At 39.5% G+C, this 72,089-nt stretch overlaps 1 protein-coding gene and 1 long non-coding RNA gene across 3 annotated transcripts; both read left to right on the top strand.

Annotated features, from left to right (window-relative positions):
• Positions 1-30,167: 30,167 nt before the first annotated feature.
• On the top strand, positions 30,168-35,011 carry LOC148874313 (uncharacterized). 2 transcript variants are annotated; one of them, XR_016105310.1, is made up of 5 exons: positions 30,266-30,819; positions 32,081-32,131; positions 32,364-32,435; positions 33,951-34,087; positions 34,824-35,011. It is a non-coding gene; the product is annotated as an uncharacterized LOC148874313 (long non-coding RNA). The 2 variants fall into 2 exon arrangements; XR_016105311.1 differs by lacking the exon at positions 32,364-32,435 and having other exon boundaries at positions 30,168-30,819.
• Positions 35,012-38,117: 3,106 nt separating this feature from the next.
• Positions 38,118-61,181, top strand: NFU2 (NIFU-like protein 2). The gene is made up of 4 exons (XM_088965384.1): positions 38,118-38,640; positions 38,765-38,876; positions 39,525-39,835; positions 60,383-61,181. Exons 1-4 carry the CDS (start codon positions 38,539-38,541, stop codon positions 60,569-60,571), a joined length of 714 nt encoding a protein of 237 aa, XP_088821510.1. The 5' UTR covers positions 38,118-38,538; the 3' UTR covers positions 60,572-61,181.
• The last annotated feature ends 10,908 nt before the right edge of the window (positions 61,182-72,089 follow it).

Below are 72,089 nucleotides of genomic sequence, written 5' to 3'. Positions count from 1 at the left end.
TATCTATCAAACTAGCAATATTTATTACATCTACAAACTCATGCATAACCCAAAAATTATTCACCAAAGTCCAGTCCAAAAATGTCAATCGTCTTTATGCATCCAACATGCACATTCAATCTAACTCAGTTCTTTAATGGGTTTCAATTCAATGAACCACATCAATGCAACGAGAATATTTAGCATAGACTCCGTAATAACAATGGGAAGCTAGATTAAGAAAGCTTGTCCATGTTGTAGTGTAATTGTCACATACTTTTAAAGAAAGCTGACATTGTATTTTTCCCTACAACACAAACCCTGGATCTCGATCAGATCCACCTAGTCTATTAGCACCCCATTAATTCCCTTAAAGCCTTTTTCTATCTCTCTATAGCACTTTGATTTTCAAGCAATGCTTTAGCCAATCTCTTAGTCGATTAAGGGGTATTTTTGTAATTTAACTAATTTTGTGCCTCCAAATTAACCAAATAAAATCAATTGTTATCTAGAGCTCGAAATTCCAAACCCAATGATACAAAGATTGCTTGACCTTGAATTGTTCATTGCTATGTCCCGCACCTAGAGCTATGACTAATGCTAATCCTTAATTTGAAGTCTTCTCAATCAGAAACCTAACGGTACACCAAATTTGATACCCAACATGACATATAAAGAACCCAAAACTCCAAATCTAAAAATACCAAGATTGCTCAAACCAGGCACTATTTGTCCCTCTTATCTATCTTAAGACCCAGGGTTACAATCGATCAGAACACTTGGATTAGAATGTTCTCGATACCAAGCTTAACAACAAACCAAGTTTGAAATACAACATGGAAAATATGTAGAACCTAAAATTCCAAATCCAATGATACAAATATTGCTCGAACCCGGCACTATTTACTCCACTATCTTAAAACCCAGAGCCAAGATTGATCCTGACCCTTGATTTAGAATCTTTTTATCCCAAACCTAACATTACATAAAATTTGAAGTCCGACTTAACAGGTACATAGAGCCCTAAATTTTGAATCTAATGATACCAAGATTTCCCAAACTCAACACTATTACCCCCTTCATCTTAAGACCTAGAACCAGAATTGATGTTGACCTTCGGTTTGAAATCTTTTTCATCCTAAGCCTAACACCACATAAAATCTAAAATCTGGCATTATAGATATGTAGATCCCTAAATTTTGAACCCAATGTTACCAAGATTTCCCGAACCCGACACTATTCTCCCCCCACCCCATTTTAAGGCTTAGAGCTAGAATCAATCCTGACCCTCGATTTAGAGTCTTCTCGATCACAACACCACCAACTTGAAAAATATGCAGAATCCAAAATTATGAAACAAACGAGACCAAGATTTCCCAAACCCAACACTATTCTCCCCTTTCATTTCAAGACCCCAAAGCTCAAATCGATTTTGACCCTCAATTTAGGATCTTTTTAATTCTAAGCTTAACTTTACATCAAGTTGCAAATCAAACACCAAAGATTTGTGGAGCCTAAATTTTGAATTCAATAATACCAAGATTACCCAAACCCAATACCATTTCCCCAAACCTAAATTTTGAATCCAATACTGTAAATGCATTGAACCCAAAATTCCAAATCCAACAATACCAAGATTGCCTGAATCTAATACCATTTACCCTTCCCTACTAAGACCTGAAGTCGAGATCGATCCTAACCCTCAATTTGGAATCTTTTGATTATAAACCTCACTTCACATCAAGTAGAAAAACAAAACCTTAGGTGCATAGATCCCAAAGCCCAGGTCTTGGCTGATTTTGTAGCAGAGTTGCACGTTTAGCACAACGACCCCCGAGTTGGCTGAGCTCGCTTACACGACGGGAGCATCAACCAGTGCAGTGTCAGTCCCAGTCAGAGTGGAACCGACCTGGGATGAGGAGCCATGGATCCTCACATCGATGACATGTCCAATCAGCAGGGAAGCGGTGTAGGACTGATATTGTACGGCCCAAGCAAGGTGAAGCTGGAGTATGCTCTCTAGTTCAGATTCGAGGCATCGAACAACGAGGCAGAATATGAAGCGCTGGTCATCGAGTTAACCGTAGCAAGGGAAATGAAAGCAAAGTACCTCATCGTATGCAGCGACTCACAACTAATGGTTAACCAAGTCATTGGTGAGTATGAAGCCTATGACCCCACTATGGCAGCTTACTTGGCCAAATTCAAAGAGATCCTGTGCGGCTTCATCTCCTGCTTTATCAGACAAATTCTGAGGTCTGAGAACGCAGAAATGTGTACATATAGGACTTACCTCGGCTCAGCATTCTCGGGGGGGGGGGGAGGGGGCAGAAGAGGTCGCTCCCGTATCACAAGAGGAACCAAGCTGGATCGACCCACTCATGAGTTATCTGCTCCACGGGACCCTACCTATAGAATGCAATGCTGCTCGAAGGGTAGAGCACCAGTCAGCTAAGTACGTCCTCATAGACGGACAACTGTACAGAAGACTTTTCACGCTCTCTTACCTGCATTGCTTGTGACCCTTAGAAGCTGAGCATGTACTTCAGGACACCCATGAAGGCTTGTGCGGTGGACACTTGGGGGACAGAGCTCTTGCACAGAAACTGCTAAGGCAAGGCTATTATTGGCCCACGATGAAGACAGATGCACTCAAACTCGTTAAAAAGTGTGACAAGTGTCAGAGGCGTGCCAACATTCACCATCAATTTGCTGCTGATTTGAAATAACTCACCAACCCGTGGCCCTTTACGTAGTGGGGAATCGACATCCTTGGTCCTTTCCCACCAGCAACAGGGTGGAGGAGGTTCTTGGTTGTAGTAGTAGATTATTTTACGAAATGAGTGGAAGTCGAACCCTTGGTAATGATCACATCCCGCAACATACAGAATTTCTTCTGGAAAAGCATAGTATGTCGCTTTGTACTACCTCGAGTGCTGATATTCGACAATGGGAAGCAGTTCGAAGATGTTAAGTTTCAAAATTGGTGTGCCAAAATGGGGATTCAACAAAATTTTACCTCGGTGGCACACCCCAGGCGAACGGGCAAGCAAAAGTAACTAACAGAGCGATACTTCGTGGATTGAAAGCTCGCTTAGCTCGAGCTAAGGGATTGTGGGTGGACGAACTGCCCAGTGTCCTTTAGGCCTATCGAACTACTATTAAGACCACAACGGGTAAGACCTCTTTCAACCTCACGTATGGTATAGAAGCGGTGATCCCGATGGAAATAGAGATGCCCACATTGCGATTGGAGGCTTATGATGAGAAAACAAACGATGGAGAGCTCCTTACCAACCTAGACCTGGTAGATGAGGTATGAGACCTGGCTTACATTTGGACTACAACTTACCAACAAAGAGTAGCTTGGTACTATAACGCTCAGGTCAGAAAATGACACTTCCGTGTCGACGACCTGGTTCTTCAGAAGGTTATGGTACCTAACCTCAGCGTTGGTAAGCTTGGACCAAATTGGGAAGGTTTGTACTGAGTAAAGATGGTATTCGGGGAAGGCACATGTGAGCTCGAGACTTTGGAAGGAAAGCAGGTACCTCGAGAGTGGAATATTGATAACCTAAGAAGGTACTACTTATGAACTTGTAACTCTTAAGGCAAAATTTCTTCAGGTCTATGTGACCACTGAACTAGTCGAAAGTCTATGTGACCACCGAACTGGTTGAAAAAGATGACTGACTGGAGAGAGGACTACGAGTCACTCCTAGAAGCCTAAGGGCTATGGTGCCAGCTGACAGAAGACCTCAGCACTACGATAAGTCCTAATCGCCTCTCTGGCATAGGCAGACAAGTCCTAGTCACTTCTCTGGCATAGGCAGACAAGTCCTAGTCACCTCTTCGGCAAGGCAGACAAGTCCTAGTCGCCATTTCGGCATAGGCAGACAAGTTCAAGTCACCTCTCCGGCATAGGTAGACAAGTCCTAGTTACCTATTCAGCATAGGCGGACAAGTCTTAGATGCCTATGAGGCATAGACAACTCGGGTGTGAACCCTACGGTGTCTAATTCACCTCGGCATACAACAACATAAGGTTAATCCCACTTAGAGTCAAGCTCATTAGCGCGACACTTAGGGATAACCAACAGTTAGGCAAATGAGTAACCCGGGCATAGAGATCGGGTATGTACCTTACAGTGTCTGTTCGCCCTGGAATACAATGGCAATTTGATCATTCCTACTAGTGTCAAGCTCACCAGCTCGGGAGTAACCTATACTTAGAAAAAAATTAACTTCTATTTGGTTTAGTTCGTCAACTCGGGAGTAATCTACACTTAGAAAAATTTGCACACAAAGATTGCAAAACACTTGTATTTCATTGATATAGAACTTCAAGTACAAAAAAAAAGAGAAAAAGATTACAATTGACCAAACTAGGAGGCTTGGAACATTGAGCATTACAAAAAGAGGGAGGTCCAAGAAAAGAGGCTTCAATCAGTTCGGGGCTCTTCATCCTTATTGGAGACTTCGGCAGGAGGATTTGTCTCCATACGGTCCTCACTAACACTGGTCTTCTCTTCCTCGTCAAGCAGGTCATCATCACTCTCCGCTACGGAGTCCGAATCTTTGGTAGCTTTGATGACCATCTCCTCGGTAATCTTCGACGTGGTTATGGCGCTGAGGTAGAGGTGGGGAAATTCACGCCAGGTCAACCACCTGCTGAGTTTAAACCCCTTGTGGTAACCCGCTGTCCCTGTCTCGACCAGCCTTTCCTGAAGCTCCACTGAGGACTTGTACTCCTCAATATCCTTAACATTGGCCTCCTCCATCGCCTGAAGTAGTAGTTCGGTACGTTCCTTCACGTGGGACTCAAGGTTCTCGACCTCCCTTTTCAATGTCGTTTCACGCTCCTCGAGCTCCTTCTTCTCTAACATCAGAAAAGTTAGCAGCTCCTTCTTAGCTCGCGTGTCATTCTTCACTTGGTTGATTTCGTCGCAAACTAAGTTTAGTTTGGCATGGGCATTTCGGGAAGACTCCTCAGCTTCGAGAGACCTCTTCAGGTTCACCTCAGACTGATAAGCCAAGGTGTGGATGGAGGAGTTCACCTGCCAAGAGAAGAAAACGAGTATCAGTATATAAAAAATCTAACTACGAGACAATTTGAAAGACAAGTTCAAGAACGTACCACCATACAGTGTGTAGTCGCTAAGGCCCTGAGCTGAGCAACTGGCAAGTCGGCCCAACGAGCGACCTCCTCAGTGAACACCGAATCCTTGCTCTTGAGAAGGCTGAACTTTGGAGTCAAAATGCTCTGAACTGGAGCATTGCTACCCGAAGAAGGGGCGGTGGCTGGGACGGGCTCTGAAGATGTAGCCTCCTGGGGCATGCGAAGTGGGGTGGGCTTGCTCGAGTCCTCCTTGACCAGATCGATTACAGGAGGCTGCTCGACAATTGGTGGGTGCTCGGGCTCAGGAACGACAGCCTCAGTTGTGGCTGCTTCACTCTCAATACGATCCTTTTTGGAGGCTCTCTTCTTTTTCTTCTCCTTCTTCATGCTCCTGAAGAGCTCATCAGCAGGGATGTCGTCCATGGCAGCTGCAATGAAAATGAGCTAAGTCAGATACAATACCAAAGTAAAATGAATAGAAAATGTACAACAAATAGCCACCTACCAGGAGGACTTAGGCCGGCCTGCATGAGCTTCTCTTCGGTCACAAAGTTTTCAAACTTCAGGCCGAGCTCTGCCCAAGATCAGACCTCCTCCCTTGTCTTCAGGTCCAGTCTAACATTGGGGTCTTGGATGGCTGCCCTCCAATGAGTCGGGAAGGGCCACTCCTCGATGTTGCGGACCACGAAGTAACGCCTCTCCCAGGCTAGGACCTTATTAGGGAGCTCGTGCAACAGATTGTATCCAGGATGAGGTGACAAGTAGTAAGTTTGCTTGTGCTCGGGCAGAACGCATGATGGATTTTTCTTAATGGAAAGGATCGAAGGAAAGACATCGAGGTCAAGGGGGCGGTTGTAGTCATGGAAAAGAGAAATGGTCCATACGATATTACGGATAGAGTTTGGGAGAAGTTGGTCTATGGTAATATTAAAGAATTTAACGATCTTAATTATAAGAGGGTGAAGCGGAAGACCCAGACCGGCTATGAGCTGCTCCTCGAAGATCATGATCTCGTTGTGACCATGATCCCAAGGAAAGTTGCCTAAGGGTATGCTATATACAAGGTTGTTAAGGAGTCTGTACCGGGCTACGAAGGCTAGGAACCTGTCCGCCATCATTATCGGCAGGTCGAAGTTGTCTAGCAGCCGACCTCAGTGTGAGGTGGAAGCCAAGTTACTAGAGGCCTCACGCTCTCGCCGAGGTGAGTTCACCCCAGGCAGATTGAGGACCGCATCCTGTCCCGAAGTGACCATCTCAATAGGACGAGGATCCACGGTCTGAGCTGAGGTATCCACATCGGCCCCAGTAGACTCGCCACTCCCATCTAAAAGGCTATCTAAGATAAGGCAAGACATGTTAAAGGAAAGGACAACGGAATCAAAAGCAAAAAGCAAAGGAAGGTGGACTCACCAAAAGGAAGACCGAAGAAAAGAAGGTGATCTCGGACCTAGAAAAGGCTAATATCGAACTGGAAGACTTGAGCGCAACCTAAAAAATTGTGGATTTGCGGACTTGTAGTGAGTAAAATGGGCCCTTTGACCCCTATTTATAGCCAGTATATCCGGGAATCAATGATCAAGATCAACATGATCTGACGGCTCCTAAGGAAACCGGTTGCATGCCCCCCGAGGTTGAAATTGATTTAGCACGTGTTTTGACGTCCGTAGAGTTTATAAACAGTGTGACGTCCGTGCAGCTGAGATGCGACCTAGGTCATTTCATGGTTCAGCTAGTTGGTTGAACAGGCCTGACCAATGGTTCACCCTTCAAGTCATCTAAACTTCGTGCCAAATCCACCTGGACTCGCCATGAACTCCCCGCACAGGGTTGAGACCCCTGGCACAAGGAGTGGGGGGCATTTGATGAAGGGTGATTTGGAACGACCTAGCAAGAAGGGGACACATGGGCACGATCTAATCGAGGGGTGACAACTCAACCAAGTGAAACTAGTTCACAACATTTGGAGCTTGGGTAATCAGCCACCTCGGCCCAAAAAACCACCTCGGCGTAGAGGCACCTTGACACCCAATCCAGTTTGGGACTAAAGAATCGAAGTGGCAGTTCAGGGCTAGAGAGCTAAAACATCACATGATCAACTCCAAAGGCCTCCCCAACGGGCCTCAAATTTCTTGGGATCACGATTAGACTCGTCCTACCTTCGCCTGAATCGGAGGTAAAATGATAAACCTTATCAACATACTGCTCTCCTTCAAAAATAGAGCAAACCTTATCTACACAACCCGAAGATCTCGGAGTTCTTTCGTAAGGCCCGTGACTACTCCAGTATAAAAAGACATGAAACCTCAAGGCAAAGGTATGTGTGATTATTCTACTCACTAGCACTCAAATTCTCAAGCATTCAGCTCGCATTCACAGCATAAGTACTGACTTAAGCATCGTAGCGACCTTGTCGGGTTAGCTACCCCGGGTTCTCTGATTCACTATTTTGTAGAACGGTTGAGCTCACCGCCCAATTAGAGTTTGGATTGCCTTCTAGGTAGGACTAGCCAGATCGTGCACCACCACTACCCGTCCTAAGATCCAAACTCAAAACCGGTTACGATCAATCATAACATTCAAGGTGGAATCCCCTTCAATAATAACATAGCTACAATTTCATTATCATTCAAAAAATTGTCGCTTAGGATGCGTATGAGACTAAAATGTCTTATCTTTTTTAGGGTCTAAGTGAGATATCCCACTCTATCTTGCAAACTTTCTCCTAATCCAAAATAAAGTAGGATTACACTCTAACCTCTATATGTCCATTCCTTTTAGTTGAATCTCTAAGACCCCCTTTTCTAATGATTTAATCTAAGAAAGACTCTAACCATAGCCATTAATATCTCAACATTGAATTTCAATCGTCGAGGTTTAATGTTCGATAAACCCAAACTTCCCTATATGAAGAGGTCCTCTCCAACATAAAAGGACATGCAAAGAGTTTTTAAAAGGGAGATAAGAGCCTTCCAAAGATAGTAGGGATGAGAAGAGAGTCCCCTTAGAGTCTATTGACAATGTTTTGAGAGTACACAACTTAGGGCATGTTCATTTCCTCTTAACTCTTATCTCTTAAGAGGAATCTTTTAACGTTAAGAGAAATTTGTGTGTTCATTTCCTCTTATCACTTATTTCTAATTGTGCAATCATACAACTTTTTGTTCTCCAATGGTACCCCAAGAAGACAAACAAAAACTCTCATATATAGGGTCAAAATGGATATTTGATAATTTTCAAAATTCAGAATTCAGAACAATATTCTCTGCATCTAGAGTTCAGAGGAAAAAAAAGTTCACCAACATTAATATACTTCTTAATGTAATTATTGCACTTTCTGATGTCAAACTTCAGAGCAAACAAGCAAGCCTTTAGTTGGATCATGCATTCCAAATGGAAGGGAGATCCATCATATGGATGGCTGAACCATGTAAGGTGGCTGGGCAAAATTTCAAAAATTTCTTTTCTTCCTTCCTGCGATCGTATTCCCAGTTATACAAAAAATTGCATTTTTCAAGGATTGTTCTTGAAACAAATCAGACCAAATCGGAAACTAAAAGAAAGGGAGAGCAATACCTGATATGAAATCAATACGTCTACCTCCCAAAGTAGGTGTTCATGCCCAAAGAGGGTACCAAAATCCGCTTCCACTGAAGATGACGCAACTTGAGATGAAGCAGGTTTAGCAATGCAGTCCTTCAGTAAGAACTGCAATCCTTCAGCAAGGATCAAGCAAGGATTGTGAGCATGAAATCAGATATGATTTTCTAGCAAATCAGATATAGGAATTGATCTCTATCAATCCAAGAAACTGGAGATCGAATTAGGGTTGGGCGACAAGAATAGAGGGAGAGAGCTGAATGCAAAAAAGTGAAAATTGAAGCAATTCATCCCCTCTATTTATAAGCCTTAAAGATCAGGAGGAGCTTTTGATCCAAAGACTTTATTTGGATCTAAACTCTTAAGTGGATAAGACTCATCCTCTAATCCTCTTGTTGATCCAAACCCATATCTAAACCCAAATTCACCCAAGTCACATGACTGCTTAAGCTGTCATGTGACTTCTTAATTAATCCAGTTAATTATGGGCCTTAGGTGTAAAACAGTGTATGCCCTTAGCTCCAATCAAATTGATGTGCTAATGCATTTATTTTAATTGAATAAAAGTACATAATTGATTCATGTTATATCTAGTGTGTTTCTGTGTAATGCCCTTAAACTGGACACTTATGATACTCGTGCTAGTTTAGAATGTTCATAGCCATTGGATAAACCTAGGGAGTTTTATCCTACCAAGGTTGACACTAATGTGTTGCCAAGTTGGTTAGGGTGGCTTGTCTCAGCTGCTAGGGTGAGACCTGAAGCACATGTAGTGTGGGCTTGCTTGAAACTCTGAACTGGACCAGATTCCAGTCATGCCCTGGATCTTAGAGACAGATGGGCAAAACTGAAAAGTTACACCTAACCCCTAGACTCGATTATGGTACTGCACTAGGTGTTGGATTGGGCTATCTTTGATATGCCAATTAGTGAGATCCTTAGCGGGCTCAAAACCTGGGTATGTTGGGGCAGTCTGAGAATTCACTTGCGTGGGTGATCATAGTGACAGAATCAGCCCATTTGTCCGACAAAGTGAATGATCAGGGACAACATTCTCTTTGATGGAAAACTAAATTACCGGTAATGGATTTTAAACTTGTTAGAGATTTCTTTTGCAAAATATATTTATATATATTATATTTTTTATGAAAAGGTTTGCAAAGGTTTTAATCTCATGATCCATCCGGAGCAAAGAGTGCGACATTGTACCTTGCAATCGAGGGAGAGATCCTCACTTGTCGGGCAGTGTTTGACCATTATGGGTTGAGAGGTTAAGTGTAAGACCATTTTGGGCTTATATACCTAATGGTCTAATCTCACTTAAGACCATAGTCCTTGGGCCTTCATAAGGTGGCTGGACCCACGGACCATTTAGTGTAAATGTTGGGCTTGCTAAGAGCCCATACTGATGGGCTTAGGGGTTCACTGTGCTCAGTAGTGAATTCAGTCAGGCCTTGTAACAGAGGCTAGACTGAACCCATATGCTTTTGTGAAGATCAATGTTAGGGTCCCACACCATACAAAGAGAGCCAAGTAAGCCAGCAATTAAAAGGGAAGTGAGCCTGATAACTTAATGGGCCTAATGCCCATATCGAATTGGGCTAATTTGATTAATTAAATATGGGCGAATCTAGGCTTAGATCTGTATCTAGATTAGCAAGAGGATAAGATAAATCTTATCCACTTAAGAGTTCAGATCCAAATAATGATTTGGATCAAAGAACTCTTTCCTAATAGGATTAGGAAGCTAATCTTGAAAGATTATAAATAGAGGACGGATACCTTCTATTAAACACTTTTTTGAATCCAATTCTTTCCTTTGTTCTTGCCGCCCTACCCTGTTCGGTCTCTAGAGTCTTGGGCTGATCAAGATTTGATCTTGATTCTGATTTTTTCTAGAGAAATCAGATCTGAAGTTTTGCTCACCTCTCCTACGTGATCCTTGCTAAAGGATTGCAGTTCTTGATAAAGAATTGTTTTGTTGATTCTGCTTCACCTTAAGTTATGTCATCTTTAGTGGAGTAAAGATTTGGTGACCTCTTTGGGCGTGAACACCTATTTTGGGAGCTACATTTGTGGATTTTGTATCAGTTATAGCACTCCCTTTATTTTGGTTACATATCTAGTCCAGTTTGTTTCAAGAACAAACCTTGAAAAATGCAATTTTTCTAAAACAGAGAATACGATTCCCGAAAGGGAAAAAGAAAATTTTTGAAAATTTTCCTAGCCACCCTGCATGGTTCAGCCACCCATATAATGGATCTCCGATCCCTTTAGTAGTATCAAAGCCAAGTTCAAGTCTTGAACCAAATTTAGACCAGATCTGAACCTACACAAATGGGCAGAAACTATTTACTCGATTTGTGTAAACTGACAGTTTTTTGAGAATTTGGTTCTCAGATTTTGGGTGTATGATATGAAAATTAATTCTTTATTATTATGTTATAATTATGGAATTTTTTTGTGATTATTTCTTGAATATTTGGATTGTATGTGTGATGGAGATCGAAATCTTTTTATGGTGCCAAGATTTGTGCACCCTGCTCTTTTTCTATTCAATTTGGTCGATAAATATTTTTTTTTTATTTTCTAGACAAAATGTATAGGATTTGATTTGATGTAATTAATAGAAAATTAGGGTTTTCTATTTTTTTTACATTGGAAGAAGTGCTAGAACGCATGGAGGAGAAGAAGAATTTTTGCAGATACAAGATCTGCAATCTGCGATTTGCAGAAAATGAATTTGCTATCTACGATTAATATTTTTCTTGCAGGTTTGCAGATTGTTCAAGATCATCACACTACAGCCCCATGACTATTTTTCTAGCTGTTTTGATTGTCAAATTCAGCTGCAATTAATTTCAGATCATATTGTTGATAATTACATCATGTGTTGGACATCGAACCCTAGGCCGATTTATCCTAGCTTGGTCCAAATTGGTTGGACCGAACCTATGGTTCAATGGGGTTTATTCTCAGCCCCATGGGTCACGTTTTAGGTAACCCAAATTCAGTTATGGGCCAGGGGTTTGATGGACCATCACATAATGCAATTTGGCCAACCCCAGTAAAGCCCTATTTTGTTAAGTTAAAGCAAAATCAACCCATTTTTAGCATTACAATTATATGGGCCGAACTGCCTTTTGCAATTTAGCCCATATACCTTGATAATTTTATTTGATAATATTATGGGCCCTAATGGGCTGATAATGTGTTAACTTTAATAAATTAGGGTTTTATAGTTTATTTAATTGATTGGATCAATTATGGGTTGATAATGTATGTGATGTGTTGAATGTGCTTCGTACATGGGCGATAAGTACTTTGCCCATGTTTAATCGTTAGTGTCTCTCTATGAACACCATGGCTGAATGCACATCATTGCCATGGTGTTCTAAAGAGCATTGGATGATCTCCCTTATCAATGGCCCCAGATCAGCTTCCTCCCCAAGAGGAACCGTGCAGAACCCTAACCCATTTTGGGCCCATTTGAATCTGACTTGAAGAAAGTAAGTGGGAGCCACTTTGGTTTGACCTAAATCAAATCTAGGGATATTTCAACTTATTACCACAAGATATATAAGTGCATATAATAGGGAAATTCATATGATGAATTCTCTAAAGGCCTTCCGTCATTAGCATGAAGATGGATTGTATTAGTAATGACGAGATGCACCATAAAATTGGGCTATCCATTTGTTGATCTAGTCTATTTGATTACTTCATAAGATGATAGGGGTGTCATAGACCGATGTGGGAGGGACCAATCCAAAAATTGAAGACTCTCTCAAGGTACCTTGGGGTCCACAAATATGACGGGTCATTTAATAGACAGAAAGGTTTAGCCAAAAATCGCAATGAACTTTGTCCAATAGAGGCCAAAGGGAAAGCTCATAAGATGAGTGGATATGATCATTCATAGAAAGTGGTGGGCTTTGTAGTTGAAACAGTTGGCTCCATGCACCTATGTGGTTTCCCACATTTCCAAAGACATAATCGCGTCTCCGTCACTGAGATAGGAGGGAAATCTCAAAGATGAACAAATGGAACTGGAACATAGATAAAAGCCCTTTTTATGTAAACATGAATCATTTTTGGTCATGGACAAATATTTTGCCTTTTATCAGAAATGGAAAATGGATATTTCGTCAAACTGTTGAATGATAACAAGCTTAAGGGACCTAACTATGCTGACTAGTTCCGTAACCTTATGCTAGTTCTGACATCCGAGAAATTGGACAAGGTAGTGAAAAATCCTACACTGGAACATCCAAGAGATAGGGCTTCTGAGGCATGTAAGATGGAATATCAAAAATGGGAGGTGAAAAATTCTCTTGCCCGGTGTTATATTGTAGCCCCCTTAGACAATCTGATACAGAGACAGTTTCATAAGATTGAAGTTTCCAAGAATATCATTGATAGTCTAAGGACCATGTATGGAGAGTAGAATCATTCTACTCGACAGAAGGTCCTAAAGATGTTTATGACCACACAGATGTTTGATAGCCAATAGGTTCATGACCATTGTCTTAAGATGATGGGCTACATAAATGAATTGGAGGCTCTCGGCTTTGCACTAGATGATGACACCAAGATTGGTGTCGTCTTAAATTCCCTGCCTCCCTCCTTCAATCAGTTCATCATGAACTATAACATGAATAATCTAAATGTTAGCCTTCAAGAACTATATAATATGTTGCAGAGGAATGAAGAACTAATAAAGAAGGACAAGCCGATAGCCATGCTTGTTGAAGGTGGCAAGTCAGGCAATAAAAAGAGGAAGGCTAAGAAAGAGCATCAAAAGAAAGCTAGCAAACCTAAAAAGCAGAAAAATGACAAGGCATCGGATGCATGTCATTTCTGCAAGCAAACCGGTCACTAGAAGAGGAACTGTCCTCAGTATCTGGAGACCCAGAAGCAAGGTAATTTTGAATCTTGTGCCATAGAGACCATAGTCACTTCTGCATCCTAGTGTATTGACTCTGGGGCTTCTACTCATGTATGTAACACATTACAGGGGTTCAGGACAAGCAAAAGTGACGCTCTAATTGGGGACTTCTGCAACATTTGCAGCTATAGCTATAGGAATGGTAGATTTATATTTCAGAGGAGTCATTACACATAAAGATTGTCTTAATGTACCAACTTTGAGAAGAAATTTAATTTCTATTTCAAAATTGTGCAATTTAATTTGTAATACGATTACTATTAAGTTGAATAATTCCTCACTTACAGAGAACTTGAGAATGGTCTCTATGTTCTCCATCCTTCTCTGGAAATAAACATAATCGAAATTACATCGGAAATAACCCCCAAGAAAAGAGCATGTGATACGGTAAATCCCACGTGCCTATGGCATTACTGACTTGGCCACATTAATATAGATCGTATCATAAGGTTGGTAAATGATGGTCATTTGGATTTTCTAACTATAGAAGATCTTTTAACTTATGAACCTTGCCTTTAGGGTAAGATGACGAAATGACCATTTATGGAAAAGCCTGAAAGATCTACGGGCACACTTGACATAATACATACTGATGTATGTGGTCCCATGAATGTTAGGACACGTAACTAGTACATTTATTTCCTAATAACTATCGATGATTTCTCTCGGTATGGTTACGTGTACCTAATGAGACATAAGGTTGAATCCTTTGAAAGGTTCAAAGAGTTAAGACAAGAGGTCGAGAAATAGTTGGGAAGACAGATCAAGGCCCTTCGATCAAATCGAGGAGGTGATCTGATGAATTTAGGGACTACTTAAAGGACATTGTGATTGTATCACAATTAGCTCCTCCTGCAACACCACAATTAAACAGTGTATCGAAGAGTAGAAATCAGACTCTATTGGATATGGTCCGTTCATTTCTCGTCCACTCAAAATTACCTATATCCATTTGGGGTTATGCATTGGAGACTGCAACATACATGCTGAACCGGGTTCCAACCAAATCCGTTCCTAAGACTCCATATAAGCTATGGACCGGTAAGAAACCTAGTGTGAGGCACATGAAGATTTGGGGTTGTTTGGCACATGTTAAAAGAATAAATGCTGACAAATTGGAATCCAAGACTAGTTGTTGCCTATTTATAGGATACCCCAAAAGCTCTGTAGGTTACTTATTCTATGACCCAAAAGAGCAAAAGGTGTTTTGTAGTCGAAATGCCTACTTCTTAGAAGAAAACTACATCTCAGACAATCATCGTCAAGAAATCGTACTATATGAGGAGAGCTGAGGAGTAGTGGGAGATGTCCCATAGGCTCTAGATAATAACCAACCTAGAAGATTTACCCAGCTTTCTAGACCTCCAGTTTGTTATGCCTATGATCAATAAAATTACTTGACGGAAGCCACGATTAGTGAAGAAGATCTCATGACTTACATAGAAGCTATGTTGGACATAGATTCCTTGAAGTGGATAGATGCCATGAAAGCCGAGATGGACTCAATTGAGACCAACAAGGTCTGAACTCTTGTAGACCCACCCACTGATGGTAAGATTGAAACTTATAAAGCCCGTCTTGTAGCGAAGGGGTACAACAGAAAGAGGGAATTGATTATGAGGAAACCTTTTCGCCAATGCCCATGCTTAAATCCATTAGGATCCTGCTAGTTGTAGCACCACACTATGAGTATGTGATTTGGAAAATGGATGTCAAAATGGCGTTCCTGAATGGAGATCTTACTGAAGATATCTATATACAGCAACTGCAAGGATTCATTGTTGTAGGTCAGGAACACATGGCGTGTAAACTCAACCAATCCATCTATGGACTTAAGCAAACTTCTAGGAGTTGGAACATTTGGTTTGACTCTATCGTCAAATAATTCGACTTTCAACGAAATCTGGATGAGCCCTGTGTTTACAGGTAGATAGTGGGTGATAAGGTTACACTCTTGATTCTGTATGTAGATGACATTTTACTCATTGAGAATGATGTAAGAATATTAACTACGGTGAAGGTGTGGCTTTCACAACAATTCTCCATGAAAGATCTTGGAGAAGCCTCCTACACCTTGGGACTTCGACTCTATAGAGATAGATCGAAGAAGATGATAGGATTATCCCAGTCTGCTTACATTGGCAAGATTGTCAAAAGATATTGCATGGAGAACTCCAAGAAGGGATTTGTCCCTTTCGAACACAGAGTCACTCTCTCCAAGGGTATGTCTCCTAAGACTCCTGAGGAGATTGAGGGCATGAGAGAGGTTCCTATGCCTCAGCCGTAGGGAGCATCATGTATACCATGTTGTGCACTCCGCCAGACATTACTCAAGCAATGAGTGTAGTAAGTAGATACCAATCAAACCCAGGACAGGAGCATTAAACAACTGTGAAAAATATACTTAAATACTTCGAAGGACAAAAAAGTTTTGTCTGGTATTCGATGGTAGTTCACTATAGATCCTAGGGTACACCGATGTCGACTTTCAGCCAGACCTAGATGATAAAAAGTCTAAATGTAGTTACATCTTTATGATGGGGTCCTATGTAGTAATAAAAATAGTCCACAACCCAAGCCAAGAACATTGTCGTGAGGCTGCCTAATGGAAGAAGTTGTTCATCCTCTAATTTGGACTCTCTACCCGATAAGAGAGAACCTCTCCCTCGGCTACAAGGTACAGTATTGCACTCTCTGCTCGGATGGATCCCATGAATTAAAACCTTTTGCAAACATTTTCATAAAACATAACACACACACACACACACACACACACACACACACACACATTATATATATATATATATATATATATATATATATATATATATATTTTGCAAAACAAATCTCAAACACGGTTGAAATTAGCTGCCAACAGTTTTGGTTTCCATCTGAGAGAGTACAGTCCCCGATCATTCACTTTGTCCGACAAAGGGGCTGATTTTGTCACTATGGTCTCCCACTCAAGTGAATTCTCAGACTGCCCCAACATACTCAGGTTTTGACCTCCGCTAAGGATCTCACTGCATGTCAAAGACAGCCGAATCCGACACCCATTGTGGTACCATAATTGAATCTAGGGGTTAGGTGTAACTTTCCAGTTTTTCCCATCAGTCTCCAATGTCCAAGGTACAACTAAAAATTGGTCTGGGTTTAGTGTTTCAAGCAAACACACACTACATGTGCTTCAGGTCTAACCCTGGCAGCTAAGACAAGCTACCCCAACCGACTTGGCAGCACATTAGTGTTAGTCTTGACAAAATAAACCTCCCTAGGTCTATCCAACGGTTGAGAACATTCTAAACTAACACAAGTCTCATAAGTGTATAGTTTAAGGGTAATTATATAGAAATGCACAAAGTATAACATGAATCAATTATGTGCTTTTATTCATTTACAATAAATGTCAAATGTACATCAATTTGATTGGATCTAAGGGCATACACTATCTAATAGCTCCCACTTGCACTTTGGTCCAATCGGTTACAAGCCGAAGTCCCATACTATCCATGTGTTTCTCAAACACTTTATGTGTCAATGGCTTTGTTAATGGGTCTGCCACATTCTCCGCTGATACTACCTTCTGAATCTGGATGTCCACTCTAACAACAATCTCCCGTAGATCCAGTGTTGTCGCACAATAGTGGAATGGGTGATGTGTTGAATTCCAAATTATAGGATGAATAACTTCATCCATTAAGCAGCCTCACTTACGGCAATGCACTTGGCCTGTGTCGTGGACTATTTTTCTTACTACATAGGACCCCATCATATAGATGTAACCAGATGTAGACTTTCTATCATCTGGGTCTAACTAGAAATCGGCATTGGTATACCCTAGGATCTGTAGCGAACTACCATCGAATACTAGAAAAAACTCTTTTATCCTTCGAAGGTATTTGAGTATGTTCTTTATAGCTGTCCAGTGCTCCTGTCCTGGGTTTGACTGGTATCTACTTATCACACTTACAGCCTAAGCAATGTCTGGTCAAGTGCACAACATGGCATACATGATGCTCCCTATGGCTGAGGCATAGAGAACCCCTCTCATGCCCTCAATCTCCATGGAAGTCTTGGGAGACATACCCTTGGAGAGAGTGACTCCGTGTTTAAAAGGGACAAATCCCTTCTTGGAGTTCTCCATGTTGTATCTTTTGACAATATTGTCAATGTAAGTAGACTGGGATAATCCTTTTATCATTTTCGATTTATCTCTATAGAGTCGAAGTCCCAAGATATAAGAGGTTTCTCCAAGATCTTTTATGGAGAATTACTGCGAAAGCCCTACCTTCACCGTAGTCAACATTCCTAAATCATTCCCAAAGAGTAAAATGTCATCTACATACAGAACTAAGAATGTAACTTTATCTCCCACTGCTTTCTTGTAAACACATAGCTCATCCGGATTCTGGTCAAAGTTAAATTGTTTAACGGTAGAGTCAAATCGGATGTTCCAACTTCTAGAAACTTGCTTAAGTCCATAGATGGATCAGTTAAGTTTACACACCATGTGTTCCTGACCCGTAGAAATGAAACCTTCAGGTTGCTACATATAGATATCTTCAGTAAGATCTCCATTCAGGAATGCAGTTTTGACATCCATTTGCCAAATCTCATAGTTATAGTGTACTGCTACAGCTAGTAGGATCCGTATGGATTTAAGCATGGCTACTAGCAAAAAGGTTTTGCTAATAATCGATTTCTTCTTTCTGAGTGTACCCCTTCACTACAAGACGATCTTTATAAGTCTCAATCTTCCCAACATGGCTCTTCTTCCTCTTGTAGATCAATTTGCAACCAATTGCTTTCACCCCAGGGGATGAGTCTACAAGAATCCAGACCTTATTGGTTTCCATCGAGTCCATCTTGGCTTTCATGGGATCTACCTCACTGATTGTGGCTTCCATCAAGTAACTTTCTTGATTATAGCCGTAATGAACTAGAGGTCTAGAAGCCCGGGTAGATCTTCTAGGTTGGGTGTTATTTGGAATATGTGGGATATCTCCCACTACTCCTAGCTCTCCTCATCAAGAATGATTTCCTAACGATGATTGTACAGGATGTAGTCTTCTTCTAAGAAATAGGCATTTTGACTACAAAATACCTTTTGCTCTTTTGGGTCATAGAATAAGTAACTTACAGAGCTTTTGGGGTAACCTATAAATAAGCAACGACTAGTCTTGGATTCCAAATTGCCAGCAGTTGTTCTTTTAACATGTGCCAAACAACCCCAAATGTTCATGTGTCTCACACTTGGTTTTTTATCGGTCCATAACTCATATAGTCTTATGAACGGATTTGATTGGAACCCGGTTCAACACGTATATCGCAGTCTCCAATGCGTAACCCCAAAAGGATATAGGTAATTCTGAGTGGACAAGAAATGAACGGACCGTATCCAATAGAGTCTGATTTCTCCTCTCTGATACACCGTTTAATTGTAGTGTTGAAGGAGGAGCTAATTGTGATACAATTTCATTGTTCTTTAAGTAGTCCCTAAATTTATCGAAGAGATATTTGCCTCATCGATCTGATAGAAGGGCCTTGATTTATCTCCAACTATTTCTTAACCTCTTGTCTGAACTTCTTGAACTTTTCAAAGGATTCAGACTTATGTCTCATTAGATACACGTAACCATACCGAGAGAAATCATCGATAAGGTTATAAAATAAACGTGTTGGTTGCGTGTCCTAACATTCATCGGACCACATACATCAGCATGTATCAGGTCAAGTGTGCCCGTAGATCTTTCAAGCTCCATAAATGGCCATTTCATCTTACCTTAAGGTAAGTTCACAAGTTGGAAGATCTTCTATAGTTTGAAAATTCAAAGGAGCATCATTTACCAACCTTGTGATATGATCTATATTAATGTGACCAAGTCAATAATGCCACAGGCATGTGGGATCAACTGTATCACATGATCCTAAAATAAACGTGTTGGTTGCGTGTCCTAACATTCATGGGACCATATACATCAGTATGTATCAGGTCAAGTGTGCCCGTAGATCTTTCAAGCTGTCCCGTAAATGGCCATTTCATCTTACCTTAAGGTAAGGTTCACAAGTTGGAAGATCTTCTATAGTTTGAAAATTCAAAGGAGCATCATTTACCAACCTTGTGATATGATCTATATTAATGTGACCAAGTCAGTAATGCCACAGGCACGTGGGATCAACTGTATCACGTGATCTTTTCTTGAGTATAATTTCTGACATAGTTTTGGTTATGTTTGTTTCTAGAGAAAGACGGAGGACATAGAGACCATTCTCAAGTTCTTCATAAGTGATGAATTTGTTATTCAGTTTAATAGTAATTGTATTACTAAACAAAATAGAATAACCATCATTGCACAATTTTGAAACAGAAATTAGATTTCTTCTCAAAGTAGGTACACAAAGACAATCTTTAAGCCTAACAACTCTTTCTCTGAAAAATAAATCTACAATTCATATGGCTATAGCTACAACTGTTGCAGAAGTCCCCTAGTAAAGTGTTACTTCATCATCACTTAGCCTTCTGCTTATTTTGAACCCCTGCAATGTGTTACATGCATGAGTAGAAGCCCTAGAGTCAATACACCAGGATGCAGAAGTAACCAACATATTGGTCTCTATGATATGAGATTCAAAATTACCTTCTTTCTTCTTGGTCTCTAGATACTGAGGATAGTTCCTCTTCCAGTGTCTGGTCTGCTTGTAGAAGTGACATGCATCCGATCCTTTATCTTTCTTCTGCTTTTTAGGCTTGCCAGCTTTTTCTGAGGTTTCTTCTTAGCCTTTCTCTTTTTCTTGTCTAACTTGCCACCTTCAATAAGCATGGCTATCGGCTTATCCTTCTTTATCAGTTCTTCAGCCCTCTACAACATATTGCTGAGTTCCTGAAAGCTAACTTTTAGTTTATTAATGTTATAGTTCATGACAAACTGATTGACGGATGGAGGTAGAGAGTTTAAGATAGCATCAGTTTTAGTGTTGTCATCTAGCCCAGAACCAAGAGCCTACAATTTGTTAATGTAACCCATCATTTTTAAACAATGGTCATGGACCCATTGGCTCTCAGTTATCTGTGTGGTCATCAACAATTTGAGGACCTTTTGTCAAGCAGAATGATTATGCTCCCCGTACATTGTCCTCAGGCTATTCATGATATCCTTGGACACTTCGATCTTATTGAATTGTCTTTATATTGGATTGTCTAGGGATGCTATGATGTAATACTGGGCAAGAGAGTTTTTCTCCTCCCATTCCTGATACTCTTTCTTACGGGCCTCAGAAGCCCTGTCACCCGGACGTTCCAGTGCAGGGTTTTTGGCAACCATGTCCAAATTCTCGGATGTCATAACGAGCATAAGGTTACAAAACCAATCGGCATAATTAGGTCCCTTAAGCTTATTGTCATTCAACAACTTGGCGAATTGTTTGTTTGCCATTTCTGATAAAAGGCAACATAAATTAGTCTACAACCTAAAATTGATTCATGTTATCTACATAGAAAGGTCTTATATCTATGTTCAATTTCCATCTCTCCATCTCTGAGATTTCCCTCCTATCTCAGTGACGAAGATGTGATTATGTCTCTAAAAATGTGGGAAATCACGTAAGTGCGTGGAGCCAATTGTTTTAACTATAAAACCCCACCACTTTCTATGAAGGATCTCATCCACTCATCAAATGAGCTTTCTCTTTGGCCTTTGTCAAACAAGGTTCATTCCCATTTTAGTTTAAACATTTCTATCCAGTAAGTGCTAATCCATCATATCGTGGACCCCAAGGTACCGTGAGAGAGTCTTCCATTTTAGGATAGGCCCCTCCCACATTGGTCTATGATGCCCATATCATCTTATGAAGCAATCCAACAAATTGGACCAACAAATGGATAGCCCAATTTATGGTGCATCTCCTAATTGATAGCCCATCTTCATGCTAATGATGAAAGACCTTTAGAGAATTCATCATTTGAAATTCCCTATCACTTGCACTTATATTAAATGGAGGGAACAAATAAAAATGTCCCTGGATCTGATTTAGGTCAAACCAGAGTGGCTTCCACTGATTTTCATAATGTTATATTCAAATGGGCCCAAAATGGGCTAGGGTTCCGTATGGTTCCTCTTGGGGAGGAAGTCGATCTGGGGCTTATTGAGAAGGGAGATCATCTAATGATCTTTAGGGCACCATGGCAATGATGTGCATTCAGCCATGGTGTACACAGAAAGCCACTAACGATTAAACATGGGCCAAGTACTTATGGCCCATGTACGAATCACATTTAGCATATCACACACATTCACATGCATAAATTGATCCAATCAATTAAATAATATGTAAAACCCTAATTAATTAAAGTTAACGCATTATTAGCTCATTAAGGCCCATGCATCATCAAATAATACAATCTAGGTCTATGGGCTAAACTGCAAAAAGTAGTTCGGCCCATATAATTGCTATGTCGAAAATGGGTTGATGTTGCTTTAACTGGGCAAAACAGGGTTTTACAGGGGTGGGCTGAATTGCATCATGTGATGGGCCATCAAATTCTTGGCCCATAATTGAATTTGGGTCACCTAAAACATGACCCATGGGGCTGAGAATAAACCACATCGAACCATGGGTTCGGTCCAACCGGTTTATACCAAACTAGGTCAATTCGGCCTAGGGTTTGGTGTCCAATACATGATGCAATTATCAAGATCTTGATCTGAATTAATTACAGCCAAAATTGACATTCAAGATTAACAATAAAACACAAGAAAGGGCTGCAAGTGTGATGGTCCAAATCTGATCCGGACAAATTGCAAACCTTCAAGAAAAGGGTTAATCGCAGATTGTAGATTTCTTTTTTGCAAAAATCTTCTTCTCCTCCGCGCACTCTAGCAAATCTTTCAATGTAAAAAAATAGAAAAACCTACTTTTTCTATTAATTACATCAGACTGAATCCTATACATTTTGTCTAAAAATTAAAAAAAATATATTTATAGACCAAAATTGAATAGAATAAAATGCAGGGTGCTTAAATCTTGGCGCCATAAAAGAATTCGATCTTCATCACACAAATAACCCTAAAATTCAATAAATAATCATATAACCGTTCCAAAATTATTGCATAATAATAAGGAATTGATTTCAGATCAAACGCCCTAATCTGATAACCGAATTCTCAGAAAAATTGCTAATTTGCACAAATCGGGTAGAACAGTTTCTACCAATTTGTGTTGCTTCATATCTGATTTACATTTAGTTCAAAATTTGAACTTGGATCTGATACCACTGAAGGGAAGAGAGATCCATCATATGGATGGCCAAACCATGTAGGATGGTTAGGCGAAATTTCAAAAATTTCTTTTCTCCCTTTTGGGAATCATATTCTCAGTTTTAGAAAAATGGCATTTTTCAAGGATCGTTCTTGAAACAAACCGAACCAGATCTGAAACCAAAAGAAAGGGAGAGAAATACCTGATACGAAATCCACATGTGTAGCTCCAAAAGTAGGTGTTCACACCCAAAGAGGGTACCAAAATCCGCTTCCACTGAAGGTGGTGCAGCTTGAGATGAAGCAGGTTCAGCAATGCAGTCCTTCAGCAAGAACTGCAATCCTTCAGCAAGGATCAAGGAAAAAGTGTGAAAATGAAATCAAATCTGATTTTTTAGCAAATCAAATGTAGGAACTGATCTCTATTAGTACAAGAAACTAGAGATTGAATTAGGGTTGGGCAGCAAGAATAGAGGGAGACAACTGAATGCAAAAAGGTGAAAACTGAAGCAATTCACCCCTTCTATTTATAAGCCTTAAAGATCAGCTCTCCTAATCCTATTAGGAGGAGTCTTTGATCCAAATCTTTATTTGGATCTGAACTCTTAAGTGGATAAGACTTATCCTCTTATCCTCTTGCTGATCCAAACCCAAATTTGTCCAAGTCACATGACTACTTAATCCAATAATTATGGGCCTTAGGCCCATTAAGCTAGCAGGCTCACTTCCCCTTTTTATTGTTGGCTAACTTGGCTCTCTTTGTTTGGCATGAGGCCCTAACATTAACCTCACAAAGTCGATATAGGTTCAGCTTAGCCTCTATAACAAGGCCTGGCCGAATTCACTATTGTACACAGTGACCCCCTAAGTCTATCAGTATGGGCTCTTAATGAGCCCAACATTTACACTAAATGGTCCTTGAGTCCAACCACCTTATGAAGGCCCAAGGACTATGGTTCTTAAATGAGATTAGCCCATCAGGTATAAAAGCCCTAACTTACACTTAACCTCTTAGCCCATAATGATCAAACACTTCCCGACAAGAGATGACCTCTCCTTAGTTGCAAGGTACAGTGTTGCACTCTCTGCTCGGATGGATCCTGAGAATTAAAATATTTTGCAATTTTTTTCATAAAACATAATATATATATATATATATATTTTTTTTTTTTGAAAAACAAATCTCAAACACAGTTGAAATCAACTGCTGGCAGTTTTGGTTTCCATCCGAGAAAGTACAGTCCCCGATCATTCACTTTGTCCGACAAAGGGGCTGATTCTGTCACTATGATCTCCCACTCAAGTGAATTCTCAGACTACCCCAACATACTCAGGTTTTGACCTCCGCTAAGGATCTCACTGATTGGCATGTCAAAGACAGCCGAATCCGACACCCATTGTAGTATCATAATCGAATCTAGGGATTAGGTGTAACTTTTCAGTTTTGCCCATCAGTCTTCAAGGTCCAAGGCACAACTGGAAATTGGTCTGGGTTTAGTGTTTCAAGCAAACGCACACTACATGTGCTTCGGGTCTAACCCTGGTAGCTGAGACAAACTACCCCAACAGACTTGGCAGCACATTAGTGTTAGTCTTGACAGAATAAACCTCCTTAGGTCTATCCATCGGTTGAAAATATTCTAAACTAACACAAGTCTCATAAGTGTATAATTTAAGGGTAATTACATAGAAATGCACCAAGTATAACATGAATCAATTATGTTCTTTTTTTCATTTACAATAAATGTCAAATGTACATCAATCTGATTGGAGCTAAGGGCATACACTATCTAACATCAATGTACTTCTTAATGTAATTATTGCACTTTCAAATGTCAAATTTTAGAGCAAATGAACAAGCCATTAATTGGATCATGCATTCTTCAATTTCTAAGGTTGGGTGCAAGCTTGAAGTCAAGATTGAGTAGTAGAGAAATAGTCGGTGTCCAACAACTTTCTCACACAATGAGCTACATTTTCATATAAGTCGACGACTCTCTGTTTCTAAGTTGCTCAGTTTCTCATCTTCTCTTTTGATTATGATTAGGTATCATCAGAATAAATCATGTGGTGATTGTTTCTGCATAATAGATGTGTAGAAGGATTAGTTAGATTCATTTAGACGCTAGATTGGCATCATCTGAATTATTTTTTTCTTTTTCTTTTTTTTCTTGATTTCTGTGCTTTGTGGATAGGTCAAAGGTTAGACTCATTAGGCTGTTATTTCATCATTCAAAATTTGGTTAATCATATATTATTTATTTTTGGCATAAATGCAATTTCATCATTGATTTGCTTAAGTGTTCATCGACATGCACATTTGATAATTTGCATTCGCTTTACATTCTTTTAGAATCTTATGTGGATTTATTTTGGCACAATCACCTAGTTTCATGGATCAGTCATTTAATTCATTCAATTATTTTGGTAGCATGTTCAATAATTTCATCCAAAGTTCGTTATGATCTTAATACTAGACTCCAGTGATATAATTAAAGGTTTTTCATATTTAGCATACTGAATAATATTACTAATCTCTTTGCACCATTCCTCTATAACTTTCTCATAGGGATTATCTGTGCATCATCTCTGCACTGGTTAGCTAGTTAGTCTCGTTCATCTCGTTCAGTTCATCGACTATTGCACACAAGATTTGCTCTCTTCTAAGTCTAGTTCTAGGTGAACCCACTAAGTAATCATTCAATCATTCTCTTTAGCTTTTTTATAAATTATTTATTTAACCTTAGGATAGGTATATTAATTGGTTTAACCAGTACTTTTTCTACTTTTTTAAATAATGCAACATTCTTGTTCTTGTTTTTAATAGTTTATGTTTCTCTCATTTATTAGATCAGCTGAACTGTCTTCGCATGACTTACTTATTCAATTCGATTATTTATCTAGACTTCATAATTTGATTCTTTGGTTTATTTATTTATCATAGTCTAATTCATAGTGATTTGTTTGCATTTAGTTAGTTTCATTTGTGTTGCTTAGTATATGGTGTTTTTGGTAAGTCTTGTTCTTGTTTTTAAAACAGTTCATGTTTCTCTCATTTTCTAGATTAGCTTAATAGTCTTCAATATGACTTATTCAATCTAGTTATTTATCTAGATGTAATAATTTGATTCTTAGGTTTATTTGTTTGTCATTGTCTAATTCATAGTGATTTGTTAGCATTCAGTTAGTTTCATCGGTGTTGCTTAGCATATGGTGTTTTGGTAAGTCTTAAAGTTCAAGAATTATTAAAATTTTCCTTGGAAATTTAGTGAAGTAAAGACCGGCTTAACCGGGTAAATGTGGGGTGTCTAACACCTTCCTACACTATACCTTGGTTCCTAGACCCATAAAAAATCTCATCCCCATTGGGTCAAAGAGTTAGCAAGAAAGTGATTTTTCTTGAAAACCTAGGTTTCCTGAATTACCGATTCTAAAAGTTCAAGTGGTAACTCCATTAAAAATGAGCTGAGCTAGTTGAATGCCTTCGGGAGGCGACCCCATAGCTAAAAACTCCAATGGGAAACATTTTTAAGAGATCTTAATTTGGAAAACTAGTTTTCAATGAATCTTTTAATAAGTTTGGGTTTTATTTGGGCATCACACACTTGCACTTATTTTACATTGCATATTCACTTTCCATCTCAACTATAGGTGGCCCTTAGTGTGATTGCTTAGGGATAATTGGCCTAGAAAGAGAATAACCCTTTTCTCCCCCCAAGTATATCCAACCACTGTTTGAAGAAGGTTGGTGGCTCTGGATAGAAGAGTTGAAGCCTCAATGGTGTACCGAAGTTAAATCTTTAGTTATATGGGCAACCCAACCTATCAGAGGTTCCCTTTTACCTATTAGGTCCTAGTAGAAACATAACCAAAACCCTTGCATATAAAGCCTTAGAAACTACCCCTATGAGTCTTGATTCGGTTCATTCAATTGCATCTTTAACAGCCCAAGTAACAATTTAATTTTTTTTCCTATTCTCTTTGAATTGTTGCTTTTGTTTGTTTAGTGCTCGAATCGGCTGTGAACCCATTCAGGTACAACTTATCATTTTTTACGCACAGTTCATTGGAAGAGAACTGATAAGAGACTAGCTAGGATAGAGGAACTAGAAATCCCTATGTTAGTGATCGATTCAATCTTGGATTCTTTGAAGTAACCCTAGTTTTTCCAGAAGTCCCTGAGAACAAACCAGCAATTGAACCCCTATTGGTTCTTAGAGATTTTGACCTAGAATCAAATATCATGGCACATAACTAGATAACCTAGAAGTTGATGAAAATTCCTTTGTAGCCCAAGATCCACCAAGACAAGGGTCAAACTTTTCCTAATTACTCAAGGCCATAGAGCAGGTAGGCAAACAGTTAGGCCAACAATTAGGTCAAATAGGATAATTCATATCCCAAAATCAAGCCCAAGCCATAGTGAATCCATCTGAACACTTTAAATGGTTGGAACCTAGAATCAAGAAACCCATTTGGTCAGGGTTGTGTCCTTCGGCCCCAAAGCGTAATGAAGCTTTTCCTCTAGTCTCAAGTCCACTATACCAAGGGCAAGCTACCTCACCATTAGAGGTAAACTAGCAGTCCCAGGCCTCTCGTACATCCATAGTATCCATCCTGATGGCCCAAACTCATCAGCAAGCCTAAGCCTCTTGGGCTTCAATGGTCCCAAAGTTACAAGCCCAAAACATCTATATCAACCCAACATGCTCTCAAGGATCTATACAACAAACCTTACCTGTCTAGGGTCAATCATCTCAAGCACAGCAACCATGGATACCCTCAATCCCAACCAGACTTTGGACTAACCGTCATGTGCTCCTACTGCAAGCATATAAACTAGTAATGTAGGCCAAGCCCAATAGCCTTGGACACTAATTGCCACTCACACGTCTCTGACCACTGGACCCGTAAGTTAGATTTGGTCAAGGAAAGACCTGATGAATCTTTCACTGAGTTTATAACCAGGTGGAGGGCCTAGGCAACCCAAGTGTTAAAAAGGCCTAGTGATTGCTATGGTCTTAAAGAGTTTGAATATGGAATATTCTAGTAGGCCGAGAGTAACCCATCGCCCTTCCTTTCATTCTCTCATTTCTGTTGGCTACCAAATTGAAGATTCAGTGGTAGCTAGAAGTATAGTCCCTTTAACATCCCCCGTAAACAAGGTCGGTAATGTGCCCATTAGTGATAAGAAGCCCATAGGGGTTGGTTCTTCCAAGTTGGAGGTCAATCAGGTTTCAACTAACCTAGGGACCCAACCAGTGGCTTACAACTACACTTACAAAGTGAAAGTGTTGGCTTATTCCAATAAACCAAATCAAACCCATAAGAACCATGGAAAGTCAACCCAAGCAATATTAAAACCAATATCCTTGGAGACCAGTAAGAGAATACATAAAGGTCATACCCATGAGTGAGTTGTTCCTTGGAACCTCGCCCTCCACAAGATCTTCTACCTTATTGGTTTAACCAAAATGCTATTTGTGAATTTCATTAGGGATCAGGACACTGGACCAACCGATGTCACGTATTGAAGAATTCCGTTCAGGACTTGATTGATAAGAAGCATATCAATGTGTTGGGTTCTACCAACTAGCAACAACCAAATTCAGCATCAACCCACTTCCTAAACATCAAGTTATCACCCTTCAAGTAAAAGAAACCAGTCCAACAATCGATTAAGTGAAGTTCATGAAGCCTATACATTTAGTGAATTTGATATTGATTGTGGTGGTCTCGATAGAAATGCAAGATCCTACAAGCTTGATTCAACCAATTTATAGAGAAGGGAAGGAACTAAAAGCATAGAAGATTTTGTTAGCAAATTGGGCCACCCTTCGATCCAACCAAATTCATCACCAAGACCAAATCAGTTGAAGAAGTAAACATGACCCACTTAGTTATGAATGAACCACTCTTTTCTATCCTTGAACCAATTACATTAGATGAATTGGTGAATTGTGGCGAAGAACTATTTCCCCTGAAAATAAAGAAGACATCCTTGCTTTACTAACTCAACCCAAAATGGATAAGTGGACAGGTGTTGATGAATGTGTACGTGATCCGTTTTGGCCACCAGAATATCATGTTGTACCCTACAAGTATTCATACATCTTGGTTGAGTTAGCAATCCATGCACCTGTACCCATTTCCATTGAAAAGTTGGTAAGGATAGGTTAACAAGACCATTTTGTTCAAAATTGAGAAAAGGGCTTAGCCGAGGTGACACATATGACTGGAGGTAGAAGACATTTCAAACCATCTCATCTTAGAGCAGAAAACCCCGTAGAGCAACATTTTTGCTCATAGGAATTAGGGTCTGAACAAAAAGCACCACTAATAGCAGCACTAGCAGCTAAATCATCAACAACATTAGTAGTACCACTAGTGACAGCATCATTAGTAGAACCAGAACCAACAACATCCAGGCTGGTAGTAGTTAAACCAGTAGCTATACCAGATAATAGATCAGAAGCCAAAATAGAAACAAGACACCCTTTAAGACAAGAGGATGAATTTATCAAAGAATTGATGAAAATCCAATCCAGTATCTCCGTTTGGGGTTTGCTAATGTCTTCTCCTAGCCATAGAAAGGAAATCATGAATCTTCTAAGATAAACACCTGTCCCAGCTAACATCAACCTAGAAGATTTAGCCCATACAATTGCAAGCTTGGTCAGGCACGTACTATTACCTTCACTAATGAAGACCTGCCAAAAGAAGGGTCCAATCATACTAAAGTCCACAATATAACTGTGGATTGTTTAAACCAAAGGGTTCCTCTATGCTTACTTGACAATGGAGATGGCTTAAATGTATGCTCATTAGGGACTACTCAATACCTTGGCCTAGAAAACGATATCCATCTCTCAAGTGTTATAATTAAGGCATTTGATAATCATGGAACCAACGTTGAGGGAGATATTACCATCGACATCACTATGAGACTCATGCACTTTCAAGTGACTTTTGTAGTAATTTATGCACTTTCTAATTTTAACTTCTTACTTGGAATATCATGGTTGCATTCACTAGGAGCCATTCCGTCCACACTCTATCAAAGGGTAAGTTCTACCATGGTGATGATACATTCAGCAAATTCAGGGATCCAGAGCCTCATTTAGAATTTATGCCACATCAGAACGAGCTGCCACTCTTAGTGAAATTTAAAGAACTAGATAATGAAGAAATGATTCTATTACTTGGGTCTACTAACATCATAATAGTGCGTGTATTAAAGTCAATGGATCCGGCGGTCTATAAGACTGCCGCTATAATAACGGCGTTCCTTCAAAGGCCGCCGCCTAGAAAATTAAATATGAATTAAGCGGCGGTCTTTATAAATTGGAATTATAGTTTTTAATTTTGAACTGCATTTTAACCGGTCTAAAACTACTTAAGACCAGAACCTAAATCTTTGTTTCTCGTTCCCTTTACTCTAAATGTATGGAGCCCTTGAAACTCCTTAGAAATGGCGGCAAACGGATTGAGCAAGCTTGTGAGGAGAGGTCTCGGAGGAAGATATCGACGCATGCGACTCTGTGAGGAGAGGTATAACAAGAGCAAGCTTGTCCATTCCATCATGCGTCACTTTGCAGAAACGACTCTGTGAGGAGTGGTTGGTCGGTCATTGGATTATTCGTTCTCAATCTCGGCTTTCTTCTCCGATCTTCTAAACCCAAACCCATTTCCACCATCCCGGCGATCACTTGTCCATCTCTTCTAGTTCTTCTATTTTGATTGGTCTGCGATCGATTGCTTTGTCATCGATTCTGGGTTTGAAGTTTTGCCAACAAATAAAATGACCAAGAAGATAATGCGGAAGTCCTTCGTTCCCGGTTGCTACAGGGCGGAGATCCCACCGGAAGAAGATTATGTTCTACCATCACCAAATTACTGTCAACAGCTTTACATTTTTTGAGGTAACCCTGCAAAGTCAATAATCTTTTTAGATGATGTTTCACCTAGTGTAAATTCATTGTTTCCAAGTTATACTAATAATGTATAGTGGTGAGAAAATTCCATGGGAGAGTTTTCCTCTCCTTAAAAGAAAAATACAAGAAAATTATAGAGACAACAGTAGTGAAAAATTACAAAACAGCCCAGTACAAACTTTCCCTATTGATCCTTTGTTTGCTAAGCAGGTATAATTGATAACAGATCAATGTTGTCCTGGTCCTATTGATGAAGATATATCAATTCTAGATTGGTGGAACTGTTTAATACTCTCTAAAGTGGGTTATAGAATAAAAGACACGTGGGAAAAAAATTCTTTCCTCTTGTGGACAATATGGACAAGCAAAAATGAGTTCATATTCTAAGACAAAACCCCTAACCCTGTTATGATTGTAGAAAAAGCTAAACAAATATTACTAGACCACAGTACAGGGTGGGATGGGAGCTAGAAACTTTCTTTAGAAAGGCTGGAAAGAGGCTCACAAGTACCATTTAGTGGGTTGGGAGCAAATCTGCAAACCTCAGTCACAGGGTGGGCTAGGAATAAGACATTTAAAGCTATAGCTTTGCAGTGAGCTGATATGGAAGGGCCATCTTATGCACTCCTGTCTTCAATCTTTATCCATTCAAAGATTGATGAATATAGCTTTGATGACTATTACCGATAATTTAATTTTTTGTTTTATTTTATTTTACTTTATTTTGGTCATCCTGTATCCTCTTTCAGCTAGCTAGCGAAAATGGTGCTACTTGTTGATTGTTCTATTAATGGCTATGTGACACAATTCTCATGTCATTAGTGCTCTCTGGCATTCTCTACAAGATAGGCTAAATAGGGTCTCCTTTTGATGATCCTTTCTTCACAACTCCATTTCAAAGCATGTATGACCCGAACATGCTCAGTTCAAATGCGATTCCCTTTGGAAATTGGAAATTCAGATATGCATCCTGTTGGATTCAGATATGACCCGAACATGCTTAGTTTCTATATCTAGCAACTAATGATTGTGAAGGAAAGATGAGAAAGATTCATGAATGCATTCGTTTCATGATGGTTATCTCCAAAGCTTCTGAGGAAATCACCCCCCAAAAAAAGTTATATTGCTCTCAATTGATGGGCAAGGAACTCTAATTATTTCCTTTAATGTTGCAGTATTGCTATGCGATGTCATTTCATATGCTTGTTGTTACTATTTCTGCAGTTCTAACTTTGATATTTGGTGTCAGGCCCTTTGAGTTCCTGTCAGTAGGCTTGTACAAGCTGCTGATTCAGTTTCGGTATAGTTCTCTTTAATTATTTTGCAATTTTACCTTTATTTCCCTTGCTTTTATTCTTCCCTTTTTAGTGAAATCTCTTCTACATTTACCTGATTGACATGCAAGGTCAACAGCCTTGTGTGAACTCATAGAAATCGTACCTTAATTTTGTTTAATGGTTCATTTTCCCCCACTATATTATAAAATGACTTGATTTCTACATCTTTATATCTTGATTGAACATGTATAACAGGTCTGTCTGTCTAAAGGTTTGGGTGCGCCAATTGTATCTGTCATTGTAGGTTCAAAGAGCTTTATTGCCAAGGTATTGGTGAACTACTTGCAATTACAGTAGTGTCTTTCCTTTGTAGAAATGGATACCCATGCTACATCTCCTATGGGAGGTACTTGGGTACCTTCAAGAGGGGCACCATGAGATGTCCTCTGAATCAAAAATCAATTAGATTATGGTAATTAATTAATGTTCCTGTACCATGCCAAATAAGCAAATCCTACAGGTTTCTAGAACCAAAGGCCCACCACAAACTAAAAGAAAGGAAAAATATCCAAGTCATAGCTTGTGACATGGAATGCTAGAGCACTACTCATTGGAATTTGATTGTTTTGTCACTTTCCCTAACTATATAACTTAACTTCAACATAGATTTTGACTATATCTTAATAACAGACTCTTTCTACCAAGTGACCGATCCTTTGGTAAGATCAAGTGATTAATGCTTCAGCCCCAGTTGAGTCATAAGATATGAACACCAAGCTGTATCCGTGGATATTGAGCTGTAATACCAAAGATTCAAAACCATATTACAGCAGTCAGCATGCAACTTCATCATTAGAGAAATGAATAATAAATCTAGATTAATTAGAAAAATTAGGAAACCCCATTTGGCCATTTCATCAAATTGATTAAAAAAAAAGGAAATCCAACTTTGACCAATTTGACTGATTGAAAGATTTTAATTCATGCATATAAGTCATCCTACGCTCTTCAGTTTATATCAAGAACATATGCAGGCTATATTATTAATAAATAATTTGCAACTTTTGCTTCACAAGGTTCATGATTTTCTGATGGCAAACCCAGATCCTTTAATACCCATGTAAGATCTTATAACATCATATTTTTTCGTGGAAATTTATAATGTGGTCGAATTTCTTATGCATTTCTTTTCCAACCAGAAATTGGAAGATATTGCATGCAGCTTCATCATATGAATGAAGTAGGTGACCTTAAAGGGAGACAGGACATGGGTGTTAAATTAGGAAATTTTCAGCCACATAATTCTGTAAGCCAATATCTAGCATATCATGCTTTCATCATATTCTAGTTGAAAAATATTTGGAAAGACTAGTCATAATTTGGGCAAGAGACACATAAGAACCATGGAGTCGACCTGCCGGAGTCTTGTTTTTATAGTTTGACAAGCTAAGTTTGTTTTCCTTATTCCCGCAGTCTTCCAATCCAAACAGATCCAAAAGGTGGTGTTATTCTGTTGTTTTTGTTGATGTCAAACTGATTCTCAAGCTAATCCTAATAAAATCAGCAATTAGTTACCATATATTTAATCATTTTATATCAGAGCATAAGTTTGATATCCACTGTTTTTGGCTGGCTTTCCTTTCAGGGGAAAACTTGGCGATGATTTTTATTGATTTAGAAAATAATGGGTTATTCAGCTTTAAGACAATTTTCCAGTAGTGTAGACTGTAGTGTAGTTTAACCCTAAAGAAAGATTTTGTATTAATGATTTTGCTCTTGTTTATTTCTGTTATTTTTATTTTGGGAATCATAACCCATTGCTCTTATGTGTTATTGTTGTAGTTTAAGCCTGAGGAAATAACTCCATCATGAATGACTTTGCTGAACCTGGATCGCTTGCTCCAACTGGCTTACACCTCGGTGGCACAAAGTATATGGTGATCCAAGGAGAACCAGGGGTTGTTATTCGAGGGAGGAAGGTGATACTTTCACATCCTTTCTTAACCCATCAACTTCTTTATTTGTATGCTAGTAGATGATATTTAAGGCTTAATGTAAGGCACAACATTTCACATTGCTCAAATGGTTATTGCTAATGGGGCCGAAATTCTCAAATTGTAGGGCATCTATTAGATTTGTCAAATCCTTTTTTCTTATTTTTTTGTGGGCTAATGGGGTAGCTCTCTCCCAAACCAAGGTGAAGGCAGGATTCAACCTCAAGTCTCTGTAATATCCATCCATACATTACAAGAAAGTTAGTTGGCACCTTCTATTGAAGTGTATATATTTTGGATGATCAAACAGAAGGTTGTATCGATAACATGGAGATGTTCCTGGTGCATTGCTGAAAAGGGCTGTGAGAATCAAGAAAGTTAGTTGGCACCTTCTATTGAAGTGTATATATTTTGGATGATCAAACAGAAGGTTGTATCGATAACATGGAGATGTTCCCAGTGCATTGCTGAAAAGGGCTGTGAGAATGGTGTGAGCACAGTTTTGTGAGGATTGAATCTGCTCACATTTGATGTTGTTTGCCCTTGATAAGTGATTCATTACTAGTATGCCCTTATGGATGCTATAGAATATTTTGAACTACTATTTGATATTCCAATTAATTGCTTAAAATTCAACCCATGTAAATTTTAGTTACTATTCTTATCTTTATAGTTAAAATACTTGAATATGATTCTAATATTTATATGTTTTGATTTGCAGGTTCGACCAATATGTTAAGCGGATTTGCATTGGAAGATGTGCTGCATTATTAGAGAATTTGATTATTTTTTTAAGTTCTTGTACTATTTATATGTCAATTGGATATTGTATTTGAACAATGTCTTTTGGAAAATTTAATATATAATCTTTGAATTAATAGATTTCATTTTAATTTGATTTTTATCAAATGGTTTTGCTATATTAATTAGGTATGGAAATGCTAAATCAATAAACAATTCAGGTACCACAAAAATGATGCAATTAAGCGGGAATATGATTTTTTTTGAAAAAAAAATGGTTTATGCCGGTGGTCATGTCCGTCGGCTTAGCTATGAACTTGGTATTAATAAAAATGAAAAAAACTAAAGATCTAAGCCGACGATCTTGCAACCACCGGTTTAGCCACAAACAACACCTAAGGCAGTGGTCGTTTAACACCTAAGCTGGTGGTTTGAACTGCCACCTAAGAACCCGAAGGAGTTTGGCAAAAAACTTAAGTGGTAGTCTTTTGACATCTAAGTCGGCAGTCAAAACCACCGCTTGATTAATGCTAAGTTGGCGGCTTGATGTGACCACCGCTTTAGAATAATTTAAACCGCCTTTGACCGACCCTCCAAGGCAACGACCTTTTGAATCTAAGGTGGCGGTCCTAATCTAGGGCGGCAAAGGGGGCGAATGCTTGACTGCGGTCTTAGATCTAAGTCGGCGGTCTTAATGCCTAAGCCGACGGTTCTAGGATTGCCGACTTTGACCATTTTTCTTGTAATGGGATCTTATCCTAGGGTTTGGTTTAGGGAAGCATCAACAAGGTATCATTGAACTAATATCCATATTAGTGAACCAAGGAAGATTCTAGCTAGGGCATAACCTAACTCAAGCAATGTTACGAGCCACAATGTTAAGGGTCCCAAATCCAAATATGCCCTACTCCCTAAATCTTAATAATTATTTCATCAAGGCCGAAGGATAAGAGGCTCGTTTATTAATACAAGAAATAGATCCTAGAATTTTAATCATTGGATGGGAAGAGGAATACCTTCCAATAGAGGATGACAACCAAAAGCAAGGTATGAACTCTTGCTTACTGAATATAAGGAACATGACCTTGTTAGTCTTCTCTTAGAGACAAAGGAAATGATCCATGGAGACAAGCTAGACCTATCCGGTTTAGCCAATCTATTTTATTAGTTAGATAATGAGACGTTTTCTGTCACAACCTGCTCATTAACCATAAGAGACCTTAGATAGGAAGAGTCACAAAGCCCATTCCAAGGGTTATTACAACCACCTATGTCCAAACAAGTTGAGAATCTGGTAGCCATGCTTATGCTTAAGCTAAAACCACTGTGCACAAAATACCGTATTAGATGGGTAGGGGAAATGAATAAACTTACATTATCCTGTCATGAACCCGGTTAGGGACGTAAACGTGAGTTTCGTCTGCTTCAAGGGAGACGAGAGACCTCCGATAAAACCAAACGGTTCTAAGTAAAATTCTTCAATTGATATCTTCTCAAAGAACGAAATAAGTATATATACAAACTCCTCTAACAGACTCATACAACCACTCATAACCCATTACCTTAACGTGATTTATCATGACACTCTCTCACTACTAACTGATTTATCATGACACTCTCTCACTACTAACTAACAAACTAATAACAAGTTTCACAATTGGGCCATGTGGCTCTCCACTACATGCATAGCCCAACAACTAACAGAAAAACACCCACTCTAATTTAAACAACATTCGATAAGTGGGCCCATTAATGGCTCATTAGTGGGTCCATGATATACCCCCCATCCTACCTAAAGGGTGTTCTAGCCCAAACATCAGCCAGATCCTAGCATTTGATCCCTAATATGATAATGAGGAATGGATTGGTGTGAGTCCCACACAAACCTTTGATATTGAAAATCTGGGATGGATATCCGTAAATGAAGAAAAGAATCGGGTCTTTTACTTAACTCACCTTATAAAGCTGAATCTAGGGGATGCACTCACCATATCTGTGACTCTAATATCCCTCACCCTACATTTAGAATCCTTTTGGCGTCTCTAAAGCTTCTTTGCTGACGAGGAAGCTGAAGACTAACATACCAGGTTTGGAGAGGCATTATCTGAGCCAAGGATATTCTAGAATTTTGGCTTCATGTACTGATGTACAAAATCTTGTCTCACTTCCATAAATAAGGACAGCATCCTTTGTGAAAGGGGTCAGATATTTATTCCATTTGAGCTAAGTCTCAATTCTCATTCTCATTACTGACATCTTCCTTTTGCTTCTAAGACTTTAAGTCCATCCTTATCCCTGTTGGCTACAACATGCAATATGGAGATTCTTTGGTTAGTAACACTGATTGAATTCATCTATAGAATTGAATATTTACTTTTGCAATGAAGAGGTTCACCCCAATAAAGTTAGTACTTAGAATTAGATCTGTTTATGGGCCGGGTTGGGCTTTTACTCTTCATTAACAGAAATATGTTAGGCTCGAGCCCGAGCCCGACCCAACCAATGAGCCTACAATTTGGGCTCGAGCCCAGCTCTAATAAAAAGCCTGAAGCTTGAGCCCGAGCCCGACCTAATAAAAAAAAATAGAAAATTTCCCTATTCAATAATCAATATAAATAAGAATTTATTTACATTAAAAAATATATAAATTTAAAATTTATTTATATTAAAAATATATATAAAGAAGGGAAAGATGATGTGGAGAAGAGAGAATTTGGTTGGAAAAAGAAGGGAAAGAGGTGAAAAAAAGAGAGGCATTCAACTAGGGTTTTTAGGTTTATTCATAGATCGGGCCGGGCCGGGCTATTTTGGCAAATCCCGAACCCGGCTTGAATTTATTACGAGCCAGGCTTTTTAGCCCGAGGTTAAGTCTGTGAGCCTATATACCTATTCAAGCCCATCCGTGTGACCGGGCCGGGCCAGGCCGACCCATCAGGGCACCCGGCCCATGAACAGATCTACTTAGAAAGAAGTACGTGCATTATAGAGATTCTTTAAGCATTATAACTTTATAAATAGTTATGCCCCAACTAAGGGATTTAAGTATGTACATGTCGACTATAGTATCTTATGCATGGAGGTAGGAATCTATCACTTTTAGAAAATGTGCTATCAACTAAAATTATTGAGATTTGTAAAGGCTTTGGCTAAGATAAATATGATATATGAAAATAATTCTAAATGTCATCATACTATCTGGTTTGATACGATCATCATGACCCTTTATTCTTTCATGACATTGTATAATACAAAGATTCATGAAAAGATTAAATCTGCTAAATTCATAGTATTATGGTAGTGATGATATACTGGTAATTGTCACTTATGAGCTATGACTATTAAACCTATGTGAATCACAAATTCACAACTTATTATCGAGGAGAGAATTAAAATAGTTTTAAGTTTTTAACTCGATTGGATTATTCCTCCCTAAAAAATGTACAAGGTATATTCTACGATGGGCGACGTGGCTTTTTCATCTACCATTAAGTTTTTAACTCGATTGGATTATCGAGGAGAGAATTAAAATAGTTCTAAATGTCATCATACCATACAAGAATTCAGGAGCAGAGCAGAGATCTTCGCAAGGATCGTTTCCTTCCCACACAAAACTGTTATTTTCTATATCAACCGGCCCTGCGTTTTTTTTTTTGCTAGGTATCAACCGGCCTTGCTTAGCACCCGCACACAGAGAGATGCAGGCGATGACGTTAAATTCATCCTACTGCAGGGCCCAGCAAGGCATCGAAGCCTCCTGTTCCTGTTCTTTATTAAACTTGCGTCCTTCCTCTTTCCAGGTCCATCCTCTCTCTCTCTCTCTCTCTCTCTCTCTCTTTTTTCGATTATTTTCGTACTTTTATTCGTATTGACACCGCAACAATTATCTTTCATCTGAATCATGTGTTTTAACTTTGATTCCAGAAATCGAGTTTTTGTGGCAACCGGATACCAGTTCTTAGGTCCGGCTTTTTATTGCAGAAGGGGTTATTGCGTTCTCTTCGTGTTCGCAAACACACGGATACGCTTGGAAAAGGTGAAATCTCTTCTTTTTATGTCAATTTGGTTGGTAGGTAGTTTTTAATTTTCTCATAAATTTGTTTTCGAATTTGACTTGTTTGTCAATTAGGTATTTTTTTCTTTATTTCGGTAGAACAGTTTATTTCTATAGATAGAACATTCGGAAGTTCTCTTGCTTTATATTTTATCTTTGATTTTGGGGATAATAGATTTCCAAGGGAACTGCGCACCATAAGTTGATGTGGATGGGTATTGCAATATTGCATTTTATCGGTTCTTGCTCCTATTCAAGGATAATATAATTTTCTCGAAGCAAAGAAAAAAGGGATCAGAATGGATTTTATCTAGAAAAGGCTAAAACGTAAAGTTGTGTTTTTTTTTTTTTTGTGTGTGCAAATATGGGGGATTATGGGGTGTATGTCTTGCTGGGCGTGCTATGCTAGCAGTAATTGCTTTAGAATATTTTCTATCTAAAAGGGTAGAAGATTTTTTTTTCTTTTTCTTTTGACTAATGCAATAGGTTGCTATTGATTCCTGTCCTCCCTCCCTCTACTTTTTTTATTACCTCTTTTATTGTTATAGTAACTTGGATTATCTCTTCTGATATTTAGCCACTTCTTCAATGAGGTTTTAAACTTTCCTCTCCTGTTTTTCCTCCATGCAGTAGTCAAAGCTATTGCTACACCTGAATCAGCAATAGAATTGCCACTAACAGCAGAAAATGTTGAAAGTGTATTGGATGAAGTACGCCCATATCTCATGGCAGATGGGGGTAATGTGGCATTGCACGAGATTGATGGTAATATTGTCCGATTGAAATTACAAGGAGCATGTGGATCCTGTCCAAGTTCTGTAATGACAATGAAAATGGGCATTGAACGCCGTCTAATGGAAAAGATTCCTGAAATAGTTGCAGTTGAATCAATAGCAGATGAGGAAACAGGGCTTGAGCTAAATGAAGAAAATATAGAAAAGGTAATCAACTTTTTTAATGCATAGTCAATAGCAGCCTCGTTCATTTAAACATCAGGCTCTCCCTTGAGAATTTAACAGTGTTATCTGCTTTGTTAGCAAGTACCTTCTTGTTTTGTTGAACTTATTATGAAAATAATTATCTTGTAGATCTCAAGTAGATTTGGTATTTCTCTATAAATATTCATATAAACACCATTTTGAGATGATGAATGCGTTTAAATTGTTTCTTTCTTTCTTTAATAAGTAGTTTAAATTATTTCTTGCAATTTGTGGTTTGGTGTCTGACTTGCTCGTTTATCTCTAGATGCTGATTCCTAGAGAAACCTAATGGTGTTGCTTAATTATGTTTTGTCTTGGTTCCATAATGAGTATGTTATGTGCTGGTTGAGTTTTACTTCATTGGGTCTCTATTATCAGTTTCAGGTTTGCCTTGTAATTATTCTTACTTTTCTCCGCATTATCAAATCATTCTTTCCATCTCTCTTATTTGTCATCTTCTTCCCTCACCATCTTCCTGTCATTTTTCTTTTCAGTTTCTGCAATCCATAAGAAGCACAACTAGGACATCTGTCCTTTTGTTTTCATTAAAATTTTAAGTAGTCTTAAGTTCTATCTAGCCCCTTTTACTGTTTAAGTTTAACCCAAGCGCTAAAACTAAACATGCTAGGGAACTTAGTATTCTCCAGATAATCCAAGTCCTGCCAATAGGACTTAAAGATTAAGAAGTAAATAGCTAATGGCTTCTCCCCTTGCTTAAGATTGTTCACTTCTCGGCATAACTAATAAGCTTTGGCAACATTCATGGCTTGAAACTAAGTCTCTACTGCACTATCCCATACCTCGTTTGTAGTATACATTCAAAGTTAATCCCCATTGATGTATGGTTGCATTTTGTTTATCAACCACAATGTAAGCACGTAATTCTCTTGCATCCATTGAGCATGGGATGGATCTGAATTATAGTTTATTCTCATGTCTTGTAATGTACCTCAATTTGCTCCTATATATGAGTAGACTGTGCCCATTCAAACCTTATTATAGTGACTGAGATATTAGGTTTCCCTACAGACCCGATTGGAACAACCCCCAGCTTAGGATCTGCTTTGGATCACTTTCCATGGTGTCCATAGTCTGCAATTCCACTCCAATGATGCTAGTACAGAAATACTAGTGTTGCTACAATACTGGACTAGTGGACTTCCAATCAAGATTCCTTAGTTCCATAAAGTACCAAAACCCTAACAAGGATTGGAGCAAAAAAGAAACAGGTGCTGCTCCTAGCAGACATGTCAAATGGCTCTGAAACAGGTGTCTCAATTAAGGATAAACAGAGATGAAATGGGTCCTGAACACAACCTCTAATTGACATCTATGGCCTCCAACCAATCCATGAACCAGTTCTCTGGTTTTCTCTTGATGTGTTAGTGGTCATCAATTCAAATTCCAATAGACACTGCTGATCCTAGTATAGTGTATGGGGCTGTATGCAGAAGAGAGCAACCTGCTCTGATACCAACTTATTTAGTGCAGAAATAAAAGTAAAGAATAAAAGAGAAATTTAATGATTGAATAAAAAGAGAAAGTACAATAGAATGAGAATTGAAAGAGAGATGAAAGGAAGAAGAAAGAGTGGGGACAGGACTATCTTGGAGTACATGTGCAGCCCCTTTTCTATTATGTTGTAAAGAGCAGAAAAAATACAAAGATACCCTTCCTGCCAATAATAAAAGAATATAGCTGTTAATAACATCTTTCAAGTCTCAACAACACCTTTATTGTTGTAAGAAAGGAGAGGACAACCTTCATAAGTAGCAAGGAAATATTGTATAAAAGAGGGGGGGATGCATATAAAGGAGCTCCATTAACCAACAAAAGAACTAGACATTGGGGTCACTATGCAATGAATTGGCAATAACGTTGTAAATTAATCCCAATATTCTCCTGAATGATGGAAAGTCATATCTTCTAACTCTTTCAATTAAGAAATCCAAAACAGAATAAGAAGACTGTTTTGAGGAGTCCACCCCTCTGAAATGGAGGAAAGGAGAGAAGAAGAGAAGAGGATAAGAAAACTGGATACATTATTTCCTGTTTATTCTAGGTATAGCTGCCTTTATATTTAGGCTTACAATTTGGGAATCTCTCATGCATGTCATGCAGCTGGTAAATGTGTTTGGCTCTCCTAGCACACACCTTTGCCTAATGTGGAGCTTGAGAAATGTGAACTGCTCCCTTGGATTGTATTCAGGTCTCAGGTATGGGCTTAACAGTACTCCTGACCTGAAGTTCAACCTTGTCCTCAAGGTTGAGATCAGGAAACTCCATCCAAAGCCGATCAAAAGCCTCCTGTGTAGCATCTTCTTCTGGTAGATTTGACCAGATTGCTAGAACTTCCTGTATCATCTGCTTGCCCAGCTTGACCCAATGAACATCTATTACTTTGTTGGGTTTTACCACCATCACACCTTCTTGAGAGAACTCCGGCAGAACAGGGCTGTGGATCATATTCCCTGAGATGTGCTCCTTAAGCAATGATACATGGAATATGGGGTGGAGCTTTGAGTGTTCAGGTAATTCCAGTTTGTAAGCAACCTCCCCCACCTTTTCTAGTACCTGAAATGGCCTAAAATAGCATGGTGCCAACTTGTTCCAAGGTTGCCTACTGATAGTCATCTGATGGTATGGCTAGAGTTTGAGATAAACTAAATCTCCCACCTGTAATTGACCTGCCTGTGTCTTTTGTCATAATTGGCCTTCATGATTCGCTAGGCTCAACACAAGTTGTCTTGAGCTCAGCTAGAATCTGATGTCATTGCATGAGGTGATGGTCTACTACCGCCACTGCTGTGGACCCCTTCTGCGAGGGCAGAATTGTTGGTGGTTTTTTGCCATACAAGTCTCTGAATGGACTCATGCCAGTTGATACTTAGAAGGAAGTGTTGTTCCATAGTTCAGCCCGGTAACCACTTGGTGCATTGTCTAGGTGCTCTCCAGCAAAGCACCCAAGGTAGGTCTCCAAGCAACAGTTTTCCACCTTGGTCTGTTTGTTGGTTTGGGGATGGTAGTTCATGGGTTGGGCTAACTGGCTAAGTTGGTCCCCTGTAGTCTGAAGAATTCAGCCCAGAACCTGCTCATGAACACCACATCCATCTAAAACAATGGTACATGGGGTGCCATGTAACTTCACCACTTAATGAATAATTCAGCCACCTGGAGTGTTGTGTAAGGGTGTGGCAGTGTTGCAAAGTTTGCATAATTAGTGAATTGGTCCACAACTAGGTTGACCAACTCCCCTGTAGATGGTGGAAGCCTGGAGATCAAATCCATCAGAAGGTCTTCCCCATACTTGAGATGGACTGGTAAGTGGTTGTAGAAGCCTGGCTGGTTTTTGAGCAATATACTTTTTTTTTTTTGATAAATTTTGAGCAATATACTTTTACTGCTGACATAACCCACAGGTAGACCTGTTCATGGGCCGGGCCGGGCCGGGCCGGGCTGGGCTTTCACTCTGTATTAACAGAATTTTCTAAGGCCCGAGCCCAAGCCTGGCCCGACCATCGGGCCTATAACTTGGGCCCGGGCCTGGCCCGAGCCCGAAATTTAGCCCATACTGTTAGCGGCTGAATAGAGAGAGAGAGAGAGAGAGAGAGAGATAGAGAGAGAGAGAGAGAGAAAAGAATAAAAAAATGTATATATTAAATTATAAATATATATTTTAATAAATATTATATTATTTATATATTTTATATAATATATAAAATACATATTATATATTTTATAAAATATATAATGCTGAGTCGGGCCGGGCTTTTTTGACAAATCCCGAGCCCGACCCGAAACACAGTCGGGCTTACTGTGTTAGGCCCGAGGTCAGGTCCGCGGGCCTAATTACATGACCAAGCCCGACCGGGGTGCAGGCCGGGCCGGGCCGGGTCATCGGGCTACCCGGCCCATGAACAGGTCTACCCACAGGCAACAACAAAGTCCTAGACTTCTCTCCTCATACTTGTCCAGTAGTAATGTCCTAGCCACTGATATGTTTTAAGAACTCTTGAATGTCCACCTGTGGCTGAAGCATGGAAGAGGCGTTGTAGCTCCAGGAGTTTAGAGTCTGAAGGTAAAACCAGTCTTCCCTTGTAGCACAACATAGAGTCATCCACTGAGTAGCTAGGTGCCAATTCTGGATTTTGGGCTCATTTTTACTTCAGCTCTATCAACTTAGGATGGGCCTGGGCTTCTCTCTTCAATTCTTCAAACAAAGGGTAAATTGGTTGGGTTACCAGCATGGGCTCAAGTTCAGGACCATCTGTCTTGATAAATCATTGGAAGCCCTATTAGTACTTCCCATCTTGTATTCAATGGTGTAGTTGTACCCCATAAGCTCGTTTGCCCATTCTTGCTGTCTGGGAGTGTCTAGTGAGTGTATGCTGTTCTATCAGAAATTTGAGACATCTGATCTGATAACAAATCAACGACCCACTAGGTATGAATTCCATTTTGTACAGCCGGTACTATGGTCATAAACTCTTCATAGATTGACTTGACCTGGGCTTGGGGAGAGAGGGCCTTGCTGTAGTTGGCTAAGGGCTTACCTTCTTGCATCAGGACTGAACCTACATTGAACCCTGAGGCATCACACTCAAAGATGGAAGTCCTTGTTGAAATCTAGTAGAGACAACACAGGTAGGGCAGTGATTGCTTCTTTAAGGCTTTCAAATGCTTCTTGGACCTTCTTGCTCCACTGAAATGAATCTTTTATTTAAGAGTTGAGTGAGAGGGGCTGGTTACAGCCCATACCCTCTAATGAACCTGCAGTAGTACCCTGATAACCCTAGAATCCCCTTAGTTCTTTGAGAGTTCTAGGTGGCAGCCACTTTACTATGACAATCACTTTTATACAGGTCTGTTAAGACCAGCCCCTTCTCAATCACATGGCAGAGATAATCCACCTGACTTTGCCCAAATGAGCACCTAGACTGCTTAGCAAACAATTGATGCTTCAATAAGATATGGAGTGTGTGATTTGTAGGTGTTCTTGGTGGGGCTCCCAATCCAGGTTGAAAATAAAAATATCATAAAAAAAATATTGATATGAAACAACGCAAATGAGGGAATATGTCATTCATAAGTGACTGAAGCATAGATGGGGCATTGGTCTGCTCAAAATGCCTGTCATGGGTTTTGAAGGTTGTCTGGCCCTTAAATCCAACTTGGAAAATGCATGTCGTAATTCATCCAGTAGTTCATCAATAATAGGGATGGGAAATCTATCCCTTATGGTGACTTTGCTCAATAAACTGCAATCCATACAAAAACACCATGTTCCATCCTTTTTAACTAATAGGATGGGTGAGGTGAAAGGATTGTTATTACTCAGCTAGATCATGCCCTTGTCAAGCAATTTTTGAACCAACTTCTCAATTTCCCGTTTCTGGTAATGGTATCTGTAAGGGCATATGTTAGGGGGCATCACTCCCGGAATAAGGGAAATCAGTGATCTTGGGTTCTGGCTGGGGGAAGGCCCATGGGTATTTTGAGCAGAAAAATAAATTCGTTAATTAAAGACTGAGATAAATACAATGTTTTAGCTACATAGTAGCCCAACAAACTCATCAGAATACGGCTTGCTCACACTTTTTAATTTCTCATCCCTTTTTCTACTACTACAGTTAACATCTTTTTTGATCAATACTACTACAGATTGCATCATTGCCCAAAATAAAGTGGATCTATCAGCTCCCTGTTTGGCTAGGATATCTCCCAACCCATTTACTCTCTTTTAACCTAGCCAAAACTTGAGTTACAGCTCTTTGCAGGAGAGTCAATTTCCCTAAAAGCAAATCTGTATTTCCAAGGGGCTGAGTTAACTTGCTTCGCCCAAGAGATAGCCAACAAAGAGTCTCCTCTACTTCTAAAGACTCTCCCTATACCTGCCCTTCCCAGATTGCCAAAAGGTCTACCATCTAAGTTTAGTTTCAGTTTATTTAGCTCGGAGGTTTCTATTCCATTCTCACAGCTTCTTTATGTGCATCTTGTTTTTACCACTTCAGCCCATTTCCATAGTAGTCATTTGTAGAAACATCTTGTTTGTTTCAGTCACTTCCTCCTTTGATTTAGTCTTCTCATGGAAAATCCTTTGGTTTCTTTCTTCATAGATGGTCTAGGCTAGGCTGCCCTTGTTATTCTCCACAAGCACTTCCCCCTTTTTTCTATTGCCTCAAGAAGTTGGAGTTGGATAAACTAATCACGTCTTGTGGGGGAACCTATTTGCAACCAAAGAGAGAATAGAAATAATCCCAAATGCAAGTCACAAATGAACAGGAGATTAGTAAATGAGGGTGGGTCTCACCACAAGCCTGACAAAGGAAACACATGAAAAGAGTGGCAATACCTCAAATATTGCTTTCCAATGGGAGTTTGAAACAATGTGAGGTGCACATTTTGCATCCCAGCCATTGTCCGCTACACCATGAATCAAGGTTCAAAGTATTGGAAATGCCAAGTGTATCGGAAAGGAAATTTTAAGATACATATCGGGATACGCCTTGGATACGCATGCGTATTGGAGAAAAACTAAGATACACATAGATACGCTTGGAAACACTATAAATACTTTAATAAATCATAAAAATACATCAACAACACTAAATATAAGACCTCAATGAGGTGTATATACAATAAATTAATGTATTTTAATGGTTTTATGAAGAAATATATTATAGCTAACTATAATTTCATTAAAAATCCTATGCTTAACTATAATTTATAAATTATAATTCTTAAGTTTTAATGTTTTATGGGATGAGAAAAACCTAACTCTCCTATCCAACCATAAAACATGCATTGGCACAATTTCTATGTGAAAATATAATTAATAATTATTTATTGTTTAAATAATTATTATTTATTGTTTATTTCCTAAAATTATAAAAATAAATAAACATTATATAATATATTCAAAAAATAGTTATTAAATAAGAAATTTCAATGGTGGATATGATAGATAATCCATAGAATTATAATATATTCAATCATTGTGATCAAATGATAAAATATAATTAATTAAAGATATTTCAATTTGTCTATGGATACGATAGATCATCCATAGAATTATAATATATTCAATTGTTATGAATAAATGATAAAATATAATTAATTATTATTTATTTTTAATTTTAAAAATATAAAAAATCAAAAAAATATTAAAGAAGAAATTTCAATTGCTCTATGGATATGATAGATAAATCCATAGATCTAAAACACATTTAGTCTTTATAGGCAGAGAAAAAACTCACATTTTCAAATTTTTTGTTGATTTATATTTTCCCCAAATATTTTCATGAAATTTCCATAAATCTATTGATAGCATAAAAAAATTGTGATTTTGAATGTAAGAATGTAGATCAACATAAATTTAAACATTCAAGAAAAAAAAAATCACAAGATATTATAAAAGATTGAAAAATTTACCTAGTTTTGCCATATTTTTTCAAATTTTGAAAATCTCTAAAAAAATTAACGATTCACACTTGTCTATGGATACGATAGATCATCCATAGAATTATAATATATTCAATTGTTATGAAGAAATGATGAAATATAATTAATTATTATTTATTTTTAATTCTAAAAATATAAAAAATCAAAAAAATATTAAAGAAGAAATTTCAATTGCTCTATGGATATGATAGATAAATCCATAGATCTAAAACACATTTAGTCTTTATAGGCAGAGAAAAAACTCACATTTTCAAATTTTTTGTTGATTTATATTTTCCCCAAATATTTTCATGAAATTTTCATAAATCTATTGATAGCATAAAAAAATTGTGATTTTGAATGTAAGAATGTAGATCAACATAAATTTAAACATTCAAGAAAAAAAAGAAATCACAAGATATTATAAAAGATTGAAAAAATTTACCTAGTTTTGCCATATTTTTTCAAAATTTGAAAATCTCTAAAAAAATTAACGATTCACACTTGTTTCTTGCAAAATTTTGCAAATCTAGCACTCTAGGAATAAAGTTCGGAGTTTTAGAGTCATTTGGGGGTGAAAGAAGGCTTATTTCGGGGAAAAGAAGCTTGCTTTGCCCCTTGAATTTTTTTTTAGTTTTTGGCCGTATCTTTTTCATCGATACGCTACCGATACACCCCCGATATGCCCCGATATGGGTCCGATATGCATGAAAAAAGACGAAATGTCCAATTTCCATGTGTATCCTATCGGCTTTTAAATGATATGATATGATACGCCCCATATCGGGTGTATCGTATCAAAATTTTAAACCTTGCTATGAATACATCTCTTCATAGAAGAGCTGTATTCGTTTTTTATTAGATTCCCAATACCCAATCCTCCTTGCTCCTTAGGTTTACACACTTGTTCCCGTTTCGCCAAGTGAACTTTTTCTTTTTTTTTATTCATCTCCTATCTCTCACAAGAAGATCCTAAAGGTGGATAAATAGTAAGTAGGTAAGTTGGTTAGGGTGGATTTGATCATTCTTCCTCCCAAAGAAGTATAGATTCTCTTCCATAAGGCTAACATTTTAGCAAACCTTTCCACTATTGGTTTCCAGAAGCTCTCACCTCATGACCTAAGATTTCAACCAACAAGTGAATGTGTTCCTCTTCCAAATTAATCCTTGCCACAACCTTTTTCCCAATTGACTTTTAGCTTTTATTATCCTTTGGAAGCAATAAACTAAGGCTTTTAGGTTCCTTACCTTAATTCTGTACAATCCTCACAGAAGATGATTATGCATTTGCAAATTGCAAGCGAGTCACCACTACCTCATTTCTACCAATTCTCCAACCTCTAAATTAGTTTTCAAAATCAGCCTTACTGATCAATCTACTTAGGATCTCTACAACAAGGGTGAATAAGAAGGGGGATAAAGTGTCTCCTTGGCCCTTGCCATTAACCTCTTTTAGCTTGGAAAAAATCCTTAGCCACTCCGTTGATCAAAATTGAGAAGTGTGCTCAACTAATACAATCTTTTAGCCACTTTCTCCATCTTTCTCCCAATTCATTTTTTTTTCAACAGACTTAGGAGGAAATTCCAATCCACCATATCATTGGCTTTTTCCAAATCCATCTTCCATATTAGACCTTCCCCTCCCTGCTTTTTCTTTTCAACTACACATTCATTTGCCACAAGAATTCAATTATTTGTCTTCCCTGCACAAAAGCTCCTTGATTTTGGGAGATCACTAAGGGCAAAACAAACTTCAACCTTCCAGCCAAGACTTTTGCAATGATTTTGTAAATGCTGCCCTCAAGGCTTAGAGGTCTATAGTCCTTTTGAGTCTTAGCTTCTTTCTTCTTAGGCCCTAGAGCTAGAAATGTAGCTTTTGCTCTCGGTGAAACTTTCCCCTTGTGATATAATTCAGCAAACACCTCCATCAAATCAGCTTTTATAATTTATCAGCAATCCTAATAGAAGGCCATCGAGAAGCCATTGGGTCTTGGGGCTTTAGGTCTTACCATTGAAAAATCTGCTTCATGGACCTCCTGCACTGAAGTTTCTTTCAAGAAGGGCTACTTGGGTTTCTAGTAGTCTAATCCAATCCAACTCCCCTAAAGAGGCAAAGATTGATTTGAAGTGCTCGAGAAAGCTTTTGATTATTTCCTCCTCCGAAGTTATCACCCAACCTTCAACCTCAATGCTAGAGATCATGTTTGTTCTCTTCCATTAGCTATCGAGTGAAAAGAATGTGTTACCATGCAAGGTGCCAACCAACTGGTTGGTGAGGTCTCCTACTAATTGTAGCGGAGACTTGGGATCGAATCCCGCCTGCACCTAGGTTGGGGGGTTATGGGTTGGGGGATGGCCTACCCCCCGTTGTGTAGCCCTTAAAAAGATATCAAAAACAACAAAAAAAGTGTTACCATCACCGTCCAAAAGCCATATATACATTGATTTCTATCTCTAAGAGATTTCCTCCTTTCTCAGGAGCTCTTTTAACTCCACTTTTAGACTCCACATTTTTTATCTTTCCTCCATACTAATATCTCTTTGGGCTTCCTTCTTGTCTAGCTCCTCATTACTTTTAACACTTCCCTCCTTTGATTCTTCAAGTCTTCCAAACTCTTCTTTATTCCAATTCTAGATTTTTTCTTTGTCTCTTCAACTTCTTTGTAAATCTCACTGGGATTGTGGTCTATTATTGGGCCTGGTTTGCCCAAAATCTCATCGAGCTTCTCTAGAATGCCTTCAGTTCTATTAACTAGATTGGCTTTGTAGAGAACACTGATGTGGGCCCCACAGCTACGGTCCCATTGTGTTCGTAGGGTAGAAGATGTTATAGTCTGCCTAGGGTTAGCTATTGGTCATTTAGTTGTTTCAGTTGTTATTTATTTCAGTCTTTGTTTTACTCTATTTGTTATGTAAAGACTAAGGGCAAATCTGTCCTTCCCATGTAATGAGCATAACCTATAAATATTAATTAAAGTGGCGGCGGCAAAACATTAAGCTTCTGCTCCTCCTTTCAACCCTTGTGTTCTACTGCTTCTCCTCCCTCTTTCTCTTCTCTCCTCTTTCTTTCTTCTTATCTTCGATCCTGAGATTCATTAGGGTTCAAGACTGATAACAGTCCTGAACTTCTAGTTGGTATCAGAGCCAAGTTCTCTCATGTGAGTCTAGTCTAGCCGACCACATGAGAACCATCTAAGGCTGGAAGCTGAGAAAGCAGAGTTCGTTGACTGGTTCTTGGAGATCTCCAGAGGATTAGCAGCTGTTTGAAGAAGTGTCACAGTTGTAGCAAGTCGGTGATCAGGAAGAACCAGAGAAGGCTAGGGTTCGGGTAACCTTGGTAGGCAGCGAACTGCATTCTACTGTAAGTTTTTACTTTCTGAGAGAAGTAACATCAGAAAAGATAGGTTGGACCCATCCAATAAGGGTGGCCGAACTACTCTAGGGTTTTATCTCTCTATTCTCTAGGGTTTCTCTAGGGTTTTGTCTTATCCCTACGGCAAACCCTAGTATTAGGCCGAAACTTGTGATCTTATTCATGCGGCAAACCCTAGAATTCTCCTCAACATTGATCAGTTTTAGGGTTTCATATTAACCCTAATACAAACCTTATCCGTACGGCTCTTAGGATTGATTAAAACCTCGAATTGGCTTTAGCATATCAGATTGCTCTTCAAACAGTGTTTCAGTCTTCTTTTGGGGTTTCAAACACTTTTGAAGGGGTGAAAACAGTTCGGACTGTTGCTGTTGTGTGTGGTTATTGATTTCAGATCAGTCTTGTATATATTTCATGCACATCTATCGTGAGTACAGATTGGTTCTCTACTGATTTTGTGACTGTTGTTGGGAGTTCTAGTGCTGGTTTTGACTGTAGTAACCATAATTTTTGATACTTCTGGTTCTTGACTGAAATGGAGTTTAAGAATCAGGCAGAAGGCAGTTTTGGGAACAACAGTTATGGTGGTGGTTCTGAGACAGGTTTTCAGATTACAACCGTAAAGTTTGATGGATCAAACTATTTGGAATGGGCCCAATCAGCCATGATGGCTATTGGGGGAAGGGGCAAAGTAGGGTATCTCTTGGGAGATGTAGCAGAACCTTCCAAGGGAGACCCTATGTATACCAAGTGGGTCCAAGAAAACTACTTGGTTATGACATGGCTCTGTAATTCAATGCAGCTCCATATCAGCCGAAATTACTTATGGGCAAAGACAGCCAAGGAGATATGGAATGTGATGAAAGAGACTTACTCCCAACCCCTTAATGTTGCCAGAGCATATGAGTTGAAATGTGAGGTGAATGCCCTTAAACAAGGAGAGAAACCGGTGTCGGTCTATTTCTCTAACTTGCAGTCCCTGTGGCATAAGATTGATCACTTAGAGACTCTTGAGTGGGAGAGTCCCAAAGATGCTCAGATACATAGAAAGCACATTGAGACAAACAGAGTGTTTGAGTTCTAGCAGGACTGAATTTAGAATATGATATTGTGAGGCAGTAGATCTTGACCAGAGATAGTGTGACCCTCTCTCAGGCATACTCCTTAGTGCACAGTGAAGAGACCAGGAGGAAAAAAATGATGCAGCCTCAACCGCTTCCACCTGCCTTGGTAGTTGTCAAACCCAAAACAGAGGGTGATTCAGAGAGGGACAGAAAGAAGGAAGATAAAAGGGATGTGGTGTGTGAGCATTGCAAGAAACCTAAACACACAAAAGAAACATGTTGGAAGCTGCATCCACATTTGGTCCCGGCAAAGTTGAGAAATAAAAGGAGTAATGCTCATTTGGCTACGACTACTGATTTAGCATCCTCATTTGGCACGAGAGGCACACCATTAGAGACCTTAGCTGCAGTTTGGGCAGCTCTAATACAATTGGAGAAGGAAGTTGGCAGTTCAGCTCAGTTACCGCAGCCATCATCAGCTCCGGCTACATCGGCCTTTGCACACTCAGGTACTCGAGCCTCAGCCTACTATGCCTCCGCTCCAGGTACTACTGAACCGTGTTGGGTAATAGATTCAGGTGCATCTGACCATATGACTAGCTTGCCCTCTTTGTTTACTACTTATCACTTATCTTCTGGTAGGGGTAAAGTATCTATAGTTGATGGCTCTCTTGTCCCTATTTCTGGCAAGGGTGACATCAAACTGTCAGATACTATATCCTTGTCCTCTGTCTTGCATGTTCCTAAACTGGATACTAACCTCCATTCCGTCAGTAGCATTACCAAACATTTGAACTGCTCAGTAACTTTCTTTCCTGACTGATGTGTTTTTCAGGACATGGAAGACGAAGAAGGTGATTGGGACTGGCTGTGAGACGAATGTGATCTATCTTCTCGGGGAGAGTTTTCGTCGGGAAGAGTCAGTGGATAAGAAGTTACTTGTTTCTCAATTTGTGAGTCCGGTTATGTTGTGGCATAACCGATTGGGTCATTTATCTTTTCGGTCCTTGAAGAGTCTGTTTCCTACTTTGTTTGATTCTGTTGAGTCATCTCAGTTGAAGTGTGAAAGTTGTGAGTTGGCTAAACATTGTAGAAACTCTTATTCATTGAGTAATAAAAGGAGTAATAGTTCTTTTGATATTGTGCATACTGATGTTTGGGGGCCATATCACATTACTTCTATGGGGGGGTACAGGTATTTTTTGCTATTTGTTGATGACCACACCCGGTTTTCATGGGTTTATCTTATGCGATCATGAGATGAGGTGCCTGTCCTGACCCAAAACTTCCACCAAATGATCCTAACACAATTTGATGCCAGTATAAAAGTGCTTAGATCTGATAATGCAAAGGAATACTTTGCTAAGCCATTGGCATCGTACCTCCTTAATCATGGGGTTATCCACCAGAGCATGTGTCCTCATACACCTCAGCAGAATGGTGTTGCAGAGAGGAAGAATAGGCACATCTTGGAGGTGGCTAGAAGTATTATGTTTACCTCTAACATCCCTATTCGCTTATGGGGTGATGCTATCTTTACGGCGGTATATCTTATTAATCGGATTCCTTCTCGGGTTCTTGATATGAAACCTCCTTTTTCCCTTCTATACCCCAATGAGGAGTTGTTCACTATTCCCCTCAAGACATTTGGTTGTACTTGTTTTGTTCAACTTCTTGGTCCCAATCACTCCAAGTTTCAACCCAAGGCCTCCAAATGCATCTTTCTTGGTTATGCACAAACTCAAAAGGGTTATTGTTGTTATGATCCTGTCTCAGGGAAGAAGTTTGTATCCATAGATGTCACTTTCTTTGAAGAGACACCCTACTATTCTCGGGTCTCTTATCAGGGGGAGAGTAGTGAGCGTGGAGATTTGGGTCTTTTTCTTCAGGGGGAGGAGTGCAGTGAGGACAGGGTTAATACCTTTGGGGCTGTTCCTTTACCTATTCTAGTTGATGATGAGGGCTGTAGTGATGAGGGCTGTAATAGTGAGGGTGGTCAAAGGGATCGGGAGTTGAGAGTCTACTACAGGCGATGCAGACAGATTGATCCTGGTCATTAGCAGTCCCAGCGAACTACAATCTCTTCTGCGGCTCCAAGTCCAGATATTACAGTCCCAGGGTCCACAGAGACTCTTTCCATTGTTGCTACCTCACCCTCTGCAGATGACCTTGACCTTCCCATTGCCCTCCGTAAAGGAAAACGGCATTGCACCACATCTACAGCCCATTGCATCTCCTAGTTTTTGTCCTATGATCACCTATCTCCCTCCTATAGGTCCTATCTCACCTCTGTTGCTGATGTCCTTATTCCAAGAACAGTGCAAGAAGCCCTATCAGTCCCGGAGTGGAGAGGTGCAATGCAAGTTGAAATGGATGCTCTGTTGAAAAATAATACCTGGGAGCTAGTTGACTTGCCCAAAGGAAAGAAACTAGTTGGATGCAGGTGGGTATTTACTGTGAAGCATAATGCGGATGGTTCCATTGAGAGGTACAAAGCTCGGCTAGTTGCAAAGGGATTCACTCAAACTTATGGTATAGATTACTTGGAGACATTTGCCCCGGTAGCCAAGATGACCACCATTCGGGTTCTATTATCTCTTGCAGCAAGCTACACTTGGCCTTTGTACCAAATGGATGTTAAGAATGCTTTCCTGAATGGGGACTTGCAGGAAGAGGTCTACATGCAGTTGCCTCCTGGATTCTATGATACAGAGGCAGGTAAGAAAGTTTGTCGGCTCAATAAGGCATTGTATGGTTTGAAACAGTCACCTAGAGCTTGGTTCGACAGATTCAGACTAGCCCTTGGGAAGTTTGGTTATGTACAGGCCCAGTCAGATAATACACTGTTCATTAAGAGGGTGGAGTCGTCACTGACACTACTTACAGTTTATGTTGATGATATTGTGGTCACAGGAAACGACAATCATGAGATTGAGTCCCTCAAACAGCTCATTCATCAAGAGTTTGAGGTGAAAGATCTAGGTACACTACGGCATTTTTTGGGTATTGAGGTTGCTAGATCTAAGCAGGGGATCTTTGTCTCTCAGAGGAAATATGTGTTAGATCTCTTGGCTGAAACTGGAAAACTAGGTGTCAAACCTGCAGATACACCCATTGAACAGAACCACAGGATTAATGCAGAGAGTGGGGAGCTGCTTGAAGACAAAGTTATGTTCCAACGGTTAGTGGGAAAGCTCTTATATCTATGCGTTACTCGACCAGACATCAATTATGTCGTTAGTGATATCAGTCAGTACATGCATTCTCCTAGAACCACGCACCTTCTAGCAGCAGAAAGAATACTAGCATACTTGAAGAGATGCCCGGGTAGAGGTATACTGTTCAAGAACAATGACCACATGAAGGTGGAAGTCTATACGGATGCCGATTGGGCTGGGAGTGTTGATGACAGAAGGTCTACCTCTGGATATTGTGCTCTTGTGGGAGGTAACCTGGTTTCTTGGCGGAGTAAGAAACAAAGTGTTGTCTCTCGATCCAGTGCTGAAGTTAAGTTCAGGTCAATGGCTAATGGAGTGGCTGAAATTCTTTGGCTGAGATCACTACTTGAGGAGTTGGGTGTTGAGTATGAGAAGCCCCTGATGCTGTATTGTGATAATCAAGCGGCTATTAATATAGCACACAACCCAGTACAGCATGACAGGACTAAACATATTGAAGTTGATCGGCACTTTGTACGAGAGAGGGTCTCATCACAAGAAGTATGTCTCCCATACATCACCTCCAATATGCAACTGGCAGATATCCTCACTAAAGCTGTATCACGGAAGAAGCTAGAGGCAGATCTATCCAATATTGAACACTGATGTGGGCCCCACAGCTACAGTCCCACTGTGTTCGTAGGGTAGAAGATGTTCTAGTCTGCCTAGGGTTAGCTATTGGTCATTTAGTTGTTTCAGTTATTTATTTCAGTCTTTGTTTTACTCTATTTGTTATGTAAAGACTAAGGGCAGATCTGTCCTTCCCATGTAATGAGCATAACCTATAAATATTAATTAAAGTGGCGGCCGCAGAACATTAAGCTTCTGCTCATCTTTTCAACCCTTGTGTTTTACTGCTTCTCCTCCCTCTTTCTCTTCTCTCCTCTTTCTTTCTTCTTATCTTCGATCCTGAGATTCATTAGGGTTCAAGACTGATAACAGTCCTGAACTTTTAGTGCTTTATAACTAGGACTTTCCATTTTAATGGCTCGTCAAGATCACTTGAGTTTTTCCTCATGGAGTCTCGCAAGGCTCATGGCTGTCATGATAGTAGAGGGTTGTGGAGCCTTTATCTCTAGGTGAATCTCCTCCTTCAAACTGCCAATGAAGCACCCAATTATCACTTTCTCCAACCACCCATGGACATGGTCTGCCAACCTCTTGAACTTGATCGGGTATTCTCGGTCTGTCCCCTATTGTCTTTACTTGGCCAAGCTCTCATTGAAATCTTTGAAGCTTGTTGGTTTGAATTGCATGCACAATGCCTCTGTAAAATTTGCCCAAGTTGGTTGCAGATGAGACCGCCAGTATCATTGGTACAAATCTGGCTTCCCCTTCGAGGTGTATGGATGCCATCGACACTCTCTAAGGCCCCAGTGTAAGAGTATGCAATAGCAAAATCACACAACAAAAGGTGCAATGGAGATAATAGTGCAGCATTACAATCTCAAGCGATCACAACTCATGATTTGAAGTGTGATGCAAGCCATACATATTGCATCACAATATAATACTTAACGTCTTGATGGAACATCTCGCCAGATTTACCAGTCCTTGCCGGATGCTACCATGGCTCAACCCTTCATCATTGCCTCTGCTCCCACTAGTAGAAAGCCATCTGATCACACTTGGTCATCTCTACTGATAAGGCTTCCTTGAGGTCCTTCAGATTTTAGGCTACCTTTTGCAAGTCACCTTCAATCTTTTTGACCCTGTCCTCCACAGAGCCAATTCTAGTGGTTGGAATTGCTATTAGAACCTGGTGGATGGTAATACCAAAATGTTAATTCTGCATAACTCAGGGACTGTCTGAGGAGTCCACTCTCCTGAAATGGAGAAAAGGAGAGAAGGGAAGTGGTTAAGAAGATTGGATATGTGGTTTCCCATTTACCAATCCCATTACAAGAAAAATGAAGACAATCAAAACTATAGCTGGCACATCAACTCTCCAGTACAAAGCTTCTCTTTCTATGTAAATCCATGTGAACAAGTTGTTCATAATGGTTATCAGTTCTAAAATGTGGTGTTAGACCATCTCATTGATGTCTCATCCACACCATGAAGATGGAAGAGGAAAAAAAATTGCTTTCAAGATTTGTAGCTTAGAGATTCATAAGATTTTAGGTTGTCAATTGGACTCTTAGTTGGGATAAGGGTTTGATGATTTAAGATTCACAGGAGTTTAGTTCTTGTGAAATTTCTCTCCTGGAATACTGCCAAAAAATCCAAATATGGCATAGTTGACAGCACCTGATATAGGACAGGGTAAAGGCCCTACAAGTTTCATATTTGGTGGTGGGCTTTGTGGGGGTGAAGGCGGGGCTTTGGGTGATTAGAGATGAAGAATAGGGATGTGAAAGCAAGTAGACAACTCTCTGTCCACCAAAGAATGAGCAAGGAATAAGGAAGAGATGATAACTCTTGCTGTTATGGTAGACAGTGTAGGTACATGATGGTCACTCAGACCATCAGAGCACAGGTGTCAAACCAATACTACACAAATGCTTGCGATGAGTCCATAACTCATCGCACATCAGCGATGAACTCATAACCTGCATAGACACATGACGAGCTTATAACCTGAAATGAGTTTCGATGAGCTCGGGACCTGCATGGACCTGCAATAAGCTTAAGCTTATCGCACATCCGTGATGAGTACAAGTTCATCACAGGTCAGAAACAAGCAAAAGGAATACGCATGTTGCTAACAATGCACGTGCCAATATGCTCCGTAGGCTTAAAGAAGACATGCGAGATAAGTAGTGACGTCATCTGCGCCATGTCGGTTTAAAAGGGTCACAAAAGGAAGTACAACACGTATTATGAGAATCCATGGACGAAAGAAAAGCTCGTCCTTGAGATATCTCATAAGACGTGGCGAAACCGTAGCAGCGTTCCCTGACAACTGACACCGAATCCAAGATTCCCTTTCCTAATGGGAATCAAACACTTTTGGCTCCTTCCTTTCGGGTCCTCGGGGTCTCTTCCTTTAAATAGGCCCTATCTAACTCATAATGAGATAATCATTCTATCACCTCATTTGCCCTAGCCTTTAGCTTACCTCCTGCACTTGGCTTTCCTTTGTCCTTCAAGGAGACCCCTGTATCTAGCCTTACCTCCCACAGACAGCAATAAGATAAATCACTAGGAAGAAAAAATAAGTGAGAAAAAAAAGAGAATTCCTGGTAGAAACTATAAATTACTAAACAAAGTTTCCTGGTAGAAACCCAAACTCACTAAACCAAACCTTATTTCATCAAACCAACTCTTTTCTCAATTACAATGACTATTTATTGAATCCACATATGAACTTGGATGTCCTTTTACTCCAATTTAAACTGGGAAACTAACAAACTTTCAATTGCTTTAAAACTAAGACAAATCCATAGTAACCCAGAAATTATTATCCTATTGATCCTACTAAAATTAATTTAATGTAAAGACACCAAAAATTACTAAAAATAGTATGTTGTAAGTTGTCTATAAATAGAAATTTCAGGATAACAAAAAAATTTAGAAAACTTAAAACCTTATTCTTGAGACACCTAAAACTAGAAATAAATTAAAAATCTCAAACAATACCAATATCATATCATTCAAAAATTCTGAAGTTGGCATAAGAATTGGAAAATTGGTTTTGTTTACCCATTGATTCTTGTTTTCTTCTATATCTGCATCAGCACCAAAATACCCCTTCATGTATTAGTGTTGGGCAATGGATGTATATTTAAGGATTTTAGAGTGAGGCATCAGCCAAGGATATGGCGAGTTCAATGTTGAGAAATGAAGTTGGTGCCTTGGAGTGGTAATAGTATGAGGTGGCAACCTCGTGAGATCAAGTGGGATCTGCTGGTACAAGGTCCCGCGAAACAAAGGCTTTGAAAAGACAAAGCAGCCTCGTGGCATGGGGCGGGGCTCGGCAAATGGTACAGCCTCGCAGGATAGAGTGAGGCTACCTTGCAATATATGCCTATGAGCACAGCAGGACTAGACAGGGTTTCGATAGGTAAACCTCATGATATTAAGTGGCGAGGCTAGGCCAATGAACTCCACAGGAAAAAGAGCCGTGCAGGCATGACATAGATTGTCTTGCTCTATCAAGTGAGGCCTGGCCTCACGGATTGGAAACTCCTAAAGCATGATGTAATCTTGTGGGCTATGCAGACAGACCTCGTGAGGCCAGATCATGACATTAGTACTTGGGAGTCCACTTTAGGGTGTCAAATGCATGATTGTCACCTTAGGGAAACCACGATTGGTTGTACCTGATGGCTGTAGGGACATGTATCGCTTCCTAGAACATGTGCCTCCCAAGGAAAGGACAAGATTTTCTTCCCCATTTCTATAAGTAGGGGAACTGAGCTTTGCATAAGGACCTTCTGACCTTGTATGTCATCACTTTTTCTGCCCATCCTTTGCCTTTTCCATTACTCTTCTGTAGCTTCCACTGCCTTTCAGCCCTCAGAAGCCCTAACCCTTGGCGGTGTTTCCACTCTACTTTCAAGATAATCAGACTATCCTTATCCAATAGGCATACATTTGGGAATTAGTGAGAAAACATTTAATTGATCAAGCATTGCTTATTAGTGCAAAAAACCCATTAGTTTGTTCATTATGGGTTGGGCATTGATGCAAAAAGACTTCTCAATATGAACAAGATTTTGATGGGAATTGAATGAAAATTCTGAGCTATTAAGGTCTTTGTTTTTTGTACTGTTCCAACATTACATTGGAGGCTTTACCAAAAAAAGAAAACATTACATTGGAGGTCATCTTGACCTTTGACCTTTCATATGTACAAGGAGCCTTTTTTTTTTTGACAAAGAAAACCATTAAAACTCCCCCCTGTAACCCTATTGTTTGTAAAAGTGGTTGTTAATCTTTCATAGTGAGCCTGCATTAGGAATGTTTGAGGTATTTAGATTTTTGGTGCTCTTACATATTTGTCCTGGCTAGGGATGCGATGTAGGTCAGGTGGATATTTTGTGTTTGTGTAAATACATAAATAAGAAAACTCAGTGACTCACCCTGAAGGCTTCAGCAATTTGAATTTATGTTCTGGTGAGTTGCCGAATTGGTTAGGTCCAGGTTTCAGCACTTTAGGTTGGTGTTTTAACCCTAACCTGGTTGAACTGTTGACTAGTTATTGTTGTTATTATTATGGTTTATGGAAACAAAAACAACAGACTGAAAAGGATGAAAAAAAAGTGACAAAGAAGGTTTTACACAAATGGATCTATAATTCCACCTCTATAAACTTTTAACCAATAGTTAATCAAAATTTGTATCATTTTCACTTCTGAACATCTTCTCTCATGGTTCCACCTGAATGAAACATATTGATAGGTTCACGTTCATGGTATTATCTTTCATTTACCATCTTACAAGCTTGTGATTTTATTAACCATTTCAGGTCCTTGAAGAAATAAGGCCATACCTTGTGGGAACTGGAGGTGGCGGTCTTGAACTTGTTGCAATTGAGGAGCCTATTGTGAAAATCAGAATCATGGGGCCTGCAGCAGGAGTCATGACTGTTCGGGTGGCAGTTACACAGAAGCTGCGAGAGAAAATCCCAGCTATTGCAGCAGTTCAACTCCTGTAAGCTTCCCCACATGAATTGGGACGTGACATTCTCCTCATGCTAATTATATACAGCATGACATAAGCAACCAAATCTGTATAAATATTGCTTTAGGTGCATTGAGATCCTGTACAGTATACCTTTGGTTGCAATATTTGATAGTGTGTGATTCCTTGTGTAACCCCGAAATGTTATAGACAAGGAATTTTCTATATTCAGAGAAATTCTGGAGAATTTGAAATTTCATGTTACCCTTGAAGGGTTTTAAACATGAGTTGCTGATTTTATACGAGATGAGCAAGGGAGAAGAAACGCCTAAACGAATTTGAAATGTGGTCCGGTGGAAAAGGATTTGGCAGCAACAACTGGGAGACTCACTTGGTATAAACTATAAAGAATGTAGTAGACACTCTTCAGGACCTGTTTAGTGGTGGCTCCTAGTCTGAGTTATTCTCTGAACGTTTTCGTTGATCAATGTAAATTGGTGTGAAATATATATTGTTGTCACATCATGTATCACTTCAACTAGAAAAATGCATGTGGGGCTGATGTTTGTTTATAGTTGAAATGCCGACGTTTCATACATGATTTTGCGTAATAAAAGAAGAAAAAGACCTATTTGAATATTAAATGGTATTTATAGGTTGCACTTATCTCCATTTATACAACTGACTTTGCGTGGGTGCAAGAGCGATGTAGTGTGAAAAAAAAAACTTCTAGAGGGGGATAAAAGTCTGAAATTTGTATTCCACGTATTGATATTCTACTTACACACACGATACACTACCTATGTACATCAGTACACAATACAATCAAATTTTTTGTTACTAATAAGTGTGCGGTGTGCCTGTGTTTTGCACGTGGCAATCAATTCTATATGATGATAATGATAGTAATAATGTATCCAAAATTTTTTATAAATTTTATATTTTTTTATTTTATGTTTTTGTTATTAATTGGATATAAATTATAAAATTCAAATCTGATTATATGAATATCTCATCCAAATATGTGATAATTGAATTGAATTGTGAAGTTTAAGTATCATCGATAGGCATAATTGCTTGGTTAGATTCTTCTTTTTGCAATGTTTTATCTTTTTAGTATATTTTTTTTTGTTCATTAATCAAAAAAAAATATAAGATTTAAATAGAGGAAGTTGAATGAGGTGAAAAGCGGTAGTCCAATTTACAATTTAAACCTCACAAATAAATAAAATCAAAAGAAAATTTCACAATCTTATTCATATTTTTAATAGTAGTGTAAATATAGAATTATAGATGTATTCAGTTTTTTATATAATTTTTTTTTTGTATTTTTGTGTAAAAATAATTATGATATGTCACACTTATTTTTTTGTTTAATATGATATTATACATGTGTCTAAATGTTTTTGTTTTTTTTGCAAAAGTTATGTATTTTTATATTTTATTAATTTATATTATTTATTTATGACATTAAAAGTCAACACATTTGACACAAAATTTGAACTATTGATCTTTGTCAAATAGTAAAATAATTTCATTTTGGTCAGTTCTAAATTATGTATTTCATTTTCATTATCAATAAAAATATGACTTCACAGGTTAATAAATTTGATTCGAATGGTTGAATTGCTTTACCACCACTTGGGTAAAGAGTGATTTTGTTTTTGAGTCAATTTTAAAATATATGGCTTTATATTGTTTAAAACATGATTTGAGTAGTAGCATTTATTAGTGAAAAATAACTTAAATATAGGATTTAATAAGAGAAAACAAGAGTTAATACCTTAAGTATAAGACTTAATGAGAGGAGATTAAATGAGGTGAAAAATAACTTAAATATAGGATTTAATAAGAGAAAACAAGAGTTAATACCTTAAGTATAAGACTTAATGAGAGGAGATTAAATGAGGTGGAAAGTAATAATTGAAATTACATTTCTGACCCTTATAATTAGAGATGGTCTAAATACATAAATATGGCATTTTAGTAGCTATTAATGTTGGCATTAAAGCTATACTAAAAGAACTTTATACCATTTCTCAAACAAAGAAATAGAGGATTTTAGTAAAAAAAAAAAAAGCTTTTTACTCTACATCTACACTTTTATATATAGTATAGATGTGTTCCATGTATCGATTAAGAAGTTGATGGAATGATATTGTGAGTGTTCTCACAATGACTTGGTTATGAGAAGGAAAGTCAAGGGCAAAGGGTAGGCTGAAGGCTATAGTGAATAGAATGTCCTCCCTCATTATGACTCGGTTCCTCCTTTTATAGTGAAGATCCCGAGATCTTGAAAGGAATGAACTAAAAGTGTTTGATTCCCACTAGGGAAAGAAATCTTTGATTTGGTGTCAATTGTCAGGGAACACCGCTAGGGTTTTGCCATGTGTCTTATGAGATATCTCAAGGATGAGGTTTCCTTTCTTCTGAGGGTTCTCATAATACACGTATGTTACTTCCTTTTGCGAGCCTCTTAGACTGATGTGGCACAACTGAGATCAATACTTGTCTCACGTGTCTTTTCTAATCTTATTGGGCATTTTGTCATGTGTGTCGTTAGTGAAGCATGTGTTTCCTTACTTGGTTTTAACCTGTGATGGACTTGAGCTCATTGTAGGTTTGTGAAGGCTCTGAGTTCATCGTAGATTTCTGGTGGCTCGTGCTTATCGCACGTATGCAATGAATCTAAGCTCATCACAGGTTCATTTTAGGTTCTAAGTTCATCACAATCTTGTGCAAACTCAGAGCTCATCGCGGGTTTATGTTGAGTCCTGGACTCGTCATGGGTACCTTTGTGGCATTGGTTCAGCACCTTCTGTGCTACTACAATCATGGTGATCAACATGTACCTACAATTAGCCCCCTTGCAAATTGGTAAGTGGGAGTTTACTGATAAGCATTTACTTGTTGGGGTTCACTTCAAAAGTCTGTGATAGGGTGATGGGTGCAGAGAGTCATGGGTGTCGTGGCGCCTTGTTTCTGTGATTCTTCGTGGCTTGCAGTAAACGGGCCCCCTAGCTTGGGGTGTACGTTTGTTGTGTTGGATCTGGTGATCGTTCCTGTTCCTAGTTGGGATATATGGAAGACTATGTGCATGAAAACTTTTAATTTGGGTAAGTTATTTGCCCCCTTGCTTATTGTTAAGTGTGATCTTACCAATAAGTATTTCTATTTCGCTATATTCTGTTTTTATTTTGGGCGACAAGTAGGGGCAGTTGCTTTGAGTTCATCTCCCATTTTCTTTGTAGTTTAGCATTAGTTGTTTGGTCATTTGGATTGGTTGTGTTGATATTCTCAGCCCCCTTGTCTTTTTTGACAAGGTACTTTCTTATCAAGAGGCAATTTGATATTAGACCATTTGGCAAAGTTCTCAGCTCCCCTGCATTCTTGATAAAAAGTAGTTTGTTAAAAGACAATTACTGGTTGGTAGTTTGCTTTCCAGCCCCTTGTTAATGTCGGGGGATTTATTGATTGGGTGTAGTACGTATTGGTAATTTGATTTTTAGCCCCCTTGTTTCTCGATAGGAAATGCTTTACCAAAGACAATTGATGTTTTGGTTTTGATTTCCAGCCCTTGTCTTTAGCAAAGTATTTTCTGTCAGTGAAATATGTTCAGGAATTTGGTAATCTAGGCAATGCTTTTAGTTAGACTTTGTGTTGGTGGGCATGCTTAATTTGCTATTGTTCAGCTTCTGCGAGAGTTAATTGGGGAACGTAGGGGGTTTTCGCATTATTGTGCTATTTGATGGCGGTGAGATTGATCGTATAACTGTTGACTCGCATCATGTCTCTCGTGTAACTTTTGCGAAGTGACGGCCTACTGATGTGGCAGTCCTTTGAAATTCGTTTTCCGGTTGTCCCACTTTTTTGGGGTAATTTCGTAATTATCATGGACCTTCTTTTTCGGTTGAGTGACTGCGTGAGACTGATAATCATTCCGTTCAATCTTCCACGGCACCATTTGGACTTCTAGAGTCGTGCGAGGCTTTTATAAGAGGACAATGCTCAAAACGATTTTGTCTTTTTTGTTTATATTTTTGTTTTGAGTCCATTGTGCTTTCTATGTTTGTTTGACCTCCCTTTCTGATTTCTCTTCTTCAATTTCTTCAAACTTTCTATACTCAAAGATGGCTCCTCATTCTTAGAAGAAGTTTGAATGTCCATTTGTTGGTTTTATTAGAGTCGTGGATACTGCGGATATGCTTTTTGAGTGCGAGTCCACTAAAATGGATGATAGTGGAAAGGGTTTTTGGCCCCCTCCGCCAATGTTGAGGGGCAAAGGCGGGGAGTTTGATGCCATAGAGGGCAAGGAGTTAATGTGCTTGTATGGTCGTTTGGATCATTCTATGTCATTCCGGTGTCATGATCCGAGAACTGATGATTTGAAGTCGCCAGTAAGCTACTCTGGTTGGGTGCACTTCATATTGGAAAGCCCTAAGTTCTGTTGGTTGCTCCGTGATGCTGGACTTCTTTGTTTCATTGATTGTTTCATGGATCTTCCCGGCAAGGAGGGGTTAGCTATATGAAGCATCTTCTGGTGCATTGGTGTTGCCGTACTCACACTTTTATGGGTGCTTTTGCTGAGTTCGTATCACAATCGAAGATGTTGCTACTCTGCTAGCTCTTCCTGTGGGAGGAGCAGTGCCTGCTTAGCATTTGTAGTTTGCTGAATCTCTTCCTACCAACTTGTCTGACTTGTGCGCTAAGCTGAAGGAGGAGATCCACGTTTTCAACTCTCAAGTGGATGAGTCTATGGCTTGTGGGAAGTGGCCACTTGGGGCATGGATAGCGTATTGGTTCGAGAGCAAGGGCTCAGATAACATCATGGCTCAAAAGGGGAATAGCTAGTGTCATCTTGCAACATTCATCTTGTATGTTGCATCTCGGTTCCTGTTTCCCAGTAACCCGAACTATGGTCTTTAGATGGTGTTGGCTCCCCTCTCTGTTCTTACAGCCGGTGGATATCAATTTCCATTGGCCTCAATGTTCTTGGGCTACTTGTTCGACTAGATGGATGACATTGTTCATTAAATAATGGATCCAAGCTGCAAGCGGCGTTGCTCGTACGTATTCTCTCCATTTTTTTTCATGTTTGTCTGTGAGCGATTTCAACTCAACGTTACTCCCTGGCGGTTATCTTCTATGAATGTCACTATTGCGACTTTGGAGGGGGATCAGACCGAAGAACAATCTTTGGATGTTTGCCGAGGGAAGTGGTGCTTTAGTGCCAAGAGGCTTAAGCAATTTGGGGTTGCTGATATTGAACTAAAGCTATCTTCTCTTGAAGGCTTTGTTCTGAGGCCGTACATTTAGCCCATTCGCCACACCATGCTGTTCTGCATTGGTGCCAATGTCCCTGAGGATGGTGACCAACAATGTGCCATTGACACCAACCATCCTCTCACTCATATGGCACGCCTCATTCTCTGGCTTGGGGTTCTTGCATATCTTGATCGTGTCGGAGAGGTGCAAGTGGCACCCTACCGTCCTGACCGACCTCTCTGTCAGTTTGGTTATGATGATATGTGATCACAATTTTTGTGGTCAACAGGTGAGGATGTTTTCTGGAGTCGCCAGAACGACATGGCATTTCTCATTTCCCTCTGGTTGGGTACAAGGAGGCCGAGGTTTGCAAATCTCCACACTTGAGTTATCTATGCTCCCTTCTTGGTAGGCTGCAACAATTCATGGTTGCTGATCCGTGCTCTCGTCACATGGTGGCTCCACTGTTAGATAGTTTTGTATGTCCTTAGCTTCAATCAAAATGATATACTCTATGAGTTTATTGTAAATGAATAAAAGGGCATATTTGATTCATGTTCCCTTCGTATGTTTCTGTGTAATACCCTTAAACTGGACACTTAATGAGACTCGTGCTAGTTTAGAATGTTCACAGCCAGTGGGTCGGTCTAGGGAGACCTATCCTGACAAGGCTGACACTGTGGTGCCACCAAGTCGGTTGGGGTGGCTTGTCTCAGCTACCGGAGTGAGACCCTAGGCACATACAGTGTAGGATTAATCGAATCTTTGAACTGGACCAGATTTCCAGTATTGCCTTGGACCTTGGAGATTGATGGGCAAAACTGAAAAGTTACACCTGACCCCGAGACTCGATTATAATACTGCACTAGGTGTTGGATTAGGCTGTCTTTGATGTACCAATCGGTGAAATCCTTAACGGGGGTCAAAACCTGGATATGTTGGGATAGTCTGAGAATTCATCTGAGTGGGTGATCATAGTGACAGGATCAGCCCCTTTGTCGGACAAATGTAATGATCGGGGATGCACTCTCACTGATGGAAACCAAGAATGCCAGTATCCGGTTTCAATAGTTGATATTTGTTTTGCAAAATATATTTTATATGAGATATAAAAGTATATATATTATGGTTTTGAAATGATTTGCTAAAGGTTTTAATTCCCGGGATCCATACTTGAGAGAGTGCAACACTGTTCCTTGCAACCGAGGGAGAGGTCCTCTCTTATCAGGCAGTGTATGATCATTATGGGCTGAGAGGTTAAGTGTAAGACCATTGAGGATAATACTTGATGGGATAATCTTGCATCTACCCACAGTCCCGGGGTGTTACAAGGTGGCTTGGCCCAGGGACCACTTAGGGTAAGTGTTGGGCTCATAGAACCCATCTGATGGGTTTCAGGGGGTGCATTGTTTATTACAGTGTATTCGACTAGGCCTTGTAACAAAGGCTGGGTTGAACCCATGTGGCTGATGTGTAGATCAATGTTTGGGTCCCACGCCATACAAGGAAGCCTGACTAGGCAGTAATTTGGAAGGCTAAATGAATACATAACCCTAAATGGGCCTTAAGCCCATTTCGAACTGGACTAATTTGATTAGTCACTTAAGGGGCGAATTCTGAGATAAGATCAACTGATAGGATTGGGCCCACACCCTATCCACTCAGAGAGTCCAAGATCTAAATGAGATTTAGATCTGGAAACTTTCTAATTAGATTAGGAGATGGCTGATCTAATCTGCAGATAAGATAAGGATTATCCCTTATCTTAAAGGGACTTCTAATCCAGATATGATTTGGGTTAGCAACTCCTAATGGGATTAGGAGTTGACCCCTTTAAGTCTATAAAAAGAAGAGGGGGTGGCAGCCTTTAGACATCATAACAGACAACCACCAGCAACAGTCTTGTCTTTAGAGCTGAAATCATAGAAGAGAGAATTATGCACCCTGCAAATACTCTCTTGCCGTCTCGTTCCTACAGCCGCCGCCTACAGTAGTTCGATCTCCATTCCTTGAGAGAAATCAAGATTGGATCTTGATTCCAATCTTTGGAGAAAAGATTGGTGGGAGTTGTATTCACAAACCGTCCAGGTGATTCTTGAGAAGGATCAAGTTCTTTTGGAAGAACAATGCTGATTCTGCTCCACCCTACACTACGTCATCTTCAGTGGGAGTAGATTTTGGATCCTACCTTGGGCGTGAACACCTCCATTGAGAGAGATTATTTCTTTGTATCAGGTATTATCTCTCCCTACTCCTTTTTGTTCAGATCTGGTTCAGTTTATGATTCAAAAATGATTCTTGAAAATATGATTTTCTAAATAGGGAATTCGATTCCTAGTTGAAGGGAGAGACAAAATTTTGAAATTCACCCCCCTTATTCTGCAATCTTTGGGCGTCCATGTGATGGATTTCCTATCCCTTCAGTGGTATCAGAGCCATGGTTCAAATCTTGAACCATTCTGTTTCAGATCTGAACCTGCGCAAATAGGGAGAAGGCATTCTACCCAATTTGCGCAGATATGGGTTTTGGGAAATTTGTTCCCAAAACAAATGGGCAAATAATCTGAAATTGATTTTAAATAAATCTGACTATTATTTAGAATAGTTCTTTATAATTTTCTTGATTTATGGGCTGTTCGAACAAGAGGAGATTGAATTCTTGGTTTGCACAGGGAGAACTGCAAATAATTTTTTTTTATTTTTAGACTCAATGTATAGGCATTCGATCTAATGTAATAATTGATAGAAATAAGATTTCTATTTATTTTTAATTTTGGATCGAAGATGGCGGCGCTGAGAAGGAGATTTCACAAATGGGAGATTCGATATCTGTGATTTGCAGTTTGTGAATACAGAGACTGTTCGATCAGATCGAACTTTCCAAGGACATATTGGACAGTCTGAGGATGATGTATGAAGAGCAGAAACGTTCTACTCGACAAAAGGTCTTGAAACAGTTCATGACCACACAAATGTCCAAAGGCCAACAAGTTCACGACCATTGTCTTCGGATGATGGGATACATCAACGAACTAGAGGCTCTTGGATCCGGCCTAGACCTTGCAACCCAGATAGATGCTATCCTTAATTCTTTGCCTCTTTCCTTTAATCCGTTCATCATGAGCTATAACATGAACAAGCTAAATGTTAGCTTACAAGAACTCAGCAATATGCTGCAAAGAGCCGAAGAACTGATTAGAAAGGATGAGCCTGTTGCTATACTTGTTGAAGCTAGCAAAACGGACAAGAGAAAGAGGAAGGCAAAGAAGCCTCAGAAGAAAGCCACTAAGGGTAAGAAGCAGAAGAAAGACAAAGCATCGGATGCCTGTCACTTCTGCAAGAAGACCGACCATTGGAAAAGGAATTGTCCTGCCTACCTGGAATCCAAGAAAGGTAATTTCGAATCTTGTGTTATAGAAACCAATTTATTGGTAGCTTCTGCGTCCTTGTGTATTGACTCTGGGTCTTCAACTCATGCGTGTAACTCACTGCAAGGGTTCAAGGTAAGCAGAAGGTTGAGTGAAGGAGAAGTCACTCTCTACTTGGTGACTACTGCAACTGTTGCAGCCGCGGCAATAGGAACCATGGAGTTAATTTTTATAGAAGGAAAAATTGTACTCAAAGATTGTCTTTATGTTAAAAATTTAAGAAGAAATTTGATTTCTGTTTCAAAACAGTGTGTAGATGGTTATTCTGTCTTCTTTAGTAATACGATTACTATTAAAAGAAATAACAGATTCATCGCATACGGGGAACTGGAGAACGGTCTCTATGTTCTACATCCTTCTCTAGAAACTAACATAACCGAAACTACGTCGGTTGAAATACCCAAGAAGAGAGCCCGTGATACAGTTAATCCCACGTGTCTGTGGCATTACCGACTCGACCACATCGGTGTTGACCGAATCACAAGGTTGGTAAAGGATGGTCCTTTGGATTTTCTAACTATAGAAGATCTTCCCACCTGAGAGCCTTGCCTACAAGGCAAGATGACGAAACAACCATTTAACGGTTGGCCTGAAAGATGTACAGGCACACTTGACCTAATACATACTGATGTATGTGGTCCCCTGAGTGTTAGGACACGGAATCAACACTTGTATTTTATCACCTTCACAGATGATTTCTCACGATATGGTTACATGTACCTAATGAGACCCAAGTCTGAATCCTTTGAAAAGTTCAAAGAGTTTAGACAAGAGGTCGAGAAACAGTTGGGGAGAGAAATTAAAGCCCTTTGATCTGATCGAGGTGGCGAGTATCTCTCTAACGAATTCAGGGACTACTTAAAGGACAATGGGATATTATCACAATTAGCTCCTCCTGCTACACCACAACTCAACGGTGTTTCAGAGATGAGGAATAGGACCTTATTGGATATGGTCCGGTCACTTCTCATACACTCAGAGTTATCCACATCCTTTTGGGGTTACGCATTAGAGACTGCGATTTACGTGCTGAATCGGGTTCCAACCAAATCAGTTCTGAACACTCCATATGAACTTTGGACCGAAAGAAACCAAGTGTCAGACACTTGAATATTTGGGGTTGTCCAACACACGTTAAAAGAACGAATTTAGACAAGTTGGAACCCAAGACCAGTCGTTGCCTATTTGTAGGCTACCCAAAAGGCTCTGTAGGTTACCTATTCTATGACCCAAGTGAGCAGAAAGTGTTCTGCAGTCGAAATGCCCAATTCTTGGAGACCGATTACATCCTGGACACCCATCGTCAGGAAATTGTTCTTGATGAGGAGAACTCAAGAGCAGTGGGAGTGCCCCACAAGTTCCACGTAGTGACCAACCTAGAAGATCCACTCGGGTATCCAGGCCACCAGTCCGTTATGGTTATGACCAGGATAGTTACATGGTGGAAACTTTGACTAGTGAGGAGGATCCCGTGACTTACGCGGAAACTATGTTGGACATAGATTCCTAGAAGTGGGTGGAGGCCATGAGAGTAGAGATGGACTCAATGGAGACCAATGGAGTCTAGACTCTAGTAGATCCGCCCTCCGGGGTAAAAGCAATCGATTGCAAATGGATTTACAAGAGGAAGTAGGGCCCCGATGGTAGGGTTGAGACCTTCAAAGCTCGTCTAGTGGAAAAATGGTACACTCAGAAAGAGGGCATCGATTATGAGGAAACCTTTTCACCTGTGGCCATGCTTAAATCCATTAGGATCCTGTTAGTTGTAGCAGCGTACCATGATTATGAGATTTGGCAAATGGATGTCAAAAATGCATTCCTGAATGGGGATTTTACTAAAGATATCTATATGCAGCAGCCGCAAAGCTTTATAGCTGTGGGTCAGGAAAACATGGTATGTAAACTCAATAGATCCATTTATGGACTTAAGCAAGCTTCTAGAAGTTGGAACATCCGTTTTGACTCTGCCGTCAAATCGTTTGACTTCGAGCAGAATTCGGATGAACCCTGTGTTTACAGAAAGTACAGTGGAGATAAAGTTACCTTTTTGGTTCTGTATGTAGATGACATTCTACTCATTGGGAATGATGTAGTAATGTTGACTACGGTGAAAGTATGGCTTTCACAGCAATTCTCCATGATAGATCTTAGAGAAGCCTCCTATATACTGGGTCTTCGACTCTATAGAGATAGATCGAAGCAGATAATAGGATTATCCCAATTTGCCTACATTGACAAAATAGTCAAAAGATACAGCATGGAAAACTCTAAGAAAGGAAATGTTCCTTTCAGGCACAGAGTCACTCTCTCCAAGAAGATGTCTCCCAAGACTTCTGAGGAAATTGATGGCATGAAAGACGTTCCCTATGCCTTTGTCGTAGGGAGCATCATGTATGCCATGCTGTTCACTCGTCCTGACATTGCTCAGGCAGTGAATGTAGTAAGTAGATTTCAGGCCAACCTAGGGCTGGAGCATTAGACTATAGTGAAAAACATACTTAAGTACCTTCGAAGGACAAAAGAGTTTTGTCTAGTATTCGATGGCAATTCACTACAGATCCAAGGGTTTACAGATGCCGATTTCAATCGGATCCAGATGATAGAAAGTGTACATCTGGATATGTTTTCACGACAGGATCGTGTGTTGTTTGCTGGAAAAGCAGCAAACAGGGTCCACTATAGACTCCACGACCAAGGCCGAGTACATTGCCGCAAGTGATGCTGCCAAAGAAGCCGGGTAGATGAAGAAGTTCGTTCACGAGTTGGGAGTAGTTTCGTCCAGCACATCGCCCATCCCATTGTTGTGTGACAACAATGGAGCTTTTGCTCAGGCTAAGGAGCCACGAGCCCACTCGAAGT

Source organism: Nelumbo lutea, chromosome 1 (assembly GCF_056320005.1).
Source record: "Nelumbo lutea isolate HS-2025 chromosome 1, American lotus-T2T, whole genome shotgun sequence".
In the NCBI taxonomy this organism is placed as follows: domain Eukaryota; kingdom Viridiplantae; phylum Streptophyta; class Magnoliopsida; order Proteales; family Nelumbonaceae; genus Nelumbo; species Nelumbo lutea.
The sequence above is the reverse complement of the archived record's forward strand: the minus strand, read 5'-3'. Positions and strand labels throughout refer to the sequence as shown.

Excerpts from the sequence above, each read along its gene's own strand:
- NFU2 (XM_088965384.1), top strand. The coding sequence starts at position 38,539 with ATGCAGGCGATGACGTTAAATTCATCCTACTGCAGGGCCCAGCAAGGC. Across the intron at positions 38,877-39,524 it reads CACGGATACGCTTGGAAAAG|TAGTCAAAGCTATTGCTACA; the intron begins GTGAAATCTCTT and ends TCCTCCATGCAG. Across the intron at positions 39,836-60,382 it reads ATGAAGAAAATATAGAAAAG|GTCCTTGAAGAAATAAGGCC; the intron begins GTAATCAACTTT and ends TAACCATTTCAG.